Raw genomic sequence first — 61,141 nt, 5'->3', positions numbered from 1 at the left:
AGGTTGTGGGTGTGAGTTCAAAGTAAAGGTTCGACAACTACGGAGTCATGACGGTTGGGAAGTGATAGGTTACTCTAAATGGGGGTATCACAACCATGAGATGATAGTATATGAAGAGGGTCATCGACAACTGAGCGGCTTAAGTCCTGCTGCGAAACTAGTTGTGAAAGAAATGAGTGATGCTCAAGTGAAGCCTGCTAAAATATTAGCATCTGTGTTAGAGAAATTTCCAGAAGACCATCCAAACCGAAGACACATCTACAACGTCAGACAGCAACTCAGGTTTGAACGGTCAGAGGGAAGGAACCCTATACAGCAGCTGCTACACCAGGCACAATCACGTGGTTACCTGTTCTGGTTTGATTCTGATGAAGATACAGCGGAGGTGACTCATCTTTTCCTTGTGCATCCTGATTGTGCTGATATGATCAAGTCTTGGCCATTTTTGATTTTGATCGACTCAACGTACAAGACAAACAAGTACAAGTTCCCTCTGGTTGAGATGGTTGGGATGGCTCCAACGAACCAGAACTTTCTGATTGGTCATGCAATCATCAGGGATGAGACGGCTCCAAGTTATTATTGGGTGTTGGAGAAGCTGAGAAACTACATCGGGCCTAATGTTCATCCAGCAGCCATCGTCAGCGACTGTGAGGGAGGTCTCTTTGCCCCCATAGCAGAGCTGTTTCCCGAATCGAACCACTTATTGTGCACATGGCACATCAACAACTGCGTGAAAGTGAAAGCCTACAACCTTTTCAAGAAGAATTTGGAAATGGCAGAGAGATTGGTGAATGGTAAGTGGCGGAAGATCCTACAGGCTACCACAGAGGAAGCGTATGAGCGAGCATTGGCTAACTTCAGGGATTCGTACCAGTGGTGTCCGGCACTGGTGGACTATGTGATGCATCAATGGGTCCCTCACAGGGAAAAGTTTGTCAAATATTGGACAAACCAGGTACTTCATTTTGGGAACACTACAACATGTAGAGTTGAGAGCGCTCATAGAGCTACCAAGGACTGGATTGATTCATCGACCGCTGCTTTGGTAGTAATGGTCACACATGGGAGTAACCCCAGAGGGCGGCCGCTGCAACTCCGCAGTCCATAAGCGGGCCACCATCGGAAACTGGTCCCACGTCCCGGTCATGATATCCGGCCATTCCACGACGTACTCCCTCGACGATGCAGGTCGGACCGCCTTCATCGGGCACGCCGGGGGAGGAGGGACAACTTGGACAAATCCAAGCTGGCGAAGACAACGCCGGGGCATGTACGCCTCGACGATGTCACGATACTGAATGAGTCCCGTGTACAGGGTCCTGGGTACCCTAACACTAGGGTTCGGGCCGAAAGGCATCCAGTTCACCTGTACAATAACAACATATAAAATTTAATAACATGAATATAATATGTGCAAATAATAAAATGTAGACTCTATAAATAAACGTTACCTCTAAGGGGGACAGCCTGTCCAGCAATAACCGTATCGATCGCAGGCGGTCAACGGACTTCTTCTCCGAGCGCGGACTCCACGCACAAGCACGCGGCATCCCCTCATCAATAGGAACTGGGTCACGATGTGGTCGCAATGCAGGAAAGTACTCGTATATCCAGGTCTGCAATAGAGTCAGACACCCAGTGATACCTGCCGCGTCAGCCCGACTCGCAAATCCTAGTTGGCGATACAAATACGCCAACGTAGCCGATCCCCAGGAAAACTGGCCTACACTGTCGGGGTCACACGCCTCTACGATGTCGCGTGGCCTGAGCTTGTTTCCGCCGCTCTTATCCGGAAACAAGGTACATCCGAGGAGTAGAAAAACATAAGCACTCAGCTGTGCGTCGGGCGTCCTACGTGCACTCGGGTACAAACACCGCTGCAACACGGATGCGATCTTCACACCTCCGTGTTCCCAAACACCTAGCGCCTCGGTGTACAGTGCAGCCCTGTCCACCGCCAACAACTCCGCCAGCGAATCTGCCTGATCCGCATCAGCCACAGCACAAAGTCGTTTACCCTCAACACGAATCCCCAGAATGGCCTCGACGTCATGTAACATGATCGTCATCTCACCGAACGGAAGGTGGAAAGAGTTTGTATTCGGCTGCCATCGCTCAATGAAAGCCGTGATCAGCGTACTGTCAATCTTATCGTGCATGGTGGCAGGAACGTGCTTCACCCCAGTGCCCTCCAGTTGCTCGAACATCTCGCTCTCCGCCGGCCAGGCCTTAGCCCATGTACGCAAAAAGCTACAAGTCTTTTCCCGGGTATGACATTTCAACAACCCCGTAACTGAAGGCCTCTCCTGGTCCTCCCAAATACGGGCAGCTATGTGTCCTAGAAAGCTAGGAATCACACTCCCGTCAACAGGCCCACCGGGCACCTCACTCCTAACAACCCAAGAATCATTACCGGCCCTCGACCGTTTCCTGCTTGCCCCAGATACAGTGGACGCAGATGATGTGCCAGATCTACTAACAAACCTACCACCCCTACCCTTACGCACCTCCACCATATGCGTCTCGTACATGTCATCAACCCTCTGACTGAATGGACCGTAATCATCATACGGTCCACTGCCATCGTCCACATCCTCATCCTCATCTGCGCCCTCCTCCTGCTCCTCCTCCTGGTCACCCTCCTCAGCATCATCATCGTCATCGTCATCCTCATCCCGACGGTGGATCCGTTCTCTACGAACTGAGGCCGAAATACCACGGGATCTGACATGTCTATGCCCCGACCTCTCCACTGAATAACTTCTACTAAGAAGCTCTATATTCTTCCCCGCACCATGACGACCCTACACAAAATTTTAAAATATATAAACATACAAAAATTTATACGATAAATAATCATCATCGCAAATCAAATAAACTAAAAACATACAAATAATTGTAAACAAAATATAAACGAAGAAAAAATACAACGAAATTGAAAAAATTTATAAAAATAAACAACAAAATATAAAAACAATTCAAAATTATATTACAAAAAAAAAAAAAAAAAAATTAAAAACAATTTTTTAAAAAAATTAAAAAAAAAAAAAAAAAATTGGGGGGGGGGGCGCCCTGGCTGGACGCCCAGCCGGCGGTGGTGGCGCCAGATGCAGACGCCGGCACCAGTTGGCTGGCGCCTGGGCTGGACGCCACAGCCACGGCTGCGGCGCCTAGAATAAACGCCACAACCGTGGCTGTGGCGTCCAGCCAAGGCGCCAACCAACTGGTGGCGGCGTCTGCATCTGGCGCCACCACCGCTGGCTGGGCGTCCAGCCAGGGCGCCCCACCGCGTTCACGGCGGTTTTCCCCTTTTTTTTTTTTAAACAAAATATACCTTTCCTCCTTGGGACATCCTTCCCTCCGCCGCCGCCGCCACTTCCTTGCCTTGCCGCCTCGACATTGCCGTTATTTTGAAATTTTTTTTTTTTAGAGAGGTTGAAAGAAGATGAGCAATGAGAGTGTGAGTGTTTTTTTTTTTTAAGGTCAAGGGCAATTTTGGGAAACCAAGTGAATTTTGTGGGCTTTATGTAGTAATTTGTGGGCGATGTTTAACAAATCCCTTTATTTGAGGTAGCACGTCATATAGTTATTACGAAGTGTAGAAAAACAACTTTTTGCGGAAAGGAAATAGAATGAAGACAATTATTGTCAACTTTCATTGATTGATTTCATATCAATAATTATGATAAATGCATTATCCTATATTCCCATAATCACTGGATTACAAAGAGAGTTAAAGGAAATAATCCTTTTAATTAATTGACAGAATCATAAGATCTATTCATTCAGTACATTAAATTTAAACAGGCCCTAAAAAAAATAATAAATAAAAAAAACTAACATCTTTGTAATTTTTAATGTCCTCTATCTAGCTTGTAAATACGTTAATTTTACTTAATGCACTGTAAATGTCATGACACACAATTTTCAACACGACAATTTCCATGAAGTATGAAGAAATAACCCTTATGAGTATATTCAAAATATAGTATAAACATACTTGCTTTTCTAGTTAGTATTTACATAGTAGTACTTTATACAAATGCTTTGTTCGCGATTTTTAAGTGGAACGATAGAGTAGAGGGAAATAACTTAATACAAATTACACTTGTCTTTTTCTCAATTCAAAAAGCACATGTAATGATTGTAATCTTCTCTCTCATGCATTTAGATACTTCAAATCTGTAGCAAAATTTTTGCCTAGCCAAGTAATTGAATTCCTTTGGATTAAATAGCTGTTCACGATGAAAGGATAAAGAAGTAAAGAACAATCCTTAAAACTATAAATGACACTATCGTAAGATCATCTTACAATGCCACATTTAATTTATGATAGTACGACATTAATTGAATAGAGGCGATACACAAGCAAGCAGGTTTGTTAGCGACTGATATACAATTATAAAGTTTAAAGATTACACGTCGAGGCTCAAAAACACATAAGACATAACAATTATCCCAAGTTTCCAACCACCTACTTGATGAGACAGCTTCAGAACATAAGAATGAGGAAATTTTCAGAAATCAATGCTAACATACAGAGTTGCACTCAATTCTGTGAGGCAAATCATTGTTGCTCACGACAAGTAGCATATTACAGACATATACACAAGGTCAACTACTTTACTGCACATTCAAGTAAAAGTAAATTATACAAAAGTCTTAAAGCTCCTTCAATGTGTATCCAGCTACTCGGAATGAGAAGTCCAATAGATCAGCCCACTGTCAAAAAAAGTGTAAATTTGTGAGCAAATTAAAAACTTAATAGGTTGAATGTACCCAGCAAATGGCAGATATCCAAATGGCATACAAACCCTGCTAGGTGCAAGAGCAAGCATGGTAAAAGTATATATTGGAGTTTGGAGTGTTGATCCTCCAAAGCTTTATCACGGTGGGATTACAAAAGTTCAAAATCAGTGTCTCAGGAAAGTTGTAGATTCATAGCAATGGGAATGTGAACATTGATAGGACAGACAGTCATGCAGTTACTAGAGCAAGGATTCAAGCAGGCAGTATAGTAGCCAGAACACAGGCACATATACCCAAAAGTCAAATGGACTTACGACTACTAGAGCAATTAAATTGGAGTATGCAAATTGAATAAGACCTTGTTTGTTTTCTTATATATTTACTTCCTGAAACCACCTTAAGAAAATACAGGGTTTCCCCAATTATCAAATAACTCATTGTTCCTTTATAAATATATATAACAGAGACATAAATCCATACAAAAACAACAATAATAAACAACAACAAATCTTTAGTCCCAAAACGATTTAAGGTCGGCTAACAAGAATTGTAATAAGGAACCGTACGATATAGAGGCATAAAGCCATATAACAAGAATATCATGTTTCTCCTAGGAGCAACGTTGTCCATTCCAAGTTTCCAAATTCTCTTTTCTAACACAAAATTTATTGACCTAAAGGAAAATTAAAAAGATAAGCACAGCAAAGTTCCAAATTAATGACTTGCTTGAGAGAAGGGAAGCAAGTCCCTATAGCCTATAAGCCGTATAGGGCAAGATAATTTTTTTTAAGTCACGAACCAACCCTAGGAACAAAGAGTTTCCCATGCCAAGGTGTGAGCCAAAGGCACACAGACATCAAACACCAAGGTACTTGATGCTTAGGGTGATTATAGATTAATTTTCATGAGAATATTTAGTACTCTCCTTCTCATGTTACTCTACAATAAAGGTGATTATTTTCCTTCATAGACATCTTTATATGTGTGTTATGGTTTCAAACCATAACTCATTCATGGTACTTCATAGACATCTTTATAGGTGTGTTATGGTTTCAAACCACCTTATATGACCCTGGAAGTCACCCCACGTATTTAGTTCAGTATATGAAAAAATGTCAAAAAATGACCCGAAATCGTGTATTATATAACCTACAATTTTGGACAATTTTTCACTTTTTTAGACCCGGAAACAAAAATTGTCGAGATGCTTCCCATGGACCCTAATACCCCCTGGAAGTCCTTTTGGCAAGGTAAAACCATCCAATATACCTTCAAACTGTCAATTTACCCGTTTACAACTTCCACCGATTTCATAAACTCGAGGCTACCATGGACATTTATAGCAACATATAGTGATCATATATGGTTCCAAACGACATTATATGACCCTATGATGTATCCCCTAGAATCCTGAGACTTTTCAACACCGGGTCCCAAAACCTCCAAAATTGGCCAAAAAAACGTGTATTATAGCCTTCAATTTGCAAATTTTTAACTTTTATGGACCCGGAAATAAAAATTGGCGAGAAGCTACCTATAGACCTTAATACCCACTGGGTGTACAATTGGGTGGGTGGAACCATCTAATTTACCTTTAAGCATCCAATTTACCAGTTTCCGTACCGCCCATTGTATTGACTATAGGCTTCCACGGGGCATTTATGTATCCGACTTATAGTTGCACATGGGTCACAACAACATCATATGACCTCGGGAAGCATCCCGTATAAGGGTCCAAACAAAATCATAGTATACACAACTGTAGATAGTACTTCAAGAATGTATTCTAGATTGCTAGGCAAATAAGAGTAGAATGGAATTACCGAATGATGGGAGCAACCTTATCCAAAGAAATGAGAAGAGGGTTGTGGAGTTTACAACAACCCCTAATACTTGAGGCTTCTTACATATGAAAATAATGAAATGTAATAAGGCAAAAGAAGATGAACAGGGGCACATAGGGTTATGGAGCAGACTAAGAAATTTTGTGCAAGTGATGCAATAAGCACAAGGGCAGGTGTTATGATGTCTTGAGGGTTATGTTACATGGACTCGGTTACCCATGTTCGACATGGGTACGTGTCCAATTGTCCGACTCGGCAATTAACGAAAAATTTCCATGATTTTGAACTTAAAGTGTGTTCCAAGCATCAAATCCATGTTTGAGTGTCAAGGGTCCGACATGGGTACTTTAGAAGTTTAGTGACATCATTATATTTAAAAAGTTCAAAATAGAAACATAACTCATTCTTGCTATTTCATAGACATCTTTATAGGTGTGTTATGGTTTCAATCCACCTTATATGACCCCAGGAGTCACCCGACGTATTTAGTTCAGTTTTGAAAAAATGTCATAAAATGACCCGAAATCGTGTATTATAACATTCAATTTTGGACAATTTTTCACTATTTTAGACCCGGAAACAAAAATTGTCGAAATGCTTCCCATGGACCCTAATACACCTCGGAAGTCCTTTTGGTTAGGTAAAACTATCAAATATACCTTCAAATTGTCAATTTACCCATTTACAACTTCCACCGATTTCATAAACTCGAGGCTACCACGGACATTTTTGGCAACATATAATGATCATATATGGTTCCGAACAACATTATATGACCCTATGATGTATCGCATGGTATACCAAGACTTTTCGACACGGGGTCCCGAAACCTCCTAAATTGGCCAAAAAACGTGTATTATAGCCTTCAATTTTGCAAATTTTCGACTTTTTTGGACCTGGAAATAAAAATTGGCGAGAAGCTACCTATAGACCTTAATACCCACTGGGTGTACAATTGGGTGGGTGGAACCATCTAATTTACCTTTAAGCATCCAATTTACCAGTTTCCATACCGCCCATTGTATTGACTATAGGCTTCCACGGGGCATTTATGTATCCGACTTATAGTTGCACATGGGTCACAACAACATCATATGACCTCAGGAAGCATCCAGTATAAGTGTCCAAGAAAAATCATAGTATACAGAACTGTAGATAGTATTTCAAGAATATATCCTAGATTGCTAGGCAAAGGAGAGTAGAATGGAATTACCGAATGATAGGAGCAACCTTATCCAAAGAAATGAGAAGAGGGTTATGGAGTTTACAACAACCCCTCAGACTTTGAGGCTTCATACATATGAACATATGAAATGTAATAAGGCAAAAGAAGATGAAAACAGGAACACATAATTTTGTGCAAGTGATGCATTAAGCACAAGGCAGGTGTTATGGAATATGGGTAAATGCCTTGAGTGTTATGTTACATGGACTCGGTTGCCCATGTCCGACATGGGTACGTGTCCAATTATCCGACTCGGCAATTAACGAAAAAGTTCCATGATTTTGAACTTAAAGTGAAGGTTCCAAGCATCAAATCCATGTTAGAATGCCGAGGGTCCGACATGGGTATTTTTTGTGACATGATTATATTCCAAAATTTCAAAATAGAAACATAACTCATTCTTGCTACTTCAAATACATCCTTATAGATGTGTTATGGTTTTAAACCACCTTATATGACCCCGAGAGTCATCCCACGTATTTAGTTCAGTTTTGAAAAAATGTTTGACCCGAAATCGTGTATTATAATTTTTCACTGTTTTAGACCCGAAAACAAAAATTGTCGAGATGCTTCCCATGGACCCTAATACACCCCGGAAGTCCTTTTGACTGGGTAAACTATCCAATATACCTTCAAACTGTCAATTTACCAGTTTACAACTTCCACAGATTTCATAAACTCGAGGCTACCACAGACAATTATGGCAACATATAATGATCATATATGGTTCCAAACGACCTTATATGACCCTATGATGTATCGCCTGGTATCACGAGACTTTTCGACACAGGGTCCCGAAACCTCCTAAATTGGCCAAAAAGAGTGTATTATAGCCTTCAATTTTGCAAATTTTTAACTTATTGGACCCGGAAATAGAAATTGGCGAGAAGCTATCTATAGACCCTAATACCCACTGGATGTCCAATTGGGTGGATGGAACCATCTAATTTACCTTTAAGCATCCAATTTACCATTTTCCGTACACGCCCATTGTATTAACCATAGGCTTCCACGAGGCATTTATGTATCCGACTTATAGTTGCACATGGGTCACAACAACATCATATGACCTCGGGAAGCATCCCGTATAAGGGTCCAAACAAAATCATAATATACACAACTGTAGATTGTACTTCAAGAATGTATTCTAGATTGCTAGGCAAAGGAGAGTAGAGGAGCAACCTTATCCAAATAAACGAGCAGAGGGTTGTGGAGTTTACAACAACCCCCGAGGGACTTGAGGCTTCATATATATGAAAATATGCAACAAGCACAAGGGTAGGTGTTATGGATATGGGTAAATGTCTCGAGGGTTATGTTAAATGGACACGGTTACCCATCTCCGACATGGGTACGTGTCCAATTTTCAACCTCAGTAATTAATGAAAAAGTTCCATGATTTTAAACTTAAAGTGAAGGTTCCAAGCATCAAATCCATGTCCGAGTGTCGAGGGTCCGACATGGGTACTTTTGTGACATCATTATATTACAAAATTTCAAAATAGAAACATAACTCATTGTTGCTACTTCATAGACATCTTTATAGATGTGTTATGGTTTCAAACCACCTTATATGACCCCAGGAGTCAACCCACGTATTTAGTCCAGTTTTGAAAAAATGTCATAAAATGACCCGAAATCGTGTATTATAACATTCAATTTTGGACAATTTTTCACTGTTTTAGACCCGGAAACAAAAATTGTCGAGATGCTTCCCATGGACCCTAATACACCCCGGAAGTCCTTTTGGTTAGGTAAAACCATCAAATATACCTTCAAACTGTCAATTTACCCGTTTACAACTTCCACCAATTTCATAAACTCGAGGCTACCTCGGACATTTTTGGCAACATATAATGATCATATATGGTTCAAAACTACATTATATGACCCTATGATGTATCCCTTAGTATCCCGAGACTTTTCGACACCGGGTACCGAAACTTCCTAAATTGGCCAAAAACCGTGTATTATAGCCTTCCATTATGCAAAATTTTAACTTTTTTGGACCCGGAAATAAAAATTGGCGAGAAGCTACTTATAGACCCTAATACCCAGTGGGTGTGCAATTGGGTGGGTGGAACCATCTAATTCACCTTTAAGCATCCAATTTACCAATTTCCGTACACGCCGATTGTATTGACTATAGGCTTCCACAGGGCATTAATGTATCCGACTTATAGTTGCACATGGGTCACAACAACATCATATGACCTCCGGAAGCATCCCCTATAAGGGTCCAAACAAAATCATAGTATATACAATTGTAGATAGTACTTTTAAGAATGTATTCTAGATTGCTAGGCATAGGAGAGTAGAATGGAATTACCGAATGATGGGAGAAACCTTATCCAAAGAAATGAGAAAGGGTTATGAAGTTTACAACATCCCTTGATATTTGAGGCTTCAAACATATGAAAATATGAAATGTAATAAGGCAAAAGATGATGAATAGGATATAATAGGGTTACGAAGCAGACTAAGAGATTTTGTGCAAGTGATGCAACAAGCACAAGGTCAGGTGTTATGGAATATGGGTAAATGTCTTGAGTGTTATGTTACATAGACTCGGTTACCCATGTCCGACATGCGTACGTGTCCAATTGTCTGACTCGACAATTAATGAAAAAATTCAATGATTTTGAACTTAAAGTGAAGGTTCCAAGCATCAAATCCATGTTCGAGTGTCCAGGGTCCGACATGGGTGCTTTAGTTACATCATTATATTCTAAAATTTCAAAATAAAACATAACTCATTCTTGCTACTTTATAGACATCTTTATAGGTGTGTTATGATTTCAAACAACCTTATATGACCCCGGGAGTCACCCAACGTATTTAGTTAAGTTTTGAAAAAATGTCAAAAAATGACCTGAAATCGTGTATTAGCCTTCAATTTTGGACAATATTTTACAGTTTTAGACCCAGAAACAAAAATTGTCGAGATGCTTCCCATGGACCCTAATACACCACGGAAGTCCTTTTGATTGGGTAAAACCATCCAATATACCTTCAAACTGTCTATTTACCCGTTTACAACTTCCACCGATTTCATAAACTCGAGGCTACCACAGACATTTATGGCAACATATAATGATCATATATGGTTCCAAACGACATTATATGACCCTATGATGTATCCCCTGGTATCCCGAGACTTTTCGACATCGGGTACCGAAACCTCCTAAATTGGCCAAAAAGCGTGTATTATATAGCCTTCAATTTTGCAAATTTTTGAGTTTTTCGGACCCGGAAATAAAAATTGGCGAGAAACTACCAATAGAACCTAATACCCAAAGGGTGTCCAATTGGGTGGGTGGAACCATCTAATTCACCTTTAAGCATCCAATTTACCAGTTTCCGTACACGCCCATTGCATTGACTATAGGCTTCCATGGGGCATTTATGTATCAAACTAATAGTTGCACATGGTTCACAACAACATCATATGACCTCGGGAAGCATCCCGTATAAGGGTGCAAACAAAATCTTAGTATACTCAACTGTAGATAGTACTTTCAAGAATGTATTCTAGATTGCTAGGCATAGGAGAGTAGAATGGAACTACCGAATGATGGGAGCAACCTTATCCAAAGAAATGAGAAGAGGGTTGTGGAGTTTACAACATCCCTTGAGATTTGAGGCTTCATACATATGAAAATATGAAATGTAATAAGGCAAAAGAAGATGAACAGGATATAATAGGGTTACGAAGCAGACTAAGAGATTTTGTGCAAGTGATGCAACAAGCACAAGGGCTGGTGTTATGGAATATGGGTAAATGTTTTGAGGGTTATGTTACAAGGACTCGGTTACCCATGTCCGACATGGGTACGTGTCCAATTGTCTGACTCGACAATTAATGATAAAATTCCATGATTTTAAACTTAAAGCGAAGGTTCCAAGCATCAAATCCATGTTCGAGTGTCCAAGGTCCGACATGGGTGCTTTAGTTACATCATTATATTCTAAAATTTCAAAATAAAACATAACTCATTCTTGCTACTTCATAGACATCTTTATAGGTGGGTTATGGTTTCAAACCACCTATATGACCCCGGGAGTCACCCAACGTATTTAGTTAAGTTTTGAAAAAATGTAAAAAAATGACCTGAAATCGTGTATTATAGCCTTCAATTTTGGACAATATTTTACAGTTTTAGACCCGGAAACAAAAATTGTCGAGATGCTTCCCATGGACCCTAATACACCACGGAAGTCCTTTTGATTGGGTAAAACCATCCAATATACCTTCAAACTGTCAATTTACCCGTTTACAACTTGCACCGATTTCAAAAACTCGAGGCTACCACAGACATCTATGGCAACATATAATGATCATATATGATTCCAAACGACATTATATGACCCTATGATGTATCGCCTGGTATCAAGAGACTTTTTGACACGGGGTCCCGAAACCTCCTAACTAGGCCAAAAAGCGTGTATAATAGCCTACAATTTTGCAAATTTTTGACTTTTTTGGACCCGGAAATAAAAATTGGCGAGAAGCTACCTATAGACCCTAATACCCAGTGGGTGTGCAATTGGGTGGGTGGAACCATCTAATTCACCTTTAAGCATCCAATTTACCAATTTCCGTACACGCCGATTGTATTGACTATAGGCTTCCAAGGGGAATTTATGTATCCGACTTATAGTTGCACATGGGTCACAACAATATCATATGACCTCGGGAAGCATCCCGTATAAGGGTCCAAACAAAATCATAGTATACACAACTGTAGATAGTACTTCAAGAATGTATTCTAGATTGCTAGGCAAATAAGAGTAGAATGGAATTACCGAATGATGGGAGCAACCTTATCCAAAGAAATGAGAAGAGGGTTGTGGAGTTTACAACAACCCCTAATACTTGAGGCTTCTTACATATGAAAATAATGAAATGTAATAAGGCAAAAGAAGATGAAAACAGGAGCACATAGGGTTATGGAGCAGACTAAGAAATTTTATGCAATTGATGCAACAAGCACAAGCACAAGGGCAGGTGTTATGGAATATGAGTAAATTCTTGAGGGTTATGTTACATGAACTCGGTTACCTATGTCCGACATGGGTACGTGTCCAATTGTCCGACTCGACAATTAATGAAAAAATTCCAATATTTTGATCATAAAGTGAAGGTTCCAAGCATCAAATCCATGTTTGAGTGTCCAGTGTCCAACATGGGTGCTTTAGTGACATCATTATGTTCTAAAATTTAAAAATATAAACATAACTCATTTTTGCTACTTTATACACATCTTTATAGGTGTGTTATGGTTTCAAACCACCTTATATGACCCCGTGAGTCACCATACGTGTTTAGTTCAGTTTTGAAAAAATGTAAAAAAATGACCCGAAATCGTGTATAGCCTTCAATTTTGGACAATTTTTCACTTTTTTAGACCCGGAAACAAAAATTGTCGGGATGCTTCCCATAGACCCTAATACACCCTGGAAGTCCTTTTGGTAGGGTAAAACTATCCAATATACCTTCAAACTGTCAATGTACCTGTTTACAACTTCCACTGATTTCATAAACTCGAGGCTACCACGGACATTTATGGCTACATATAATGATCATAATGGTTCCAAAGGACATTATATGACCCTATGATGTATCGCCTGGTATCTCGAGACTTTTCGACACAAAGTCCCCAAACCTCCTAAATTGGCCAAAAAGCGTGTATAATAAGCCTTCAATTTTGCAAATTTTTGACTTTTTTGGATCGGGAAATAAAAATTGGCGAGAAGCTACCTATAGACCCTAATACCTAGAGGGTGTCCAATTGGGTGGGTAGAACCATCTAATTTTTCTTTAAGCATCCAATTTACCAGTTTCCGTACACGCCTATTGTATTGACTATAGGCTTCCACGGGGCATTTATATATCCGACTTATAGTTGCACATGGGTCACAACAACATCACATGACCTCGGGAAGCATGTCGTATAAGGGTCCAAACAAAATAATAATATACACAACTGTAGATTGTACTTCAAGAATGTATTCTAGATTGCTAGGCAAAGGAGAGTAGAATGGAATTACCGAATGATGGGAGCAACCTTATCCAAAAGAATGAGAAGAGGGTTGTGGAGTTTACAACAACCCCTTAGACTTGAGGTTTCATACATATGAAAATATGCAACAAGCACAAGCGCAGGTGTTATGGAATATGGGTAAATGTGTCGAGGGTTATGTTACATGGACTCGGTTACGGGTTACCCATGTCCGACATGGGTACGTGTCCAATTTTCCAACTCGGTAATTAATGAAAAAGTTCCATGATTTTGAACTTAAAGTGAAGGTTCCAAGCATCAAATCCATGTTCGAGTGTCAAGGGTTCGACATGGGTACTTTAGTGACATCATTATATTTCAAAATTTCAAAATAGAAACATAACTCATTCTTGCTACTTCATAGACATCTTTATAGGTGTGGTATGGTTTCAAACCACCTTATATGACCCCGGGAGTCACCCCACGTATTTAGTTCAGTTTTGAAAAAATGTCAAAAAATGACCCGAAATCGTGTATTATACCCTTTAATTTTGGACAATTTTTCATTGTTTTAGACCCGGAAACAAAAATTGTCGAGATGCTTCCCATGGACCCTAATACACCCCGAAAGTCCTTTTGGTTGGGTAAAACCATCCAATATACCTTCAAACTGTTAATTTACCCGTTTATAACTTCCACCGATTTCATAAACTCGAGGCTACCACGGATATTTATGGCAACATATAATGATCATATATGGTTCCAAACGACATTATATGACTCTATGATGTATCGCTTGGTATCTCGAGACTTTTCAACACCGGGTCCTAAAACCTCTTAAATTGGCCAAAAAAGCGTGTATTATAGCCTTCAATTTTTCCATTTTTTGACTTTTTTGGACCCTGAAATAAAAATTGCCGAGAAGCTACCTATAGACCCTAATACACTCCGAGAGTCCAATTGGGTGAGTGGAACCATCCAATTTGCCTTTAAGCATCCAATTTACCGGTTTCCGTACACGCCTCTTGTAATGACTATAGGCTTCCACATGGCTTTTATGAAGCCGACTTATAGTTGTATATTGTTCCAAACAACATCATTTGACCTCGGAATGCATCCCGTATGAGAAGAGGGTTGTGGAGTTTACATCAACCCCTGAGACTTGAGGCTTCATACATATGAAAATGTGAAATGAAATAAGGCAAAATAAGATGAACCGGAGCACATAGGGTTATGGAGCAGACTAAGAAATTTGGTGCAAAAAAATAAGAGAGTTTCCTATAATATTTTATGGAAGATTTTGTGCCTAGAAAAGGTCACCTACAAATCTACAATGAATTATAGGTTATTTATAGAGTAATCAATCTTGGGTTTTGTTGGTCTATGCAGGAGCTTCCTATTGAAGACAATTGATTAGTATTCACTAGTCCCTCAAGATGAATCTACAATAATGACTGCTATCCTTCAAAACAGAATTTGATTACGCAATTTTAAGATAAACATCATATTTAATCTAACAATATGAAATGCGACTTAACCTCGGATGTTAAGAGCTGACACAATTGATTAACAAAACAGAAGATGAACAGTCTACTATATTTAAATAAAAAGGAAAAAAAAAGGAAAAACATATTAAGAAAAAGGTCCTATTTATGACAGTGCCTTTGTAAGAGGATATCAACTTGAGTATGAGTCTAGCAAGTTATGTTGAGCTGCCAAATCATTCTGGGATTTAACATAACACACCCTCCCCCACCCCCCTCTTTACAAACACTCGCACAGAGACACACACACACACACACACACACACACACTACATGAATTGAGGGCAAATACTTTTGTCAACCATTCGATGAACTAATATACAACCCTCCACATCACATTGAGATTTTCTCTAACTCGAGAACTTTACCAAAAAAAAATGTCTGATGCACATATTGCAGCATGTCTATCAGGGTAATGCTCACTAAGTGTGACCATCTGAAGTTTCTTGAGTATCAAGGAGACTTCTATGCAATTTTGTTGGGAATCACCACGGTCTGCTAAATGAGGTTACAGGGTGGGCTTGAAAACAATTGGAGTACTAGACATATGTCAAATAATGATCACATACTTCACATTATAAGCACATGCTCTCCCTTCAATTCCCTCCCACCTCCACTGGAATAATTTTTCTATTCCCCTCCCACCTCCATTAGTATATTACATTATATGCACACGCTCTCACTTCAACCCCCCTCTCACCTCCAATGATCATATTTTTCTCTATTGAAAATTCTATTAGAAATCTAATGCATGACTGACTATACCTAAGGCAATCAGTTCCCTTAGTCAATGGCTCTTCAGAGCATGTTTCTTCTGATTTTCTTCTGATTTCAATTGAGGTTACCCCCAATTGAAAAGATCACATGAGAGAAATAATTCTCTTAACATGACCTTCAAACAAGTGATATGACTCATATGACAAAACAATGTTTGCAAAGAATTTGGGAACCTTTCATACAGCATTAACTGAGCAGAGGGTTCTTGATCATGAAAGGTAATTGACAAGAGTTATCAATCTTGATTTTTAAATAATCTATGACCTTATGCTACTATCTAAATGCTATGATGCTCATACCCAGATATGGGTATTGGTATCAGGTAAAACCAAGAGTCAGCATACTCTTAATGAAGTTGAAAGGCCCCCTCTTAAAAATAAAATAAAATAAAATAAAAAGGTCTCTCAGGGCATCCATTATAAGTATCTAAACTTTATGGATCTTAAACAGTTCCTCATGAAACTAAACTTCTAAAGCTCAAAACATTTTGTTATTCCATGACAAAGCACCTCATTCTTGACTCAACTCAAATCATTCAGCTCTTATCTTGTTAATACACTTGGCTAGAGAGATCAATTCCTTCATACCAATTATTCAAATTCCACAACCTAATAGCTGTTATAAGGTCTTGATAAAAAAAAGAAAGCAACTAAGTTCCACATGACGTATTTGGTTTGGAAGGAAGAGACCGAAGAGTGTACAACAATATGAGAAAGGTTATAATCACTTTAAATAATGGGACATCCATACTGAGTAAAATGCACTTAATTTAACATTAAAAAATAATACTGACCTGATTAGCACAAATACACACTGCAGGACACCAGCAACCCCTGTCCATGTTGATGGTCCGGAAGACACCAAGGCATCTTGTATAAGTAACCCAACTGATGCCGCAAGAGATACAAAAGATACAACATAAGCTAGGAAAAGCCAAAGCTTCAATCTGTAATAACATTCAGTAGAAGATATCAGCATATTATAATCATTGTTGTTTAGCAGCAAAGTTAAAATCCAATTTCACATGCAAGCAGTAGTTCTACAGACTACAGTATCCTGTCAAACAATAGCTGACAAGAACACTTATCATAAGCAAACTAGAGAGTGGTATGGAAGGAAAGGCTCACTAAAAGAGTGTTTTGAACCACTCAATTCATTTCTCTTCTATAACTCACATTTCCTATTTCCTTAGTTTTTTTAATACTTGCAACACTTTCCTAAAATGCAACGCACAATAATTAGAAGGTTTTTTGGGTGAAAAGTTGTCATATTACCTTTATTTAAAACTCACAATCCAATTAATACGTAGAAGTTAGTAATACTCCAAACAATCTCTCAACCCCATTTTAAGTGTATTAAATAATGTGAGCCATACTTTTCTTAAATATTGTGAAAAAGTGTGTAGTGCAAGTATTAAAAAAGAGAGGATGTATTTCCTTTTTATTCCGACCCCTATCATATGTGTTGCTTTATAAAAGACTACTCATATAACTCCCCTACACTGCAAGATTGCATGCTACCCTCTCAGTATCTATATCTACATCACTACCATGATTGACTATACCTGTATACCATCCTAGACCAGCCCATAAAAACAATGTATTCATTTGCAAGCAAAGTAAACTTAATCAAACCTCCCTGATCACTATCAAATGGAACATCACCACAATCACTGTCTACACAATGCCTATCCATGATCAAACAAGGAGAGTTTCCAGGATGGTGATAAGATAAAGCAGTAACACTGAAACCAAAAAAGATGTCACCTTTCCAAGCACAGCTAATAGCCTAATATGCGGATAACATCATATGACCACAACAAATAATTCTAATGTATGATCAAAGTAAAAACTGGATCCAAGCATTTATACATAAAGGCAAATAATATACTCGAAGGAACAATTAAATCATCAAATCAAAAACTTTAGCTTAAAATTTTTACTGCATTACAATAAGAATAACAATCAATCAAAATCCTAAAATTAATCGAATTGCAAACAAAAAACAAAAGTCAGAAGCAGTATTTCAAAAAAGCAGACCTCCACTCGCCTTCATCGTAAGGGGAGTAATCAATATCCTCTTTCCTGACACAATTGAACATCAAAGCAGCCAAAGATGCAAAAATCCCTAATTAAGAAAAGGCAGAAACCCTAAAATCAGTAATTGTTGAAAGAGAGAGAAAAAAAGCGAGGAGAGAGAAAATGAAGAGAGAGAATGGATGGAAAACCAGGAAGATAGTGGACGAAGGAGACGGCGATGGAACTGCAAACGACGGCGTCGACCCAAAACCACCAACCCGCCCCGAATACGGCGCCGGCGATACCCGGCCCGAATATCGCCAGTAGCTCCGGTATATCCATTCTTTTTTCTTTTTTCTTTTCGTTCTTTTTTTGTTTTTTTCTAGTGATTGGTTTTGTTTTTGTAATTTTGTTGCACTGGAAGAGTGTGGAAGTTGAGAATGATAATAATTCTAGCCCGCCCAAAATACAATGTCAACTTTTTTTTTTTTTTTTTTTTTTTTGAAATACAATTCAAGGGTTATGCCATGGGTTATTGTTGATTCCAATTTTATAGTTTTGGGAAAAAGAATTACGGAATAATTACTTTATCTTATAGAGAGAATAGATATTAATAATTAAAGGATAAAGTGGTCATAAATAAGGTGTAGAGATTTTGCGAGATAGAATTTTTCGTAAAAGTGATTACTCCAAACTTAGTTACACATGACGCTAGCTTAGGACGATGAAGTAGCGGAATAAAAAATAAAATAAATAAATTAATTAGTGGTTATTTGGTTCATATAGGAATTAGAAAGTAGAAGTTCCCAAAATCAAATTACTAAAATTTAGTACTTATCAGTGAGAATTTGCACCTATTTCCTACATTTTTGAGAATTTACAATTCCCAAAAAGTTTCACTTCCTCCGTTACATCAAATCTATGTCAACCAAATAACACACCTAACAAGTCTCACTTCCTATCTTATTTTATGTCAATCAAACAAAGCCCCTAAAGTAAATGCTCAAAGGCATTTAGACATAATATCCTCCAACACATAAATAAAGTGAGACGATTATCAACACTTGACATTTTGATTATAATATGTTCAACAAAACCATACTAAAGCCCAAACTCAATAATCATATAACATGGGTTTTATCTTAGGCTAAGTCATTGAAATTTTATAGAAAAAAAATATGTTTTTAGGTGATATTGGAATTAGTATAATCACCTTGCAAGATCACAATTTGTTTCCTAGTCTTGTGGGCTAAACGTTTAAACAAAATTACCATATTATTAACATTTATATACTTATTTATATGTTGAAAAATTATTTATATAGCCAAGGGAAATTATCAATATATGTATTATTATTAAATAAAAGTAACAACTAATTTAGGTATTACTTAAAGTCTAATCTAATACGATTATTTTCAGTTCAGTTCAGTTCAGTGCAGCTCTAATAAGTTCAATTCAGTTCAACTCTAATAAATTCAGTTCAGTTCAACTCTAACAAGTTCAGTTTAGTTCATTTCATTTCAGCTCCTAATTTCCTTCTCTTAAAAATATTCAGTTTAGTTCAGCTCTAATAAGTTCAATTTAGTTCTAATAAATTCAGTTCAATTCAGCTCACTTCAGTCAATCAGAATAAGCCCTTATACTACGTATTAACTTTACCTTCTTAATGTAAATATTGTATTACATAGGTACAACTTTTTAGAATAAAATAAATAAATAATATATCAAACCTTAATCATATTTTCCCATTCAAATCCAACTTTTAATACCTAATTATCTTGAAAAATAACGGCCCTAATTTGTTTTTGCATCCAAAAAGAAGTTTCTTAACAAGGTCATTACTCATTAGTATTTACATGTATTATTTTTCTAAAAAAAAGGAATTAACATGTCAGCATTATATGCAATAATTTGCCGGCCGAAATCCACCAGAAAAACATTATTCGAATAGAAATACAAGTATAAAAGCGCATACACCGTAATAGCTTCCTAAGTATCTTTTACTTCGTACTTCCATAGGATCTCTACCAACAATAACAGAAGGCCCTTTCATAGAATCTACAGCAATTTATATAAGTGATAACAGTAGCCGAAAATCACACAACCAAACGGACGCAACATTAAATAGGAATATGAGAGCACCCTGATCTTACAGAGTACTCCGTATTACTCAGAAAACCAAAGCAAAGCAATGCTCACACAAGTGAGCTCAGGATTAAGCAATGGGAGAATTTTAAAAGCGAAATCTTGAAATAGTCACCACTTAATCTCTTCCTGGTATTTCCTAGACAGCTAAACCAGAATCGTACCAATTTTCTACATAGAAAGATTCAAAGTTAAAACATCTCTTACCAGAAAGCTAATCCCAGCTACTCAGAGAACTCTAATGATCCGAGGAAACTGCTTCTAAGAAAACTGTAATGATCCGAGGAAACTACAGCAGTTTCTGTGCAAGTTCTTCAAACTGATAGTAACATATATCTCAAACAAAACCTTCAAAATCATAGCACCATGGGCACCACTCTTCCAAAAAAAATGAAAGGTAAAATACATGAAGCAACTGAGCATCTCCTTTTCCAAGTCTGCGCCATTCAACAGGGGCCTTCAGATCACAAGTAGAAGACAGCCAGTAAAGAATATTCACAAATTAGCTAGAATGCCAAGATTGAACTTACCTTGCTGATTTTATCAAGATTGAGGCTCCACAAAGATAAAACTGACAAATAGATCGATGGAAAGAGTGCATCCAAATTAACATATAAATAAACAAAAACCTATACAGGTGCAAAGAAAAACACAAATTGTACTCAGATCTCGATCAACAGTGGTCAGAAAAATAATTTAATTTTTGTATTGATCTGATGTCCGAGCGATTACTTCGGAACACTGTAAGGATATATACACTAACTTTACAAAACATTAACAGCAGGTGTATCCTTCTAGCTTGCTTACAGTTACAAAGGCAAAGCAAAAGAAGCATCTTGCTATCAGGAAATATAAAGGGAGGAAGCACTTGCGGCCCCATAGAACAAATCAAAGATCAAACCCTCACCCACTGTACAATTGCTCTGAGAACGAATATACAACAAATGATGCCAAAATTTCTCTAAACAATCGAGAACTTCATGTCATGAGATAAGCCCAAACCTTCATCCAGGCATCAATTTGAGGCTCATGCTAGGACAAATGCAATCACATGAGCATCAAGAACAGTGTAAACCATGATATTTCACCCAGAAGCACAAGCCATGGAGTAAAAACCTTGCCAATCTAATCATCTACTTCTTCTCTTTCAACAGAATTATGCCTGACTGGCTTCCCATTGGAGAGATAATCAATAGGAACATAGATATATCCCTTTGGTAACCGCCTATTTTTCAAAGATGCTTGGTCAGAAGTCATAACCAGCTCCTTCTCAAATGTTTCAAGGTGCTGCATACAGGCATCAAATAGATACATAAAACATTAAACATAACGGCAAATTCCTCGAAAAAAGTACCACCTAGGCTCCAAGTCTTCCAATAAAAAAATTAAAAATAAAATATTCAAGTCTAAAACAACATTAACTAGGCAAAAGAGATAGCTTTTGAGTTTTGAGGAGGATTACGATGCTAAAGATTATTATGCAGCTTTAACATAAAATAGGAGATTTCATAATTCAGAATATCCACAAATTAGATATTAAAAGCATTAACCATATTCTTATTAAAGTAGTTGTAAGCCAATTGACAGAACTCTCCTATAGTGAGAAAGAGCACTTGGTAGAAGGATAAACAATTTTTTAAAAAAAAAGTTACATACCTTTCTGGAATTTAATGAATTATCCATGCTTTGTGAGAAATCACGACTTGCCAAAGATGCTCTAACAGGAATTTGCTTCCCAGCAAATGAACCCCTGTCTGGCGGCTTTGGTACATGATGGCGTGATGTAGAACTAACTTCAGTTTTTTGATCATTATCTATAGACCGCGGAAGCCTGATACACCGCTTTGTTGATAATGCACTATCAACAGTGATGTCATCAGATCTTTGCATTGCATCGCTGCATGACCTAGAACCATCCACATGCCCCTTAAGGGATGTGGTAGCCGAGTCGGAACTTTCATGAGATGAAAAGGGACGTTGTACAAGCATGGAGAAAACCAAAGAATCTTGTTTCGAAGCAAAAACGTCATGGTTGCAAATAACCAATTCTCGCTGCAATCCATACAATTGGTCAGGAACTCAAAATAAAACAGTCCTGGGTTACCTCTTACAAAAAAAATCAAAAAATAATTGACTATCTCAAAGAGTTCAAACAAAATAAACATGATTCACATGCAAAACTAGTAACAGAGACAGCAAATGCCAATTACTTGCATGAAATGGCTGATATTAAACCAGTAACACCCCACTATCCAATGATAATTCACTTAGTTTTAAAAACTGGACCTACGATCACAATTCATTTAAAAACCATACAACTACTATCCAAGTTACTAAAATAATCTCAGGCAAAAACAACAAAAAATAAATAAAAAATCAAAAAAACAAAGCAACATAAAGGCCCAGCATACTAAACAAAAAGAAAGGTGCATTCCTCAATTACCTTCAGCTTTTCCCGTTTGACAATCCTCTCACAAAGGAGACGTAACTTTTCCAGCTCAACCTGACCAAAACAAACATAATAGTTTCGTTTAGAATTTTACTTTGATTATAAAATAAAATGATCTAGTTCACATGCATTGAGGCAACATTTTTCAATCGAGATAAGAACAAAACACAAATGTGCATGAAAAAATCAGCAGTCATTGTTCCATGCCCACAACGAGAAAATAAAGGAACCAACTACCAAAAATTCTACCAGATGTTCTAACAGAGAAAATAACACACATCAAAAGTTTATGTTATCACGTGCACATATTTACAATCACAATACCATATATTAAGTGTTCCAAGATTGTGAAAGGAGTGCCGCATTGTATAAAATTGAATCTGCAAGGTTCTTTACAGACACAATTGTCAAATAATTCTAAACTGTTGAGACTAAATCATTGACCTTTGACAATGACATCATACGATAATTGCAAGGAAAGATCTAAGAGCTAAGTGAGCAAAAGACAAGGCCCATCCACACAAGAGAGAGAAACTGCAATCTGGTAAATCTAACAGGTTCAACAGATGGTGTATAAGAGCAAGAAACAAGGGGAAAAAAACTACTAAAATTGCAAAATCTCCAGGAACCAATCAGTTGAGAATAGACAATATCATAACAAGCAACAAGAGCTTATGCGATAAACAATGCAAAAAACTTCCCCCACTCACCCGATGTTGCTTAACAATTTTTAGGTCTTCAGCACCATGCTTCTGCGTTTCAGCCTGATTACCAAATCATGAGGAACTAGTCACGACAACAATAAAGAGCAAAACAAGTATGGAAAAGATTGAGAAATAAAAGATAGACTTTACTTTTGTTCTTTGCTCCAAACTATGCTTACTGCAATAAGCTTTATGCTGCATCTTGCCTCCACCAATGTATTTGGTATACATATAGTAGTCAGCAGACCTGGCACATGATGGGTGGAATGTAGACTGACAATTGCCATAATTGCACTACACAGCAAGTGTGAAAGGAAAGTCAGCTTAACAGCCTCCGCAAAGGTCAAAGCAAATTTTTCTACTTAGAGCATGTTTTGATTGAAAATAATGTATCAAGGGGATAATGAAAGACAGACATAAAGAAAGGGGTGGAAGAAGATGCTTCTAGAAGGAATGAGGTCGTAATTTTATAAGGGAGGTATGAGGGAATTATTTCTCTAATTTTAGGGTCAATAGTTACCTACGATCACACTAGGGTAACATATCACCCCTAAAATGGAGGTAGTAGACCTAGTAGTTCTCCCTCCCTCATCAATTATTACCACATATCATCATTCTCAATATCGTCTTCATTACCCATTTCATATATTACTCGCAATCCTAGCATGCCATAAAAACTCGTAGACATTCACCTTTATGCAGACACCAAATTTCTTATGACAGACACAGCACATGTCATTCCCCTTCGGCACTGTTTCCTGGCATCAAAAGAGTTGCAAATTTAACAAGTGCTAAAAGACAACAAATACAAGGAATAACCTTTTATATAAAACTACAACATTGGAAACCCATTAGAAAACATAGACCTGGAAGATGTCAGTAGAGCTGAATTCAAATAGTGGAGACATACCATTCCTATAACAGGAGACACCTGACCTCTTTTGAAGGTTGAATCAAACACCCACTACACAGATAAATAGCAAGCAGAAATCCATTAGAGCCTTGTAAGAGAAACAAGCAGATGACAGCAAAAAATTTCATATTTTACCTCAGCACAGTATGCATGGACCCATTGACCATTGCTTGATTTTCTAAACGCACCATTTGAAGCCCCACATAATCCACATTCTTCGATAGGATTTGAATTCTCCCAAGAATTAACGGTAGCTCTAGAAACCTTGGACGAAGATGATTCATCACATAATTCACAATACCAGGGACCGGTAGATTCCTTGACACTGCGGTAGCAATTTAAATGAACTGCAACCTGATAAACCCACCCCCCCAAAAAAAAAAAAAAAAAAAAAAAAACACAAAAAAAAAAAGAAAAGGAAAGGTGTCACATCAATTAAATTAACAGAATCAAGTCAACAGGTAAAATATGATTTAAATTAGGCATACCTTACAACTAGAACACACTAATATAGGATTCAGTAAACTCTCAGAGCGTCTGCATATGTCACATGATTTTGGATGTTCTTTTGGTGTCCCAGAAGCAAACGGAAACACATCAGAGTATCCGTCTGATTTTGCCTTGGGAGCATCCAAGGTAGGGTTGGACACCTTCGTGCATGGAACTGACAGTGATGATAGGCTTCCACGAACCATGCCACTTTCCACCTTCAATAGATTCTGAAAGGGAAAATGATAAGACATCAATAATTACACGAGTGAAGGGAATACTGCAAAACGGCTACTACATGACAACCAACAAATAGAATGGCTTGTAATTTAAAACCTCTTGCTGTGAAGATTCATCAACCATGTCTTTCCTCAAAGACGAAACTCTAGACGAAGCAGCAGCAGCAGCAGTGGCAGCAGCCAGTACAGCTTGGGCTTCCTTGTGCCTTCTCTCCTTTCTACCCTGCTTCCTTGCTTCTTTAAGCTCATATATGTACTGGTTAACATGAACAGAATCCCATCTACGCTTCCTTACTGAATCCATTTCATTTGGCAAACTATTGACAATCTTGCAAACTAGCTGATCTGCACAAAATGATGACCAAATTAAATGACCCAGCAACTAACAAAATGAATACAAACACTGGGAAGCAGAATCAAAAAAGGACTCGGAAGACAATGTTAATGATGAACCAATAAATCAGACATCAAATCACCCTCAAAACTAGAAGGAATACTACTGGAACAAGTAACTGACCACTCTTACACTTCAGAGCAACAGTATTGCATAACAATTGCTGTTGAAAAAAGATTATTTCTCCTTCCAATTCATTTTCAGGGGAAAGGTCAGAAACACCCATCTCATCAGCCTTCACTTCTCTTTCCTCACCCTCGCCATTACATACTGAAAATTTCTTTTCAGCATTTACAGTCTGCTCCATAGCCCAAGACTCCAGTTCTATACAACCTACAAATACAAGTAAAGTTTACATTCATCCTACTTTCAGAAATTGAGCACAGACAGAAAAATGAAACCCAACCATTAATATCAGGAGTTCTTCGACTAAGCCAACTTTGCACTTCATCTAATTTCTTCTGGATGTAAGGGTGCACAGAAGAATTGATTCCAGGTTCACTATTTCTGCGTTGTAAAATGAGATTTGCTAAACAATTCACCCCAAATGAAGAGAAAAACAAATTCTAAGCCTATAACAAGCACAAATATTCTAGTAAGATGAACTCAAAGAGATACGAGAACATATATGTGAAAAACTGAAAACTAATAATTTGACAAGAAGGCTTACCCATCACAATAGCCAACTGTATAAACAGAAGAGCAGGAAGGAGTATCATGGTCCAAATCCAACAATGAACTCTTTCCAGAAGAAGTACCCTCTTCTGCTCCATTATAATCAATATCAAAATGGCTGTTTGGTTTCAATATAGTACCTGAACAATATATGTGAGCCATTAAGCTAGCCGGCAATCCATACAGCACAAACAATTTTATAAATTACTTAAATTTTTTTGAAAAGATTAATGCAACCAAAGTTTGAGCAGCAAGATAGAGGCAAAGCAATTATTTATACCTAGTGGTCTTATTCAATAATTTTGACTTAAATACTAGAGTATATAATTAACAATTACATTTAAAAGAAACAACGTACTATCAGATGTAGGCGAAGCATCTACTGTTGGACGTTCAACACCAACAACCATAATCTGCAAAAAGATAACATAGCCAATTTCAACAACGATACACTCATTGAATCTTATAATCATAAAGGTTACCACAAATTTTGAACATGAAAAAGTGATACTCAAAGTGCTGAACAAATTCAAAGTTTCATCAAAATTATAGATCAATAATGACTACCACCAAATCTAAAAGATAAACAGAAAAGAAACAAGTGTCTCTTCACGTTCCCTTTAACTTACAAGTTGAGATCATGAAACATTTGGACAGGAAGCACATGGGAAACCAATTTTAACTGATGGCAACTATGACGACAACTTTACTTTAATGCCTATAAAAAACGTCCTTCACAGTAAAGAACCAAACTTTCAAAAAGTGTTGACCGATTCTTTTGCGTAGTATAGTCCTCTCAGGCACTCTCTCTTCATTTGACCCTCATATTGTTTGTCATATTCCCAATTACATTACCAACTTCTGACTAAAGAACTCCTATTTCAAGAAAAGGACTAGCTCCAATCACATTTTCATTTCTCTCTTCACAATATACACTTACCAACTCTCTTTAATTACATGAAGTCAAATCTACTTTCTCTCTCAATATACAATTAATCACTCTCTTAAATCACAGGAATTTACATCTACTTCTCTCTCAATAGAAATTACCTACAATCCAATTTTCTCTCAATCCAAAACTGTCTCAAGAGCCAAGCTAAACTTGTAAGCAATCAACTGTTATGGGCTTATCTAATTAATAGAAAAGTAAATGTGATAGGAGAGTGGGAAAAAGAAATAGTTAAATAAGAGAAGAGGTATAGCCCTAACTTTCGGTGGTGAAAAGAGAGAATCAATATGGGAGTAAATATTAGTGTGACGATGCCATAAATTGAAGGGTGACATTTAAATTGGGACAAAAGGGGGTATAAATTGTATCACCCACATCTACTTTTAAGCTCGGATATCAAAACATAGACCCACCAAATGCTTACTAAAACACTTAAACATTCTGAATGTATAAACTAATTTGCACTTTGCAGAGATGACATCAAATAGCAACTTCATCACAGATCACAACCCTAATGTCTTCATCAATAAGACTATATAAAGTAAAATGCAGGCCTATCATAGGATCTTGATACAAGAAATAAAAGTATTAATGTTACAGAAAAAAGAAGCTAACTCAATCGACCCATAATATAATAAATCAATAGCCAACCAAAACCAGAACATAATACACTTGACACAAAGAAATTGACAGCAAAATGATACAAGATGTCACCTCTTCAATGCTATTTGAAATTGAATCTTTACTCTGTTTTTCATGATCATTCATATCTTCATGTTCTGTTGCCTCCTTAGTTAATGCACCATTCCCTAGTCTTTTATCATTGCACAAGGATACATCTTTGTCCTCATTCAGAATTCTGATGTTTCCAACTGTCCTCCTCCTAGGAGGAACTGACTTGACAGGAACATCATCTGAAATATCAAAGTGTCTCAAAGTAACAGCATCAGTCCTGTCATCCGTATTTAACTCAGCTTCTGATGGCATCAAGCAGCGAAGTTTCTCTCTCCAGTCCTTTGCTGCAGTATCCAGGTAAGAACGACCTTTAAGCCACCTTAATAGCTTGAAGTACAATTCAGGGCTTAACTGATTGTCCTGCAATAACAATTTGATTGTCACACACAATGAGCATTTGATTACAAGTGTAACTTTATAGCAATGAAGATATACAAATGTATGTTAAGCTAAATTCATATTCTATCTGATCCATAAATTGTCATATAAAAAGAACTAGAAATTACAGTGAGCCTTGCTGCCAAAGAATCCTCTGAGATGCCAATTTGAGAAGCAATGTGTTCCATACTAATTTTTCTACGATCTATTAGCTGAAAAGGGAGGGAAAAACATGTTACAATAAATCTACGGAATACACAAACAGAACCCCAACTAAGTGCTAATAAAGTGAAACTAATAGCACGCACCTTCTTAAGAACCAAGCCAAGATCAAGAAGACGAGATGTCTTGACATCCTCACATGCGCCTCCTAAGCCCATATCACTTAACTTCTCCCCATCACCTGATCCTAATTCAAGATTTGTATTGGAGTTTGCATCTTGTCCCTGGTCCTGCCACTCTCTTTCTCCCAAATTATTAGAATCAGCATCTGCTACTCCGATTTGTAAAGTAACTTTATCTCCATTTTTACAGCCTATTTTGAGTTTCTTTATTTTATTCTCCGGCAATGAAGCTGATTCAATTGAGGAACCAAGTAAATCACTGCCAACAGCATGATTCTGTTCATGACTCTCTAAGGCAACACTGTCATCAGGATTAAAATTCCCAGAGTGTTTAGAACAAAAAGCCCGTAGTTCAATCTGTCAAGAACACAAAATAAAGCAGTTTCAGCCATCATCAAATAGGCCGATACTTGTAGTTAATCAGCAACAAAATACAATTCCAGATTCAAATGTAACTTACATCATCGCAACCAAACCTTCCCCAGACCTCAAGTTTATGTTTTGCCTCCCTAGCACAAAGAGGATGGAATGCAGTTCTGCATGATCCTGCACAATAAATTGCCCCTTCAAAATGTAAAACGGGAATACAACAGACAACATTATGACAGGAAATGTCTATGATGGTAAGACTGCAGATTAGATTACCAATCAATAGAAGTGCATGCACACTATAGAAAGCAACTATTATGCTTGGGAAAATTCAAACCAGCACAATCTAAACAATAGATAACCCAACCTACAACAGTTTATGCAGCTTAGGCATACCTCCCTAGGAGACATTTTATAGTATCACAGCATGAAGACTTTGGTACAGAAATAATAGCATTCATTCATTCATCCATCCCCTAAAATTGGGTTAGATATAATAAATAAATAAAAAAAATATAAATAAATAAAAAAATATATAATTTAAAAAATTAAGCACATTCCAGCCCTAAAAAAGACTCAAGGGAAAAAAAAAAAAAAAAAAAAAAAAAAAGATCTTAGTGGAGAAAAAAATTGCATTAATATTAAAGACAGAAGCATCCAAGAATATAGAACAAGCCTTGCTCTCTACTACCTCTCCTAGCTCACCACGTCACCAGCATGTATTTTCAGTATGAAAAAGCAAAGATAACCTCCCCTCTAAACAGAGCAAAGTACATCCAAAGAACTCACTTGTGCTTTTAGTATCCAATTCTCAATTCAACTGTTGAAAGGCTTTCATTTTTGGTAATAAGGCGTTTGATCAGAAACAAGAACAAATTAAGTAAGCAAGCTCAAACAAACTAAAGATTGGTAAACAAACAGAAAACAGAATCCAAAGAATGACAAGGGCACAATAAATGCCAACCCACCAAACAGGAAAAATTAAACAAAATCTCCAGATACTAGGTTTCCATAAACATTAAATATCATCAAAAGGCTCGCCAAACTATTACATTTAATGGTATAATTGAGGAATTGAAAGGAAATTATAATAAATTAATCCAACAACCAAGCCTTTTACATGAAGCCAAAAGTATAAGCGCCAAAAACCTAAATTCTGAGTAAAGGCCTGTCATACAAGTAGAGATAAATCTTCACTATATGAAGAGTTTTGAGAAGCACACCAACAAAGACGAGAACCATTAACATTTATATCACCACTCTTTTCATTCCAAGTCTCCAAGCCCGTAAAACTCATTCAGACACAAAATTGAAATGTTGCCCACTTGATATAAAGATTTATTAATGCTGATGCGCATAATCAAATAAGCATGACAATTGTTTAAAGATTAGTTTGATTTAGCGCGTCAAACATAGAAGATTGCTAGCATGACATTCTCTCTCTCAAAGTGTAGATTTAATTTGCAGCATTACAAAGATTCACCTGTAATTTAATTTTTAATCCATATTATCAAATGAAACAATGCTCAAAATCTAATCACCTAGGCAAGCCTTTACTTATACTACAAGTTGCCGTAAACCAGTGCTGGAAATAAATGCACAGCACCAGCAATGAGTACACATTGTACAGTTCATTAAACATAATAACTCTAGAAATTCAGCACACGAAAACAGAGTGAATGAGGTAAGCTATTAGGAGCATAGCTGAACTAGGTGCTTGATGAAAATATAAATACAACTTTCTTTGTCTTTTTGAGGCTTGGCGGGGTGAATATACAAGCTATCTACATCAAAGTCTCAATTTGGTCCACATTTACTTGGAAAGGTAGTTAGGCTTGAAACTATATAATATGGCACCAATTCAAGTAGATATATATTGAAAGAGATAAATTTTGCATCAATATGGTTTACCAAATCACTGATAACAAATCTGCATTGAAAATGATTCCATACACCATTCTATAAAAGCTTCATTATAGTGAAACAGTAACAGAACAACATAACTAAGCAAGCTACTAAACATACCATCACTGCATCGGACACATGAACCGAGCTTCAATTTGCATAAATTACACACTAACTTCCCCCGAACATCCTTCATCCCCTGACATAAAACTGGCTCCATTAGCCTGGTGTCATCTATGTAAACCTCTGGCATCCACATACTGCAAAACAGGTGAGTAAACTCAGCAGAGCCATCATTTCCCCTCCCTACATTCTGAAAAGGTTTCAAAGCCCCTCCAGTCTTTGGACAAAAAACACATGGTCTATCACTTCCTGGGGCAGGTCCAGCTTGAGCATCAACAATGTTTTTACACCAGGAACACAGCCAAGAACCATCAATCTCTCCTTGCACCCCATAACACTTCTGGTGGACAACAACTTTACATGATTTGCAAGCAGCCAACTGGTTCAATTGGTCCCCTGAGTCTCCCATACTACAAACATGGCATAAACTGGAGCTTCCTTGACAAGGTTGAGCAACTATAAGTCTTTCCAACCCTGCATTCGAACCCAAAAGCTTTCTTTTCTTTGTAGGACGTGTTGTTGTCAACAATACCCTGTTCCTAGAACCTAAAACCCATTCTATGCTGCTACAAGTCGGCAAAGTATACACCGGCGATGGACCTTTCTCAACTACATTCAAACTATCACTACTTCCATCTTCGATTTTAACATCCGGCAGCTTATCAATATCTTTGTCATCCTCCTCCTTACCTTGCAAACCTCCAGCATCTGGCATTGGAACATTATCATCCAAAACCACCTCCTCTTCCTCCTTAATCGTAGCAGCAGCAGGAATATCAACATGCCCATTTTCTACCTTTTTGATATCATCATTATTATTACTACTACTCCTAAAACCTTTTCCTAAAGCTGGAATTTTTAAGAGTGAATTACTACTATCTAATAATGAATCAAATGAAGTAGAGAATCGATGCAACCTCTCAATATCTTGCAATGTCAGCTCCCTAAAGTAATCCTCCAGCTCAGTCCACAACGCAGAGTTCTTAGACTTCTCAGTAGACCATTTTCGAGACGACGACTTGGTTTCCGAATGTGGCCGCTTATGCTTTTTCTTACTATCAGACTGTTTCGACAACAACCCTGCCAGCCCACTAGGGAGTGTGGCAACAGTTTTAGCCAAAACCTCATCAGAATCAAACGGTGACCGCTCCGACAATGCTTTCAAAGCTTGCGAATAAAAGTCTACACCTAAAATAACAGCTTCAAACTTTTCCGGCGAAGTCATCGACGCCGGCACCGGAGAACTTGCCGGCGGCGAACTCCGACTGACCGGGCACGGCTTCTCCTCCGTTCCACAGCCTCCTTCGGCTCCCCTACACATCATCCTCCCGCGTCCCTGACATCGGCTATTATCGGTCATCAAATTCCACCACCACTCGGAAATTCCATCTACAAACCCTAACCCTAATTTTTCGCCACCTTCACAATAACAATACAAAAAAAAATCGAGATTCCTTCCACAAAAATTGAAGAGAGAGAAAGATAAAAAATGAAATCAAAGGAAGAGATTTAACGCGAAGATGAAGACGAAGTAGAGGATAAGTTTTGCGATTTAGGGTTAGGGTTTCGATTCGATTTGATTTTTATTTTTATTTTTTGGGCGGAATATTTTGTTTTTTCTTCAGAGTTCGATTTCGCTGTCGAAAGGAAGGGCGGAGAAAATAGAGAGAGAAAGTGAGTAATTTTAGAGAGAGAAAGTAAAAGCGGGATTGAGGAGAGAGAAAGAACGGTTCGTGTTTTTTTGCGGAGGGCGGGTAGTTTCTCTCAGAGACGTTTTCTTTCAATTTTTTTATTTTTATTTATTTATTTAATTTGGGTGTGATATGATACGATGTGTTTCATGGTAAGATACGGTGTACTTTTTCGTGGGAGAAATAAATTGGAGATGCTAAATTAGTAAACGTGTCGTCTTTATATTGGATTAGAGGTCGTCATCTTGTAAGAGCATCTAAGAGCAGCGTTAATGGTGAACATTTTAATAGTTCACAATGAGTGAACAAATAAGGTGGTGGCTTAATGGCAAACTCTATAATTGTTCATGATGAGTGGTCATGCGTTCGATTGCAGGAGCGAGCAGCTGGACGAAATAATTCGCTGTGGGCCCCACCAAAATTTTCCACTGATATTCATACAAAACGACGTCGTTTTGTTGTTTCGTGTTGCAAAACGACGTCGTTTTGCTTATTAACGGGCAGAAAAAAAAATAGAAAGTAGCGGCTGGGAGCGCACCACTTGGCCCAGCCGCTGCTTGACACGTGTTCATTGTTTTAAATAAATCCGTTGTAATAATACAACGGATATATTTTATAAAATACAAATCAAAAAAAAAAAAATTACCAACGGCTCTATTTTTTCCCCTCTATAAATAGACACCCATATTGATATACTTTCTTCAGCTTTGAAAATTCATTTTTTTCTACTATTGTTTTCTCTTCAAAAATCCCCTCTATAAAATTACCAATATTATTATTATTTATACCAATATTAATATTATTATTGTTATTATTATTTTTAATTATTATCATTAATATTATTATTATTGTTACTATTATTTTTATTATTATCGTTATTATTATTATTATTTTTATTATTATCGTTATTATTACTATTATTATCGTTATTATTATTATTATTATTATTATTATTATCGTTATTATTATTATTATTATTATTATTATCGTTATTATTATTTTTATTATTATTGTTATTATTATTATTATTATTATTAAATTTTTATTTTTTCCAAATATAAATTATAATTATGGATGCTAATACCAACCCCAAAACAAATAGAACGAAGAAAAAAAAATTGGGTCAAAATATGATCCCGAATCAAGCCAATTTTCCTCCAATTCACCCAAATTTTTCACAAACACCCACAAATATTCCCCATAATTTTTGTGGAGTTTATCCTCAAATACCCCAGTCAAGTTTCCCAAATAATCCACCAAATTTCCCTCAAAATTTTAATTTTTCTCAAAGCAGTTCAAATTTCCACATCCATCCATGATACCAATGGGTTACGGTGAATATGGTGTTGCATCTGGTTATTTTCCGTCACAACAACCGAATCCCAATATTTGGGAATCGAGCAATGTCTTATCTGAAGAAGATGAGGCAAATGAAGAATGCGAGGATGATGGTGAGGGAAATGAAACTCCTTCTCCCCATCAAAACTTCACTCAAATGTTACAGCAACCACTCCAATCAACTCCGGAATCGAATGCAGATGAAATATCCCTACGAACTATTAGTAGTTTGAAGGGAAGGTGGATGCGAATCTCTGAAGCCGTGTTAAAGTGGTGCGGAAGCTATGATAAGGCCCGGAAGCGAAAGGGAAGTGGCTATAACGAAGATGATGTTATCCAAGAGGCCCACAAAATCCATGAGAACTCATTCGGACGATTCACCTTCCACGAGGAATGGATCCAATTAAGGAAGTGGGACAAATTCCGGTCTTTCTTGGACCAACAAACATTCAAGCCTTCGGTGGGACGTCCACATTCAACTCCACTGACGGATGAGTCTGTAGGGAGCGGAAGTAGTGGGAAGAGGACACGGGATGAGGGTGACAATTCCTCACCTACCACACCAACCAGCGTGGGTGTCGGTGATGAGAGAGTAGCTCGTGCTGAAGGTATTAAAAAGGCTAAGTCGAGATTGAAGGGTAAAGCTCCATCAAGTCAAGCATTTAAGGAATTAGAAACATTCAACAGCCGATTGCAGCTACTTGGGGATTCGATGAATGTGTCAAACGAAGCAGAAATGAAGAGACTTGAAATACAGGAGCGCAATGAGGCAAGGAAACAACGGAAAATTGAGCTAGAGCAATATAGGATCAACTGGGAGCAACTATCTCGTCTAAAACAGAAAGTAAACCGAGAACAGTGGGAAGACGAAATGATAGTAATACTTCGGAACAATATTCAACGTTTCAATAATGATGCTTAGTGTCCTTTATTTTTATTGTAGTTAAGTGTGTTCAATTCCTTTGTTGTTCTTCATTTTCAGTAGTGATAAGTTTTCAATTCCAGTTCAACCTCTTGTACTCATTTCCTTATGTTTGTACTTTATCAATTAATCAGTAAAATGGATCTTTTCCACTTTCCCATTTTCATAGCCCATGTGATCTTATTCTGTTTATTCAATTATATCAATTTGTCTCTTTATATATAATTGTGTCAGTATCTTAATTTCCCCTTTGTTAGCCCATGTGAAACCCTTCTTCTCCATTCAATTTCTGTGTGGTTCTAATCCAGTGTTGGTCATAGCCCATGTGAAACCCTTCTTCTCCATTCAATTTCTGTGTGGTTGTAATTCATTGTTTGTCATAGCCCATGTGATCTTTGTCTCTTTATATTCAGTTATTTATGAAGAATAATTACAAATTAGTTCACTATAAATAAACACCATTCTTTCATTTTTTTACACACAAACACATAAATCGTTTGCAGTTACTATTAGCGAACCTCACTCTATCTTACATTTCTTACGTACAAAATGAATTCAAACAGTTTAAACGAAAGCTCAACCGATTCCTCTTCATCTTCATCTAACTCGGATGATGAGGGAAGGGAGCTTAGAGTTCAACAACGTAATGAAGTGTGTCTTATGATACAACACGTAATGCATGAGTACATTCCACCAATTATTCAAGCTGCCACTCAGCAACGCCGACGCAAATCTACTGAGCCCCGAAAGGATAGGGGACGCGAAGAAGGTCATGCACGGTTATACAATGACTATTTCGCGGAAGTCCCAGTTTATCCAAGTTCCTTGTTCCGGCGCCGGTTTCGAATGCGTAAACATGTGTTTGAGCGCCTTCTCAACGCAGTGACCCAACATGACCCCTGGTTTCAACAAAGGCGAGATGCGGCAGGTCGTCTTGGTTTGTCTCCACTTCAAAAGTGCACTGCGGCCGTTAGAAAACTAGCTTACGGGTGTGCTTCAGACGCTTGTGATGAGTATGTCCGTATAAGTGAGGCAACTTCACGATTGGCACTCCAAAAGTTTACAGAAGGTGTCATCAACCTGTTCGGTGATCAGTACCTACGCCGTCCAAACATCGCAGATATGGAAAGATTGCTACGTATTGGGGAAGAACGTGGATTTCCTGGCATGATAGGCAGCATTGATTGTATGCACTGGGAGTGGAAGAACTGTCCACACGCATGGAAGGGGCAGTATCAAGGAAGAGAAGGAGTTGCAACTCTCGTACTGGAGGCAGTTGCGGACAGAGATCTATGGATATGGCATTCGTTCTTTGGGATGCCAGGTAGCTGCAACGATATTAATGTGCTTCATCGATCCCCTGTGTTCGAAGACGTCTTAGAGGGTCGAACACCTCCTGTGAACTCCGTAGTCAATGGTCATCATTATACGAATGGGTATTATCTTACTGATGGAATCTACCCTAGATGGGCTTCTTTTGTGAAATCCATTACGAGTCCACAAACTCGTCAGGATCGTTTATTCGCAAAACACCAGGAAGCTGCAAGGAAAGACGTTGAACGCGCATTTGGAGTCCTTCAAGCTCGTTTTGCCATTATTAAAAAGCCGTCTTTGGCGTGGGATACCGACATACTCCACAATATCATGCTCTCCTGCATCATAATACATAATATGATCGTTGAAGATGAACGAGAGACGTATCAAAATAACGTTAATACCAATGAGTTTATGAATGCTGGAGGCAACTCTAATGAGGACACTACCGAGTACCGTACTGATCGTATTGTGGATATCGGCTTATACTTGTCTCGTAGAACAGAGATTGAGGATCAACAGACTCATTTGCAGCTAAAAAACGACTTGGTCGAACATATATGGAATAAATTTGGTAACAACGAAAACTTAGGCAACTAGGTTTACAACAAATGGTTATCCCTAAGGACATCTTACAAAACGATGTGTAGTTGTTTTTTTTTTTTTTAAATAAAATGTACTAGATTATAGTTGTAGAACTGTAATCACGATTTGTACCTTTTTTTTTTTTTGTTAATTAAAATTAGCTGCGTTGTTGTTTAAAAAATATTAATCACAAGAATTAGTTTTTTAAAAAGCTGATAAAAAAACGCGATAATTTCTTAATTAGTAATCACGATTAAAAAATTAAATACGTCAATTAATTACATTGACATCGAGTTAATAAATTATAATTATGAATTAAATAGATTATATTTACAAAAATAAAATAAGGTGGGGTAGGGTGTATTGATGATGAACCATTGTTTAGTGTTCATTGTTAAGAGTGAATATTGTAAATGGTTTGTTGGGTTGATGTGGATGAGAGAGAAATGGTGATAGTGACCCATGAACCATTTTTTTGTGTTCACCAATAATGATGCTCTAACAGCTGGCTCTTTTTCTTTTTACAGTCGGTTTTTTTTTAGTAACTAACTCACCAAGTGACTATTCCAATTGCGCTATAATAAGCAATTAATTAAGTTCATGGTCCACTAATAAAATATTAAGGTGATGTCTTGTCCGCCTTATTTTTTTACTTGTTTCAGATTAGATTTGAAAAATAAGTTCTAATTTACTTTATTATTATATTAGGTTTTTATTGTTAAATACCTTTAATTTGTAAATTATGAAACTTACTAATAAAATACAGATCATCCCGTGTGTGTAATGGACTAAACATTGTACCTTTTTTCTCTTTTTAGATTTAGATTACACCGTAAAAAAATATTTTGATTACATAGTACATATATATAGTAAAGAAGTACATGCCACCGTGATATTACCATGCACTACATAGAGATAAATGTAATTTATACGAAGTATATATTTGCAAATTTATTTGTTAACCATATATTGAAATTAGATATGATTTTTTTGAAAATATGTATATTTAAAGATTATATTGCATTTTTTTATCTAGTTCCCAAGTATGTTAAATAAATCAATTGCCTCATTTTTTTTTTATCTTTCGTAATAACCTCACCAGCTGGCCAATCTTTACTTCTATAATTATTTTTATATCTGTTATTACTCAATTCATCACCCTCACGTTCAAGTCAGTGCCTATGGATAACACTAGAAGTTTAGCACTATTTAATTATTTATTATGTTGAGTAACACTACCGATATAATCAATCCTTCAATCAAATTTCTCTGCCACTCCTTTTTAAACAAAATCACATATCGAGTGTCTAAAACTTGAGGGTTGGACAAAAACTACTTTCACGTAGCCCATGGACCATACATGTGTTCCCATTGTGTCGAAAGCACCAAAAGTCGAGTCGCACGCCTTAACCCATAGCGCCTAAAGTGCCAACATAAGAGGTACCAAAGATACACGAAGTACCAAATCCCACGATATTAAAGCCTCCCAAACTTGCAATACCATAATTACCTAAGCCAAATACCCAAAGAAGCAAGAGAAGCCCACAAATGCCTTAATTAACTGCGTAGACAAAATCTTTGCTTATAGGAGTGCATCTTGGCGCATAACTCTTATGTGTTATAGAGACAATTAGTAGAGGTAAAATAGTCATTTGACATTTAAAAAGATTTTTTTTTTTTTTTTTTTTTTTTTTTTTTTTTTTTTTTTTTATGGTTTAGTGGGTTTTTTGTGTACTATTATGCTTGTATATTATACCATTACATTATAGGTTGTATTAATAGCGATGTTATATCTCATAGTGGTATAATATTTGATGTATGACTTACATATACTTATTTGTACAATTAGAAAATATTTATATCACTACAACATTTAATGGTATTTATTAACCTATATATATGATGGTACTTTATGCGTTATTTACAACTTAGCAATCCTATTTGTTTTAGGTGTTATGCGCCAATGTTTCTCCCATAGTTAGCATTCAATGAACCTTTTTATACTTTATTATTGTTTCTTCGGTCACTAAAATGGTCCTACCTATTTTACCCGAGGGTAATCTTACCTTTACAAGTCTATTACCGAGTAACATCAAAGGTCTCAAAAGGCCCAAATATGCTATATATATATATTAGGAGCCAAGATTACTCTTACTATATAGGAGAACCACCAGTCCACCACTCCCCTCAATTTATACATTATGTGACATCTAACCTAAGCATTAAAGACTCTGTTTGGGGTTCATATTGCAGGTTTGTATGTGACCTAGATTTGGGGCCTACAAGCAACCCTTAATGGCCAAGATAGTCTTGGTGCGTCTATGGGAAAATGAGCATGGTAACCATGAAAATCCACTAATTCATGGTTATCGTATTTAACCACGAAAATGGCTAAATAATTATAACGAATTTAGCTCCAATCTAAGATCTAATTTTCTTTTGCTAGCAACAATATATACCTCGAAAAAAGAATAACGAGTTATTTTTGTGAAGCTAAATTTTTAAAACCTGACAATTATAATTTATTCGCATATAAAAATTAGTAAAAAATTAACGCAATTTTTTTATGACAAGATTAATACCTTTTTTATTTAGTTAAACTTATTTTTTTTAAAACTAGTTTTGATCGGATAAGAAAAAATAAGTTCAAATTATACTTGATTAGAAGAAATCAGTCGATCAAATTAAGATCAGATAAAATAATTTCAAACCAAATCTATCTATATATATTAAAACTCAATGAGAAGACATGAGCCCTCTACGTGTCATCATGACTATGAAAATGATGTGGCGCCATGTCATACAATTACTATAATTCATTTAAAAAATTAATGAATTGTTAGCATCAATGTTCAAACTTATGAGTCTTAAAAAAAAAAGTTTCAAACTTATAACCCCTAATTTATGAAGATGTTTAGATGATTAATTACCACCATTATTCTCTAGATAAGTAACTCTCATAACCCCGTTCAAGAGAATGTTTAATGAGATTATTCACCTCCCTAACTTCTTTGATGCTTGAGATTCCTCTTCTATGTTCTTTCATGTTAAACTATAAATAGAAGAAACTTTTTTCTAATTTTTACACTTCAAAAATACATCCACACAATAGTCTATACACATTATCTATTGAGCATAAGTTACTTGACTCAAACCCTCCACCTAAAAGGGAACGTGCCGACGAATACAATTGAACACATTGGTTGCACCGGAAATTCATTTTCAAGTCAATGAATTGTATCACGAGACACCATTATTGTTCCATTGTTTGTGAGATTATCTTTTTTATCTTACTTAAATATTTTATACTATTTGTACTAGACTACTCCTTTATTTACAACAAATATAACTAATTTAATCTATATTTACTTTATCACATACGTAATTTTTATTATAAAACCTCATTTATAATATCTATAGTAATATATATATATATAAAGTGAGAAAGACTTTTGGGTGATAAATTTCACTTTATCAAAATACCATTCTCATTTTTTTTATTAATAAAAAAATTTAAACTACCACCTTTAAAAAAAACGACCATCCTTTTTTTTTTTTTGGGAGATAGTTCATACTCTATTATTTATCCTCATGAATTCATAGACATATATTTTTTTTTACTAACATATGGTTTTATAATAACTATATTTTCTAATACCAATTTTTAAACTTACTAATCATTTTATTTTATTTTACTTTATTAGAATATAAGGTGGATAACATTCTGAAAAAAAAAAATCGAACTTAATAGCGTTTTTTAATATTGCACACGCACGCATCGCGTGTGTCTCTTAGCTTGTATATGTAATGACCCGGGACATTGTTCGGCCAAAAACTAGTGAGATAAATCAAATCAGCATAAATAAGATAAACTAATCAAGGGCTAAATTTATGCACTAAATTCTCATTGGCCTTGTTTGGCAAATGGCTGTTGGCAGTTGGCTAGTTCACTTGACTTGTTTGACTAGCTGAAATGTTTGGCTGTTTATAATGGCTTTTGAAATTGGCTGTTTAAGCTGGCTGTTTATAAAAGTGTTTGGTAACTTAATTGTTGGTTGTTGGCTGTTTATTAGATAATTTGTGGGCCAAAAGCCAACATAAAAGCTACTCAAAACAACTTTTTCATTTTGGCTTAAAAGCCAGCTTTTTCGCTGACTAAATGGCCAATTACCAAACACATTTTTTGGCTGTTTGACCACCTAAAAAAGCCAAAAGCTAGCCAAAAAGCCATTAAAAAGCCAATTACCAAACATGGCGATTATCACACTTTTTTTTTTTTTTAAAAAAAGGTACAGTACAATGGATTTTATGCTTCTTCTCCCTAATTTCCCGCTAACACCTTTCTATTAAAAAAAAAAAAAACTCCCGCTAACAAACCATTTAGGGAGTAAATTAGGGTTTTGGCGTCCAGAAAATATTCGCAGATTAAGAAGAAGAGGAAGAAGAAGACGAAAGATGAGTAGAAGCTTGGGAATTCCGGTGAAATTGATGCACGAATCCACAGGTCATGTGGTTACTGTTGAGCTCAAAAGCGGTGAGCTTTATCGAGGTACCATGATTGAGTGTGAAGATAACTGGAACTGTCAACTTGATACCATTACTTTCACTGCTAGGGTACTTCATTTTCTCTCTCCTAGGTTTTCCTTTTTTAGGGCTTTTTTATAATTGCTGGCATTAATTTGTTTGTCTTTGATAGTAGGGTTCATTGATGTTTTAATTTCATATGTTTTTGTGGTTTTGGAATTTTATTATAATGTTATGCTTGATGATGGTGTTTGAAATATAATTGATTTTCATATGAATTGAGAGTTTGTACTTGAGTTCAAAGAAATATTGATTATGTGAGAGAATTAAGTTGAAATTAGTTTTATTTTGTACTTCCATTATTATGGTTCTAATGTGATAATTGTGAATAGTGCATGTTAAGGTGATTGATTAAATTTGGCCTTATAATTTTTTATATTAAGGGTGTTAATTAGATGAAAAAGGTAAGTAAAAAGACTTGGATGCTATAATCAGTAAATCAAGGAAGTTTAGAGACTGGAGACTGAATCATGACTGTGTTAGTTGTTCCGTGGAACGAGGTCTACTGTGGCTGGTATTTTACACTGGTAATTTCTGCTTAGAATAAGAGCTCGCCAATTGATTTCTTTGGAACTTTGGTTCTGATCACTCCTTCCGGTAGTCAATGTCACCAGCACTTTTAATTTTAAGAATGAAGCTTTCTTTTGGGTTGGAAATGGTTGCAGGGTTAACATTCAAGACGCAGAGGAAACTTGGAAGTGTGCAAGAATGGGAGGGTATAATATGCGTATGACTATGATCCTAAGGTTTGGCAACTTGCTAATTGTAGTGGTTTATTGGGTCATCAAAGAACTGTTTTAGGACTCCCACTTTATCTCTGTCACTGATGAGGGCTTTTTTATTCGTAGGATTAAGAAAATATGTCATGATCTGGTAATCTGGTTGATAGGCTTGTGTAATTGATGCACGGATCATAACAGTTGTGCGTAGCTGCTTAGCAATTAGGATAGGGGAAGGTTTGGAGAGGATATCCTAATAGTTGCATAGATGAGTTAAAGGACCTTGAGCTGTAGGTTGTAGCCAGTACACTGAGGATTTTGGAAAAATTGGCCATGAAAAATGATTATGGACTTTCTTGTGATTGTATAGACCAAGGCCTATTGTGGCTTGATTATTATGAAGTTATATTCTAGATTTCAAATTTCCTACCAGGAATTTGTAGACCAAGGCCTATCAGGGCTGATGAATTTTCCTGCTAAAAATTTGAGTTTTGTCTGATATTTACTACTTGCTAGGATCATTTTTAATTGATTATTTCTTTGGTAGTCAATGTCTCTAGCAAGATAATCAAGGACCAAAAAGTGGCATTTGAAGTTGTAGGTAGTTATTCGCAGAGGTTGCATTCGGGTCGTTCAGTCTGGGTCTATTTTGGTCGTTCAATTTTCAAGTCTAGTTCTAGGGATGGTGGGGAGGGCCAAAGGGATTTTCTGGGGTTCGTGTGAGTAATATATTTTGTACGCTTGAAGAGTACTTGTAACTTGAAATTGATGAAAGGAGAATGATGCTTACTTAAAGAAACAGGGCCGGGGGGGGTGGGGGTGGGGGGGCTCTGAAGTGTCTATGCCCAATAACTTGGTCACTTGAAAAAATGTGATTAGGATTTTTATGACTTGGTTATTTATTGGTGAGAAAGTGGCTAATTATAGATGTGTGAGCTGGTATGAATAGGTTTTTCTGTATTTTTTAATAGCTAAGGATTGGAATTAGTGTTAGGGCATGCTAATTACTTCCATAGGTTTTAATGAATTAAGGTACAATCTCTATGCTAATTATTTATTGGTTCCCTAATTTAGTTGGAAATGGTGCTGAAATATGTTATTCTCATGCCACTTGTTTTAGAATGTTTATTCCCGTTTGGAATTGTTAAAATAGTTTTATGTGAAGGATCGGCTGATGAATCATGGGATTTCTTCTTTCTATCATTGATATATGTCGTTTGATCTGTAGGATGGAAAGGTCTCCCAACTTGAGCATGTATTCATTCGAGGCAGCAGAGTCAGGTGAATATCCGTCATAATTATCCCCCCCTAAGGTTGTGTATTTTATATTGTGAGGCTAATTGTGATCTGCAAATTCTTTCAGGTTTATGATTATACCAGATATGCTGAAGAATGCTCCAATGTTTAAACGTCTAGATGCCAGAATTAAGGTTTTTAGCTAATTCTAGTCTATCACTCTCCTTTAATCTTAGTAATGTCTTTAATACTGTATCACATAATTGATTTTCCCTTAAAATTTCTCACAGGGCAAGAGCACATCACTTGGAGTTGGCCGTGGTCGTGCTGTAGCAATGCGGGCAAAGGTAAGATTCTATTGCTGTTGCCTCTCTCTTTTTTTCCCCCAATGTTTCCATATGCTAACGTGTCTGGTCATCTTTTCTTTTATAGGCACAGGCTACTGGCCGTGGTACTGCTGGAAGGGGAGTTGTGCCACCAGTACGAAGGTAAAAATCTGTTGGATAGCAGGTCCAACTAGTCAACGCTCAGAGTCTTGCTGCTTCAGTGTAATTAAATGAGGATTTTGGTGTTCAGGCTGAAATTTCTGTTTTGTATCTGAGTATACACCTGAACCTTAGATGTAATCTGACTTCAGAATGGCAATATCTAGCATATTTGTTCTCAACATTCTGAAAGTGTTTTCATTTTTCTCGAATAGTTTAATATTCATAGATGAAGGTTTCACTTGAGACATCTGTCCCACTTTTGTGTACCTCATTTTGAGCTAGTGTGCAACTCTTTCTATTGATTCATGCCGAAGGATTTTCATTTCTATTACGGAGTAACAAAAATTGATGGGCATAATAGCATATTACAAGTGCTGCCATAGGAAAGTATGGAGTATGATAGTGAAGGAACATGCATATTCGACTTGTGATAAATGACTCACTATCAATTGGTCTGTATTACCTGACCTAAATTTGAATTGTTCACGAAATAACATAGTACTTGATCTTGCCTGACTCGAACCAACCTAAAGCCAATAAATCATACGTTGATTAACAATGAATCCCAATCAAACCCAAACCCATTATATTACTTAGAAAAATTTGGTAATCAGTCGTGAGTACCCAGCAATGCAGCATGGGCAAGTTTTTCTAGAAGCCGAATAGTTTGTTACCCAGCAAGGCTAATTTATACAGGCAAAAGCTCATGCAGGTTGGCTTTAAGTTGCCTTATGAAAAGTTCAATTGGGCAATATATAAAACATATACAGAGTCAAATGTCAGGTATTTGAGGCACTGATACAAATGTGCCAAATTCTGTACCCAAAAGTTTTATGGAAGCTCTATACACCATACTGTTCACACACCTCCATAACACAGCAGGAGGAAGGGAACAAAAAGAGAAGCCAGTATCTAATGCAGTATTGTAATATCACTGCAATACATTGGCCATGGCCAGGGCTCCGACACAAGAATGTACTGGTGAATTAACCATCATGTAGAATTGTAGACTTATCTCCAACGTTGCGTTCCCGTCCCTGACTAAGTTAACAAGATGGAAAATGGAGCACAAATCACGGACAGCAAGCACAGTGCAAATTTGTGACGCTTTACACATGATAATCAACATACTCTTGTGCATTCTTTAAAGTTCGAAAGTTTTTACTTAACTACGCTTTGACGACCAATGACCATGGATCATGTATCCCCTGTAGCTTTGATCACTGCTGCTCTCACCACCACTTTCACCTGCATAACCTGATTTTTAATGGTGCTTCTGCTTTTTTCCTTTTGAGGCTCAACTATCACTGATGCTACCATTTAGAAGTGGGTCATTAATACCACGAATCAATCTCCTTGGGGGTGAAGATGTGATACGCCCACATATTCAACGTATTTCAGAGGTTTTCTAATGGCAGAAGACCAGGGAACATGCCAAATACCATGGCATGGGAGGGAAGCAAGTTCAACTGTTTAAAATCCATATTCTCTAAAGAAACAATGCACAAGCAAAAATGAAGACCCAACAAACTTCGATAGTCTCAACAGATCATCTCTTCTACATCTGCTTTAATGCCTCTTTAAGGTGCAGTGGGGTCCAACAGATAGCAACAAGCCAACAACCTAATACTAAAGTTGCAAGTCGGTGTCACACTTGGTTATTACAGGCATCATCTTCCACCCTTTCTACAGGCTCGCCCACATCTCCATCCATCATAAGTTATTCCCATCTGCCTCATTGATCTGATTACTGAGCTCCCCATCTATTCCTTGTGTCTCCAGTTTAGAGGTAGAAACAGGCTCTACATTGACAAAACCATTATTTTCAAGAGCTTCCCCTACAGGATGATCTGTATCATGCTCCTCCGTAGTTTCAGATCCTTTAGCCTCAGAAGAAAGAGAAATGCTTTGTGCATGCGCATTTGATGCCACTTCACCATCCTCCTGTGATTTTACATCATCAGAGGAATCCATTTCCATGGCTCTTACAGGCTCCAAAGTTTCATAGCTCATTAGTGAAGCCTGATTAGCTGCTTTCTCAACCAACTCTTCTGAGTGTTTCTTAGCTTCTATTTCTTCCACAATTCTGTACTGATCCATGAGCTGCCGGATCCTCTCCAGTTCAGCAACACGATCTCCATAACGTTTCTGTAGTGTTTTCTCTACCTCTTTCTGCTTCTGGACTTCTTCTCAAAGGCCCTTGATCCTAAATGAAGCTGCCATATTTTCCTGTCTCTGCAAAGCTAGGAAGCAATCCAATTCAGTCCCAGCAGTATTCATCTGTCTGAATGTGAGCTCGATTTGTGTCTTCAATTTATCAGCCCGCATCTGAAATAAATGAGCTATCACAGCTTACCATCATCATGGTTACAGATACTACTACATCTACATGTGCTCTGTATAACAAAATAACTTGTACACAAACACAAAGATGAGCAAAGGCTGGCTGTGGTCTTGACCTATAGTCAGAATGAACCAGCAAGATAATAACTAATATGGTGAACACCCCATCAGAAAGCAATAAGAATTAGAGCCATGAAGAGCATGATACCTCACATGCAAAATCATTTATATGTGATAAATCTGTTTCTATAGACACAAACAAGCTAGAAAATCAATCAATCAATCAAAGCCTTAATCCCATAAGTGGGGTCGGCTACATGAACCAAATTTAATTATTCTGTATAATCATCGACAAAGATCCTCCTCCTCCATCCCTTGCGATCCAATGCCTCATCCTCAAGCTAGAAAAGCATGCCAAAAAATTGTACATTCAAATTTTGTCATAGCCATCATATCCAAAATGCTACAAGAAATTCGCTGTACACTAACTCTTCACATCAAACTTTACACATAAAAGTAGCAGCTTCACAATGAAATAAATGTCTTCTGTCCTAATCTCCCTAATCCATAGTACTTGACTTAGTATAAAAACAATTCTATATACAATATATTTCTTGAGAGGATCCAAAGAAATTGGATTACCCTGTAATTTATCTCTTGGTTACAATGTGAAGATACATTGTCCTCTAAAGTAATCTGCTAATTGATTTATTAATATAATTTTTTCTTATTTTACAAAAAAGAAAACTATGTTGATCTTTAGATGCATAACATTTTTTCATTGGTAATCAGAAACCAAACCATTTCAATAAAACCTCAAAATTCCAAGGTAAAATGAAGAACTTTGCTGTCATCATAGTTGTTTGGCATATGTAACGTAAAAGAAAATGTGACATTTCACTAGGCAAGTACTACTCATAAAACAGGTCTGGGCTATGGCTTAAGACAGCCAGAAAGGTGATGTTCACTATAAGTACATGAAGTAGAATGTAAGAGGCCAGTGGCTCAATGACACGGTCTTTCAATCTATATGTGATGTCATGCAAATTAAAGTATGAAGTTCCTCAGCGTATGCTGTCCTTACTGAGCAACCCCAACCCCCTAACTTAACACAAAAAATAAATATAATTTTTTCATTGGTAATAAGTATGAAACAAACTGTGAATACAGAAATATCAATAAATAGAAATGTAACATAACAACCAACCTTATAACCATGAGTAAGAACATCAATCTTTTCTCAAGCCGTTGTGCCTTCTTATTATCATCATCCATCTTCCTCTTAACATTTTCAAATTCATTTTGTAAGGCAGCAAGTTTCTCTACAGTTCCAGCAACACTGGAGAGACCATAAGCATTACGAGTGGGAAAATACATCAAATCATTTAAGCAAGTCTTGTGTGCCTCAACAAAATCATCTAAGGTCTCTTCCTGATGTCCCATTGCTACTCATAGATACTGCACCTCTTCCTCAATGAATGAACCAGCCTGACATAAAAAAGTACAAGCCATTAAAACAAAAGAATATGAATTATACATATTTGATAATACTCACAACATTGAACATCAGCAAATGAGGAAACTCGCGCACTTCAATAATATTAGATATATGCAGCAAATCGTTTCACAAATAATTCACCTACTATAACCAATTTGCTTGAATGTGCACAGTGCATGGAGCACAAAATATAACTCATACTTGAGAATGGATAACGGGGAAGCAAGGGGAGGCCGGGAGGAATCAGCAATACAATTCCATCATCATACCTATATAAGTGATGCATATGATGCAGATTATTTTTTTTTTGAAAGAAGCAGTCATTAATTCTATATAAAATCCATATCTTCTCAATGATTACAGCAATGTACTTTGGCCCTGTATGGAAAAATGTAGTATCACCGGGGTTGCTGTTAGTTTCTCTGCAGTTGTGGTAGTAGCGGTTAACTGAAAACATGAGGTTAGCTGGGAAGATTGATAATTAAAGTATGTGTTCAATAAAGTAGCAGTTGACTAGTTGTTAATTGTTACCGGTAAAAAGAATCAACAGCTACTTGCCTACTCTTGCAAGATAAAAGCTACTCCACAATAATTTTAGCTTTGATAAAAGCTAACTCCACCACTAAAACTAGTTACACTACCCCTGCCACTACATTGCTAGACACTCAAATCTTTTATCAAGTAATGGTTTGATTTGGTCAAACCACTAAAAGCTACTCAAAAGCTAGTGCCAAACATGCCTTAACAGTTTACACAGCTTCCAAGTTGGGCATAATTAGAATACAGATTGGATCCATCCGTGTAGCATCTAGAATTTCAATTTACTGCATTGTGTTTAGCCAATTAGCCTGATTGAAAAGTAAACCTACCGCCCACAATCAATTTCAAAATATTGACTTTCTCTTCCTGGATAATACTAGACTTTCTGTCAGCCATCAATCACTGAGAACTCTTATACAGTAGTCACTAATGGGACAACAACAACACAATGTAGAACTCAAAGTAAACTTTCGAACGTCCATCACTCCCATGAAATGATTTCCTCTCCCCCTCATTCTCTCTCTCCGCCCTCCAATTAGATCAATTCTTCTATTTAATCACCATCTAACTTCTGCCAGTGTGAATGTGTGATTAGCATAACTAGGATATCAGCATACATGACGTTACGAAATGCATATAACTCCGGAATCCAAGATCAAATTTAGCCAAGTAACCACATAATTACACTCATGATAAATAGGATGAACTGAAAATCAATACTTGAGCTTTGAAAAACTAATGAAGAAGCACATTACAATCACCATCACCCTAACACTAATTGAACTTTAGAAAGCATAAAAATCACCAGAAACAACCTAAAATTACATAGAATTAAACCCATTTAACCAGAAAAGAGAAGATAAATTTGATGGAAAATTCATAAAAACACTGAATAATCATTCAAAAATGAGGAGAGAGAAAGTAAAGAAGATGAATACCTTCTTAATGGAAGGGTCAAGCCACTCATACCAACGAGCTTTACACTGTTTAGCAGATTTACGAACAAGAAGAGAAGAAATTCGAGCCCATTGATTCTTCCCATATTTCATAACAGCAGCTTTGAGGATTTCATCTTCAGTGTTCTTCCAAACACCTCCTTTGATCATAATCCTCATCTTGAACCCCTTTTATTAATCGGACCACAATCAAAACTGTTTTTTATTAATCGGACCACAATCAAAACTGTTTTTTATTAATCGGACCACAATCAGCGAAGTTCGAATTGAGGAAAACAGAGAATTGTTCAATGGGATTTTTCTGGGGTTTGAAGCGAATTGATGGTGGATTATTTGGGTTAATGAGCTCAGAAATTGACGGCAATGGCGGATTCAGAGGAAAGGAAGTTGGGGAAAGGAAGAGAGAAAACTGAAAAGAACGGTCATTTTTGTAGTTTTCGTTGGTTTTTCTCTTCCTCACCTTCAAATCCGGAACCGAACTCATCACAGGACACAGGGTAAGGGTAAGAAATTACTCGTGTAACAAAAATGGATCGATCAGTATAAATGGGCGCGGGTCTCATCCTAAGCATGCTTTGACTATGGTTTGACCCGTTATAGCATAAGAAGTTTATCCGTAGGTTATTGATAAGGAATAAAAGATATTCATATGATTCAACCATTAGTCTAAACTTTTGGTTGAATCGGTCCACTAACAAGGTATCAGAGCCAACGTGACATAGAAGTTACGAGTTCAAATCTCATCCACCCCTCCCTCAAAGTGAAATTAATTCGCGTTAGGTATAGGACATCATATCAAGCTAGCGAGCTCATTAGTCACCATAACACCATGTTCTATCCTCCCAGTCTCCCACAGATCCTAACATAAGAAGAATGAATATGTATTATTCCGTACTTGTATTTGGATATTTATTGCGAGTCTGGTCCGTTAATTTATATTTGAATTTGCATTCAAATACAATCAAATTAAGAAATTCTACATCAGTTTTACATTCCCGTAAAAACCCCTATGATGTTTCTATTCCAATTTGACCCATATATTAAAAAAATTTATTTTTTCAAGGAGTAATTATAAAAATCCATTAAAATTGTAATTACAAAAATTAAAAAAATCCATTAAAATTACTACCCGACAAATTTTAGAGCGATAAACCGTTTATTCAAGCCTTGACTGAAAGAGGAAAAAGAAAATGGGGTCCTTAGATCCACCCTCAAATGCACAAGGCGGCAAAACCCTAATTCACGACGATGTCGACGATAATCAGCAATCCACCGCCGACGTTCGATCGGAGCTTTCTCCGGCAGCCAACGAAGACGTCGGAAGTCCACCGGGAAACGAAGGTTTGAAGAGAAGGAAGGTTGGAGTGCTTCCTTTGGAGGTCGGCACTCGCGTCATGTGCCGTTGGCGCGACTCCAAATACCATCCTGTCAAGGTCATTGAGCGCCGGAAAGTTTCTTCCGGTGGTCCTAATGATTACGAGTACTATGTTCATTATACTGAATGTATGATTTCTCTCTCATTTGCTTTTGGATTTTTTATTTTAATTTAATTTTTGGGCGTTAATTTGTTGATTGTGGTTGAAATTAGTGTTCGATGATAGATGATTGTTCTTTGAATGTTTAATTTTCATGACAATTGAGGTTTGTTTGGTTTGGTGCTGAATCTTGTAGTTATTTGAGTATACAATTTTTTTTAAACGAAGCTGCTTATTTTTTGTTGATTCGTTGTTTAGCTTAAGAATATCGAAGACTAGATCCTGAATGCGAATTTGAATGAAACTATGTATTGGACTGCTGAATGGAAATTGATTAATGTGACTTATATGGATTATTCTCTTAATTATTTTGCTTGTATCTTTAACTCTTGTATAGGAAGAAGCTAGTGTGCGTGTTTGTAATGGAAATACGATTATGCATTTGTAATCGCTCATAGTATCTGCCCAAAAAAAAGAAAAAAGTAAAAAAAAATGAATCTCCTTTCACCAGGAAATAGATGTCATGTTTCTACTCATCATCGATAGGTATGCGCAACTTGGCTTAAATAGGCATGGAATCCAATCATTTAAATCACGAATCATAATTACGTGTATGTCCTAGAAAAAGTGTCAAATCTTTATGACATCTTGAAATGGTAAATATGTTATTTACAAACAGAGAAGCATTTATAAACCTTCCATGGACCGGATCTATGTTTATAACGCTTGGATATAAACACAGCTAACAACCTTTTTGGATAGCTCAATGGAAACATTAAAAAGGGAAAGAATTTAAGAGAGGGATTTTGGTCGTTTTTTATTATGTAAAAGTACAGAGTCTTGTTTTCTTGTTTTTTTTTTTATTTCCTCTAATTGAAAGTGAAATAGATGAATAGTCCGTCCTTACTCTCTATTTACAATCATCTTCATTCTTCACTATTATTTCCATATCCCCTTTTCACCTCTCACCAATCCTCAGTCACTTGCCACCCACCTCAACCCTCATATCTGCCGTTGACTTATTCCCTTGCTTACATTGGCAAAGAATGGAGATTGAAGTTCATTGGTAGCAAACTGGAGGATAAATTTGACCTAAAGTTCAAACTTTAAACCAAATGACATGAATTTGTTTCTCTTCCCTTTATTTGGTTAGTAGGCAAGTTTTTGACCAATCATGACCGTATGTTTGTAGTTTGGGGCACGTGGAGGGAGGAGGGTTGCATTGTAGTTTTGTCTTGGAGACATTTAAGGTGATTGTTTTTGTTGTGAGAGACTGAGAGGAGTTTAGGTTGTGTTGTTTTTGGTGTGAGAGACTATGAGGGATCAAGGCCTTTGCTTTTGTTGATGAAGGGGATGAGTATGTTGGCATCTGTTGGGGGGAGGGGAGGCTGGGCTGATTATGAACTGTGGCTAGGCGTTTTTGGGTGTTCAGTGGTTTATGGAATGACCGGATAAGGGGAATTGGAGCTAGTGGTTTTGGGAATTATTAGAAAGTTGCAAAGGAAGGGATTTGCTTCTGGTTTTGAGTTAACACAATTTTTATAAAGGCTAACCAGCTCGTCTGCACAATATCCTATTTACGCTAGGTAACCGAAAACTCAAAAAGAGAGCTGAGTGGCTGCTCTTCGTGAACAGGGGTCCATAAGTAAGCAAGTAAACTGCCGGCTTAAAATCTATTGACTAGTAAACCTGGCTTAATGAAGGAAATATCAAAGCTATCTTAGATGTGGAATTGGCTTTGTGTTGGTGTTGTGAGCAAGGGGGAGGAGTTGGAATTCATTGGATGGGTGGGCTGGGGAATGTTGTTAGGGACTGTATAAAGAGTGTGAAGCACTAAGGAAAATAAGCTGATTCCTGATTATGTCACTTCTAACCAAGCTCCAAGCAGCTCTTAGTTTGCACTTTCTTTTAGGATTTGGTGGATAGAGTGGTGGTTGGGTAGGGCGTTGGCAATATATTGTGGAGCAAGAATACATGGAATGTGCTTCAAATTGACTGCTTTCAGAGATCATTTCATCACGATTATCATACTGTCTATCTTTGATGAAGGTTGCTAATAGCATGGTCTTTTGTCATTCTTATCAGTTAACAGGAGGCTTGATGAGTGGGTTAAGCTTGATCAACTTGATCTTGATTCAGTGGAGGCTGTTGTTGATGAGAAGGTAGAAGATAAGGTAAGTCTAGTTGGATACCGCTTTTATGTACTATTGCTGTAATAGAATGATGAAATTTGCTTACCTAAAGCTTCTTAAGCCTTGCATAAGCTCTATCTCTGCTTAATGTTCTTTAGTCCTATGAAGGGTTATATCATCTTTAACTGATTATTTCCTGGCAAGCCCCCTTGTTTTTCCACTGAATTTTCTTTATCTATATACCTGCTATTCTTGTCCTTTCTCCTCCTTGGTTTTATCCCCTTTTATTGTTCTTCTTTCTCTAAAATGTTCTTTTTATCACATGTAATATATTTTGGCTTGGAATCTATTGCCTACCCTCCCCTTTTAACCTGATGAGTGGATGTTCTAACAAAGGGTTTCTCCTAGGTTACAAGCTTGAAGATGACTCGCCATCAGAAACGTAAAATTGATGAGATCCATGTGGAGGTATGTTTGATTACTGTATCTGCTGAATTCTTCATGTTATCTATGGTTAGTAGGATTGTCTTGTTCACATATGATTACGATGGAGAAGTTGAACTTAGTGAGGATATGAACATGACTGAAGTGCATCAACATTGTTCTAACTCTTTTCATGTCCATATATCTGCAAATACTGCTGCTTTGATGTGCAAACTTTGTGCTCTCTGTTGCAATGATATATTGATATCTTATGTCTATGTAAAAATAGGCAACCTAGAGGGAGTAGTGATAGGTGAACTTGGTTTGTTTATATTTTCATCATTTTTTTCTGTTTTATTACGACGTTTGCATATCTGTTAAACTTACCATTGCCTTGAATCTTGAATGAAATGTGAAGTTCATTTAAATCTTAAGATTGTATGTTAGGAAAAGCATATAATTGTGTCACGCTATATATTACATTTACTAATTTGGGAGTTTCCCTATCAAGTTGGGTTTTACTTGGGGTGCGGTGGGGGAACTATTTTATTTGGTTACAACCAAGGCTTTATCAGTTTGTGCTGAGTTATATTATACTTTAATGGCTAGACTTTGTAAGATGTCTTGGCTTTGGGATGTTCTTGGATCAGTAGGTGGTGTTTTGAGGGCTGTTCCATACTGTCAAATCGGTGGCCATGGAGAACCACAAGGGGACTGTGTTTCAATCTGAACTGACGTTTGATGGCTTTGCTTGTTACCACAGTCGTGGTCAACCCATAGTAATCAAATTGAGCCTTTTAGTCCTGAACATGGGCGTCTGTGTTCGAAGTTTAAATTATCTGCCACTTAAATTTGTTTGAAAACATTACAGATGGGTCCCTCCGTATATATATGCTGATAAAATTATTGTGTTGCTATTTTCGTTCATCAAAATTAATTACATTGTTGCTCGTCTTAGCGACTTGTTAGTTGGACTTTATGATTAAAATCTACATTGTACTTGCCAGTTTTCTTGCATCATTATAGCTATCCCATACAAATTGCTCTTTTGGTTTCTTCCTATTTTCTTTTAGAACCACATAGTTACGTCAAGGCCCCCTCACGTGTACTACATTTTACATACGATGTGATGCTGCATGCAATATCCTTCAGACTTTTCATCTCCGTGCTTGTCAATATTAAGGATATCAGTTGGGTTTAGTTTATATAGTATGCGATTTATCTTACTATGTAGTTTATATAGTGTGTGATTTGTCTCACTATGTTTATGGGATAACCTTAAACATAACAACGTGATGAAGTTGTTGTAGAGACCGGACTTAAATCTACATGTAAATACTGTGCTTTGATGGCCTGTCCTGTATAAGTCTGTACTTGATACTAGCCAGTGAGTGTTAGAATTGTTTGGAGGAATTGAATTTTACCAGCTCAGCATATAAAAGCTTGAGCAGTTAGTAGTATCATTAGTTATGGTGACATGTATTCAGAATTTTTTTTGATCTCCACCATTGGTCAGTGGAGTTTAGGATGAATTGTTTGCCATAATAGGATGAAAATAGGATGAATTGTCAGCTCTCATGCCTAGGTTTGAAATTTTGAATATTTTCTGCTCAAGGTATGTTGTGCTTATGAGGCTTTCAATACTTAATGTTCAGGGTCATGAGGAGCTTGATGCGGCAAGTTTACGCGAGCATGAGGAATTTACAAAAGTAAAAAATATAGCAACTATTGAACTTGGTAGATATGAGATTGAGACTTGGTACTTCTCTCCCTTTCCACCGGAGTACAATGATTGCGTGAAGCTGTACTTTTGTGAATTCTGCCTCAATTTCATGAAGCATAAAGAACAATTACAGAGGCACATGGTAAGCTTTTTCCTACTCACTTTCGGTTTTTATGTCGCTAGAGAAGGGATTGCAGGATTGGAATTGGTTTGTTAATTTTACTTTGATTTAAATAGAAGAGTCAGCCTTCAATATGGTGTCTAATAATTTTGCATTTAAACCCATGACCTTACACGGGTATGGCTGTATGGAAAGATAAATGAAGGTATACAACAACATAGTTCTGGTTTTTTGGAGGATAGATTGTGTGTCTGTGTTGTTTTGCTATTGTTACTTTTGCTTGCTCTTTTCCTTTTGTCCCCATCCAACCAAAAAAACCCAGGTCATTGGCAATATAATCATATACCTCCACTGTTCGAGTAATATGGTAACAAGGATGAAATTACGCATCCCAAAGCACATTTTGTATGTTAAATATCTGTATTTGTAATTATATAAAAGTTGATATTATAAGTATAATACGAGACGAATATAGCAAGACTCTACAAGACATTTTTCTTAACATATGAATAATAATATGTGGTCAAGCAAGAGTGATGAATAGTGCCAAAATCCAATTGTTGCAAAATTACTAAAATGGTGGAAGTATACTTAAACGTTGAGCTGGGCTGATGTTTCTTTTGTTAATGTATAACGATTTTAAGGGTTTATTTTTGTAATTGGGAATTTATTTTATATATATTATGATTGTACATCTGGTGACTTCTGATCTGTGATTTCTTTTGTTATTTGCTGAATTGTTGAAATTTTCTTGTATTACGTGTTTCCCATCTTCTGCAACTTACTTACAAGTACCAACGGTGGAGGTGTTACCTGGATCAGTTATCATGGTTTGTTGGCTTGGAAGTCTTTCTAACTTATCATATAAGACCATATGTTCATGGCTGTGCCACCTGAGTTTGTATGTAATCATCTTTAGTTATGTACTTTTGTCTCCATAGTCAATTTTGTTTGCTTCTTTTACGAGGTCATGGTCACCATGATATTCAAGGTAGAATGTGTTTGATGACTGACTGGTCAGTCATTAGTTTCTGAATTCATGATCGGTTTGGTTCTGCAACTTTTTTTTTTGGCATTTTTTTGGTTCCAATTTACTCGTGTTTCTTTACAATCATTTTCATTCGTGGACTTATCAGTAATTCGTATCTAATTTGCTGCTGTTATCTGAGAGATACATGTGAAAATATTAATGTTAAATTTTCCCTTAAATGCCATTCCCTAATTTTTTTATCCGACCTTTTTTTCTGGCAATATCGATCTTGTGCTCTAAATGTCTGATAAATTTATTTCTGGTTGCAGAGAAAATGTGATCTTAAGCACCCCCCTGGCGATGAGATTTACCGGAGTGGAACTTTGTCAATGTTTGAGGTCTGTCTCTCTCTCCCTCCCTCCCTCCCTCCCTCCCTCCCCTCTGTAGTCTCTCCTTATCTCCCTGTTTTGGTTTCCTTCTCTTGGGTAAGGGAGAGTGAAATTGAAGAGATTATGAACTTTGGTTGAGTGAGATTTTAGTATGTTAATTCTTTCTACACAACTTGTGTTCTGATTTTCACATCATTTCGATGCTTTATACAGATTGATGGCAAGAAAAACAAGGTTTATGGGCAGAATCTTTGTTATTTGGCAAAGTTATTTCTTGATCACAAGACGCTTTATTATGATGTCGATCTTTTTCTATTTTATGTTCTCTGTGAATGCGATGATCGAGGTTGTCACATGGTTGGCTATTTTTCGAAGGTAATGCTTTGCTATTTTATTTGTAACTGTTAGGAAGCTTCTTCTTTTGAGACCCTCTAGTCTGGCTTCACTTGTTTGACAACTTATCTTTGGCTTCACTTGCTAACTATGTAGGAAAAACACTCAGAGGAATCTTATAATTTGGCTTGTATTCTTACTCTTCCTCCTTACCAGAGGAAAGGCTACGGCAAATTCCTTATTGCATTTTGTAAGCCTCTGCCCTTATCAATTTCTCTAGTAATTTTTGCTCTTTTAGCCATATCCTGTTCATTGCTTCTAAAGTTGCAATGCAGGAAGGGCTGTTACGGTCTTATTCACAATAGGGAATCTATACTTGGCATTTTACTAATGTATGCATAGCCATTTTTCACTTTGTTGCTAACATCAGCTGTGGATGCAACAGCTTATGAACTTTCTAAGAAAGAAGGTAAAGTGGGCACACCTGAAAGGCCACTCTCAGATCTGGGGCTGTTGAGCTACAGGGGATACTGGACACGTGTTCTTTTGGATATCTTGAAGAAGCACAAGGGAAACATATCTATTAAGGTTTGTAGAATGAAAACCTTTTTATCTCATTGTTTTGTAGACTTGAAACTTCTTAGGGTCCCTGTACCCCTATTTTAGTGATTTGGGCTAAAACTTTTGCACTTTTGTTTTCCTGCTCAATTGACTGACGAACATTTGGTTTCTTGTTCTGCAGGAGCTCAGTGACATGACAGCCATCAAAGCAGAGGATATTTTATCTACTCTCCAGAGTCTGGAGCTGATCCAATATCGCAAAGGGCAGCATGTTATATGTGCAGATCCAAAGGTTTTGGATCGTCATTTAAAAGCTGCTGGACGCGGTGGTTTGGATGTGGATGTTTCCAAGCTGATCTGGACTCCTTATAAGGAGCAAGGCTGATGGCTTCTCTTCATTGCCCCCCCTCGTCAGCTAGCTAATGTAAATGTTCAATTAAAATTCAACTAGTAGTAACTTAGAAATCGAGCTTAGTTGTTTTACTACTGACCCATGTAATATAGGTTCGAATAATGTATGTAATAGTATTTTGCTGATAATCCATCCATCTGTTGCTTTCAGATTCAATATAATCTGTTTGCCCGAGTTCCATTTTTTTTTTATTATTATTTTTCTTCAGTTTAGATTATATCATCACTCTATTAAACTGTTTCAAAATGCTAAAGTTTAGGTTATGTTCCTATCAACTGACATTTGCTATACTGAAAAATTATCCTGTGCAATCTATTTCCCAACAGATTTGCATATCTGCATTACTAGTACATAACAATTGATAACATGTTTGAAATATAAAAAAATACAAATTAAAGAGCACTGCATTACTAATAAAAACTTGAATCAGTACTTTCGGTAAAACTATATATTGCAAAAGAGCAAAACCTATTCAAATTAAAGGGAAAAAATCAACCAACTATTGCATTTACAACTTTATATCCATCCAAATTTTTGTCTCTCAGAAGTCATACAGTAGTTGACTGAAGTAATAAAGTACAACTCTGTTGAGAAACTTGAAGCTGTAAACCCTTCAATGGAGCTCCACCTGATCTTCTCTTCCACAAACTCGCATTTTGGCTATTATTTTTCTCCTGCTGCTGCTTCTGCTTCACTACTGGCAATGGCGGATCCAACTCTACCAAATTTACCAAACAACCCTTATTACTTTCATTATTATTACCACAATTCCCTTCATTCTTGGATCTAGATATTATAATACCATGATCATCTCTTACACTTCTAGTATTTAACCTTGTTCCTCTACTCCTAATACTATTATTACTACTATTATTACTATTTATAGTACTTCTTCCTGCAATGATCTTCCCTTTCCTAGGCACGGCAGCAGCGGCGATGGCGGTTTTTGGGCTGCTAGTGAGGCTTTTAGTAGAGAAGAATCTTATAAGGTTATGATACTTGACAATACTGTTGCTGCTGCTGTAGTTGCTGCTCATCTGATCACTTTTCATGTTGTTATTGGGACTACTAGTATTACTAGTACTAAAACCACTAACAAAACTCATATTTGGAAATCCAACCACTTTGTTGTTCCTCTTCACTTGACCCATGCATCCAACTCTAGGGGACAAAGGTTCATCGGAGACAGTGGAGGAGGAGGAGGAAGAGGTGGAGGCGTTACGCCGGTGCGAAAGCTTAATGACTTGTTTGGTTGATGAAGAGCATAACATTGGCAAGAACTTGCTCCTTTGATGGTGATGTTGTTGTTCATATTCTTGTTGAAGTTGTTGGTGTTGGTTGTATTTGTTTCTCATTATGCTTGAAAATGTTTTTTTTTTTTTTTTTAATGTTATCAAACAAATTGGAAAAAACCAAATCCAATATATTGATGAAGTTTTTGTCAAATTTTATGTTTCTCTAATCTAATCTATGAACAAGAAAGGAAGAATGAAAGGAAAAAAAGAGGGTAGAGAGAATATGGGAAAGATTGTGAAAATGGTGAGATTTGAAGAAAAAGGGTGTAAAGGTGAGTGAATTAGATGTGAAACAGTGAATGGAAAAGTGGGGGCCAGCTGATAGGGGGGGAGACAAGTTAACCAATTTAATAATACAATGAATTAGTCAATCTCGCTAATCTCTACACTGTTACATTGCTGTTAATTAATTGGGCTGACTCTCTGACCGCGTTCATTTTTCAAATCGTAATCAACCATTTTTTTTTAATTAATGAATAACGATTAGTCGATTGCCTCCTTATTTAATATTTGTCCCATTTGTCCTTTTACATCTTTTCAAAAATTTATGAAAAAAAACAAAAAATGACTCTAGTAGTTCTTAGTTTCCACCTCATATAATAATAAGCTATTTTAAATCTGTTGAATGATAGATCTCAACTTGTTCCTGTTAAAACATTAATGATTATAAGATTGTCCGACTAATAATTATTAACCTTATAAAGTACGAGTAACTTTTTATTTTTATTTTTGTGATATATGTTTTACTAAAATTTATCTCTTGAATGTTTTGGACACGACACCAAGTTACTAATTATCCAAAATGATGAAAGAGTAGCCATGAAGGCCCATAATCCATGATATAATTGAAGAAAATTAAAAACAGAATTAATCCATGATCTAATTAAACAGACACGGTAAAAGTAAAAATATCATGGGTAAAAAATTGAAAGTTAAGGGACCATGACGTTGGAGACTGCATTAATTTGCCTGACTGCCAAATACTTGTGCCAAATTCTTTTTTCTGGAGATTAACATGACATGAAGCAATCAAATTTTAATACTGTCATTAATGCTTGAAATAAACAATTAAAAAGTGTAACAGCAAAGGTAAAATTTGTTTTACATATACTTGGAAAAAAGATTCAATTTTTTACTGGTACTTTAATAATGTACTTGTAGTGTGTTTTTTTTTTACTGCTCTGCTCTCTTTGTTGCAGGGAACGTACGCATGGCATGCAGCATGATGCCATCACAAATAATTTAATATACTGGCCTACTACTACTATTATGCTTAATTATATGCCATCAAAATTAGATCAAATTTTTTTAAATTCAAAGTTTTTGGGAAATTGTAATGGAATGCCAAGCCCACCTTATTTCAAAATTTTAATCATAGCGTTAAATTTTGTGTGTTTGATTTCATGGGGCATGCGTCATTATGTAACACCAAACTCGATCTTATTACAAGTATGTTTCAGTACGAATTGCTTATTAGTAAAACAAAATAAAATAAAATACTATCTTCGTTTCTTTTTATGTTTTATTACATATATTACATTTGATGTTTTTTTTTATGCAATGAAGCTAAAATGAGAAAAATCTAAATAAAATTTATGTTAGAGTTATATTTACGTAATATATATTTTAAGGATAATTATTCTTGTAATAGTAGACATCGAAAATCATTATCGTTTGTTTGGGTCCAATTTAGTTCAATTGGGCCTAAGCACTAAATGATCCAATTAAAAGCCCAAGGTCAAGGTTCAACTCTCCAATTGTGCTAAAGTCAAAGGTCAGCCCACAAAGCAAGCCAATTGGGCTAAGGCCCAACCTCTCCATGTATGATGAGGTATAAAAGCCATCATATTGATACATTCAAAAAGGGGGGATTCTGATTCATTCATAGATTCATATGTTCATTCATATATTCTGATATATTCCATAAAAGCCTCAAGCAACAAACTCTCTTGCATAGTGTCTTCTTCTTACACATTGTACTGACTTTAGCATCGGAGGGGCCTTCCTCGGCAACACCCCCGAGGCTAGTTTACGTGTGTTTACTGTGCAGGAAATCTTCGGCCCAACATAACTTGGACCGAATCCAGCCTTCTCCATTTCAGCGGACCTTCGGCAAGGTC

At 36.7% G+C, this 61,141-nt stretch overlaps 6 protein-coding genes and 1 long non-coding RNA gene across 8 annotated transcripts; 3 read left to right on the top strand and 4 right to left on the bottom strand.

Moving 5' to 3' along the window:
• Positions 1-4,306: 4,306 nt before the first annotated feature.
• On the bottom strand, positions 4,307-18,623 carry LOC110714065 (transmembrane protein 50 homolog). The gene is made up of 4 exons (XM_021892529.1): positions 18,372-18,623; positions 18,184-18,271; positions 16,938-17,090; positions 4,307-4,725 (listed from the first exon to the last, which is right to left on the bottom strand). Exons 1-4 carry the CDS (start codon positions 18,502-18,504, stop codon positions 4,692-4,694), a joined length of 408 nt encoding a protein of 135 aa, XP_021748221.1. The 5' UTR covers positions 18,505-18,623; the 3' UTR covers positions 4,307-4,691.
• Positions 18,624-20,987: 2,364 nt separating this feature from the next.
• On the bottom strand, positions 20,988-33,075 carry LOC110714096. 2 transcript variants are annotated; one of them, XM_021892570.1, is made up of 19 exons: positions 30,971-33,075; positions 29,037-29,122; positions 28,541-28,933; positions 28,361-28,444; positions 27,834-28,214; positions 26,529-26,583; positions 26,166-26,310; positions 25,902-26,002; positions 25,628-25,828; positions 25,199-25,446; positions 24,862-25,092; positions 24,509-24,727; positions 24,371-24,424; positions 24,153-24,218; positions 23,611-23,754; positions 23,467-23,520; positions 22,751-22,810; positions 21,964-22,359; positions 20,988-21,594 (listed from the first exon to the last, which is right to left on the bottom strand). In XM_021892570.1, exons 1-19 carry the CDS (start codon positions 32,331-32,333, stop codon positions 21,433-21,435), a joined length of 4,443 nt encoding a protein of 1,480 aa, XP_021748262.1. In that variant the 5' UTR covers positions 32,334-33,075; the 3' UTR covers positions 20,988-21,432. The 2 variants fall into 2 exon arrangements, with proteins under 2 accessions (XP_021748262.1, XP_021748261.1); XM_021892569.1 differs by having other exon boundaries at positions 25,619-25,828; positions 30,971-33,074.
• A 2,520-nt stretch (positions 33,076-35,595) lies between these two features.
• Positions 35,596-36,902, top strand: LOC110714127 (putative nuclease HARBI1). Its single transcript, XM_021892600.1, has one exon. The coding sequence runs from the start codon at positions 35,600-35,602 to the stop codon at positions 36,836-36,838; it is 1,239 nt and encodes a 412-aa protein (XP_021748292.1). The 5' UTR covers positions 35,596-35,599; the 3' UTR covers positions 36,839-36,902.
• Positions 36,903-41,158: 4,256 nt separating this feature from the next.
• LOC110714466 (small nuclear ribonucleoprotein SmD3b-like) lies at positions 41,159-44,176 on the top strand. The gene is made up of 5 exons (XM_021892979.1): positions 41,159-41,437; positions 43,355-43,407; positions 43,490-43,556; positions 43,653-43,709; positions 43,795-44,176. The coding sequence occupies exons 1-5, from the start codon at positions 41,279-41,281 to the stop codon at positions 43,852-43,854; spliced, it is 396 nt and encodes a 131-aa protein (XP_021748671.1). The 5' UTR covers positions 41,159-41,278; the 3' UTR covers positions 43,855-44,176.
• Positions 44,177-44,422: 246 nt separating this feature from the next.
• Positions 44,423-49,852, bottom strand: LOC110714456. The gene is made up of 3 exons (XR_002510115.1): positions 49,170-49,852; positions 47,401-47,681; positions 44,423-46,178 (listed from the first exon to the last, which is right to left on the bottom strand). It is a non-coding gene; the product is annotated as an uncharacterized LOC110714456 (long non-coding RNA).
• Positions 49,853-50,319: 467 nt separating this feature from the next.
• On the top strand, positions 50,320-57,916 carry LOC110713907 (histone acetyltransferase of the MYST family 1-like). The gene is made up of 9 exons (XM_021892347.1): positions 50,320-50,690; positions 52,748-52,836; positions 53,203-53,262; positions 54,873-55,082; positions 56,361-56,429; positions 56,634-56,795; positions 56,910-57,003; positions 57,199-57,341; positions 57,496-57,916. Exons 1-9 carry the CDS (start codon positions 50,378-50,380, stop codon positions 57,697-57,699), a joined length of 1,344 nt encoding a protein of 447 aa, XP_021748039.1. The 5' UTR covers positions 50,320-50,377; the 3' UTR covers positions 57,700-57,916.
• A 194-nt stretch (positions 57,917-58,110) lies between these two features.
• Positions 58,111-59,862, bottom strand: LOC110713908 (probable serine/threonine-protein kinase dyrk1). The gene has a single exon (XM_021892348.1). It carries the CDS (start codon positions 59,079-59,081, stop codon positions 58,275-58,277), a length of 807 nt encoding a protein of 268 aa, XP_021748040.1. The 5' UTR covers positions 59,082-59,862; the 3' UTR covers positions 58,111-58,274.
• Positions 59,863-61,141: the final 1,279 nt, after the last annotated feature.

This window comes from Chenopodium quinoa, unplaced genomic scaffold, assembly GCF_001683475.1.
Source record: "Chenopodium quinoa cultivar QQ74 unplaced genomic scaffold, ASM168347v1, whole genome shotgun sequence".
NCBI lineage: Eukaryota > Viridiplantae > Streptophyta > Magnoliopsida > Caryophyllales > Amaranthaceae > Chenopodium > Chenopodium quinoa.
The sequence above is the reverse complement of the archived record's forward strand: the minus strand, read 5'-3'. Positions and strand labels throughout refer to the sequence as shown.

Excerpts from the sequence above, each read along its gene's own strand:
- LOC110714065 (XM_021892529.1), bottom strand. The coding sequence starts at position 18,504 with ATGGATATACCGGAGCTACTGGCGATATTCGGGCCGGGTATCGCCGGC. Across the intron at positions 18,272-18,371 it reads CTTCGTCCACTATCTTCCTG|GGATTTTTGCATCTTTGGCT; the intron begins GTTTTCCATCCA and ends TTTCTTAATTAG. Across the intron at positions 17,091-18,183 it reads TACGATGAAGGCGAGTGGAG|ATTGAAGCTTTGGCTTTTCC; the intron begins GTCTGCTTTTTT and ends ATGTTATTACAG.
- LOC110714096 (XM_021892569.1), bottom strand. The coding sequence starts at position 32,333 with ATGACCGATAATAGCCGATGTCAGGGACGCGGGAGGATGATGTGTAGG. Across the intron at positions 25,829-25,901 it reads AAGAACTCCTGATATTAATG|GTTGTATAGAACTGGAGTCT; the intron begins GTTGGGTTTCAT and ends TTGTATTTGTAG. Across the intron at positions 23,755-24,152 it reads AATTTGGTGTCTGCATAAAG|TGCAATTATGGCAATTGTCA; the intron begins GTGAATGTCTAC and ends CTTGCTGTGTAG.
- LOC110714127 (XM_021892600.1), top strand. The coding sequence starts at position 35,600 with ATGCATGAGTACATTCCACCAATTATTCAAGCTGCCACTCAGCAACGC.
- LOC110714466 (XM_021892979.1), top strand. The coding sequence starts at position 41,279 with ATGAGTAGAAGCTTGGGAATTCCGGTGAAATTGATGCACGAATCCACA. Across the intron at positions 43,408-43,489 it reads ATTCGAGGCAGCAGAGTCAG|GTTTATGATTATACCAGATA; the intron begins GTGAATATCCGT and ends AAATTCTTTCAG. Across the intron at positions 43,557-43,652 it reads GTCTAGATGCCAGAATTAAG|GGCAAGAGCACATCACTTGG; the intron begins GTTTTTAGCTAA and ends AATTTCTCACAG.
- LOC110713907 (XM_021892347.1), top strand. The coding sequence starts at position 50,378 with ATGGGGTCCTTAGATCCACCCTCAAATGCACAAGGCGGCAAAACCCTA. Across the intron at positions 56,796-56,909 it reads TGGTTGGCTATTTTTCGAAG|GAAAAACACTCAGAGGAATC; the intron begins GTAATGCTTTGC and ends CTAACTATGTAG. Across the intron at positions 57,004-57,198 it reads CAAATTCCTTATTGCATTTT|CTTATGAACTTTCTAAGAAA; the intron begins GTAAGCCTCTGC and ends TGGATGCAACAG.
- LOC110713908 (XM_021892348.1), bottom strand. The coding sequence starts at position 59,081 with ATGAGAAACAAATACAACCAACACCAACAACTTCAACAAGAATATGAA.